The sequence below is a fragment of the Erpetoichthys calabaricus genome, chromosome 10, assembly GCF_900747795.2.
Source record: "Erpetoichthys calabaricus chromosome 10, fErpCal1.3, whole genome shotgun sequence".
In the NCBI taxonomy this organism is placed as follows: Eukaryota; Metazoa; Chordata; class Cladistia; order Polypteriformes; family Polypteridae; genus Erpetoichthys; species Erpetoichthys calabaricus.
This window is the reverse complement of record NC_041403.2, coordinates 113,841,345-113,913,433: the sequence shown is the minus strand read 5'-3', so window position 1 is coordinate 113,913,433 and position 72,089 is coordinate 113,841,345. Positions and strand designations below refer to the sequence as shown.

Below are 72,089 nucleotides of genomic sequence, written 5' to 3'. Positions count from 1 at the left end.
AATATCATTCTTTGATGTGATGAGGTTGTTGCGCAATTCTGTGCCTTTGTTTTCCAAGAACTCTATCACAGAGTCAAACAGATTATAAAATCGAGTCAGACAAGTACCTCTTGATAGCCAACGCACTTCTGTGTAAAACAGCAATCGGTTGAAATCTTCATCATTAACAACACAAAGCTGATTAAATAATCTGTCATTTAAAGAGCTCTTTCGGATTTTATTGACTGCTTTGATGACATGTTGCAGTGATTGAAACAGCCGTTCACTCAAATTTCTCGCAACCAAATGTTGTCGATGAATGACGCAATGAACAGCGAGCACATCTGGAATTTTATTTTTTAAGTACGCTATGAAGCCTTTGTGACGCCCTGTCATAGCCGGAGCGCCATCCGTAGCAGCTGATATAATATTCTTCAAGGGAATTTCTTTCTCATCACAAAACTTTTCCAGTGTATTAAATATGGTTTCTCTGGTTGTATCTGTCTCTAAATTTCTAGCAAATAATAGTTCTTGACATATTTTCTCATCTTTAATAAACCTCACGTATGACAACAATAGTGGTTCATTAGTTGGTAAAGTGGACTCATCCAACTGAATTGAGAATTGACTAGTCTTCAGATGATTGCACAATGAGTCTTCAATATTTTCAGCCATTTCATCAATTCGTCTTTGCACAGAACTATTGCTCAAAGGAATTTTTCGAATAATATCTGCCGCTGGTTTATGGAGCACAGTAGTTATTACTTCTTTTATTGCCGGTAAAATTAACTCTTCTCCAATAGTGTGTGGTTTGCCTGTTTGAGCAATTAACAAAGAGATATTGTACGAGGCTCGAAGTCTGTCATCGTCTTGCTTAGAAGCCGCTGAAAAAAGTTTTGATACAGTTGGCTGAGCTATGTACTTCTTTTCCAGGTCTTGAAAATAGGCCACATTTTTTTCTTTCTTATCTGGATGCATTTTATTCAAATGATCTTGTAGCCTAGAAGGCTTCATCGCTTCATTTGAAAATGTTTTTTGACAAAGAAGGCACATAGGCGAAGATGGATTTGTGGGATTTTCAACAAATCCGTATTTAATATATTCCGCACTGTATTGCCGTCTCTTCTTTTTTGCTTCCGACATGGTTTTGTCTTTACAAATACGAGAGTAAAGTATCGAGCTTAAAAAACTTTCTAACGATTGCGTGTGAAAACGCTAATGAAAATAAAAGAAGTATTACGCGCTCTTATATAAGATTAAAATACAGCACACACCGACAGGAATAAGACAAACATGCACAAACTTGTTTACCTCATTCGACGGAATTCGTACTGAGCAAGTTAGAATGGTAACCCTCATTTTTATCAAAAATAAAAAATATAGAAAATAAAAAATATCCAATTAAAAAATGTCGAAATTTTAGTATAAATAAAAAATTGGTTTACGGGTTAAGGCTAGGGCTAAGATTATTTTTTTATTTATACGAAAATTTCGAAATTTTTTAATTCAATATTTTTTATTTTCTATATTTTTTATTTTCAATAAAAATTACCGGAATCAGTTAGAACAAGTATCGATGATCCGGCCGCTTGATACAGGATTGCACAAATCACGTTGCTTAATAAAAACTTGGTGGATTGGCGATTCTAAATTGGCCCTAGTGTGTGCTTGCTGTGTGTTTGTGTGTGTCCTGCGGTGGGTTGGCACCCTGCCCAGGATTGTTTCCTGCCTTGTGCCCTGTGTTGGCTGGGATTGGCTCCGGCAGACCCCCGTGACCCTGTGTTCGGATTCAGCGGGTTGGAGGATGGATGGATGGATGTTAAAACTTGATTGCTCATGGGCTACCTACGAAAGTCATGATAAATTATTTATATTTATACAATCAAACAGGACAGGAATAAGAACGAAATAATTGATGTAGTATAGTAGGTAGGTTTTGATTTTAGTTTAAATTTTAAAATATTAGAAAAAAAACACAAATCAGCCATCGCCCCCCCTAAACCGCTTCAACACCCCCCAATTTTCTCTGGGCCCTTTAACGCCCCCCTGTAGGCCTCCAGCGCCCACAAGGGGGCGTTATCGCCCACTTTGAGAAAGACTGCTATACAGTATGCAGTATACTTCCGTTATTGTCCATTGTAAATGATCAGAAACCTGTGTGTGCACATTAACTAGATCAGGAGTGACTTATTATGTCAGGTTCAAACCTGATTGTGTAACTCCATGTCATTAATATTGCTTTGAACTTTTTTCTTGAATTTTCTTTGTGATTCCTGTACCATTTAACTCTGAATCAACTGACACATGAAATGAAAAAATGCCTTTGTCAGTTCATGCTAGTGGTCAGTAGAGTCTGCGGGAAATGACTTAACTGTGTAGACAGACAGAGGACTTTAGAGGACAGCAGAGAATGTGCAGGCATGGTGGTCTACAGCGAGCAAGCTTGAAAACTGCTTTCCCAAGCAAAAGAGCCTCTAAAGCAAGGGTTCCCAAACTTTTTTCAGTCGCAGACCCCTTTACCAAAAACTTTTAAAACCGTCGACCCCCTAATTACATGCAATGATTTTTCATATCCGCACTTGCTTTGATATGTTCGATAAGACAATGAACAGACATGTTTGTGCTACATGTCTTTTCATGCATTCTTACGTGTGACTCTTTTAATGACACATTTTACCTTTTCGTTCGCAAATTTGGTATGTAATGTGTTTTTTTTAAATGATTTTACTTCTTAATTAGGTACCTATTGGAATCATAGATATTTTGAAGTAACAAACAAATAGCAGTAGTAAGGGGGTCTATTTTTGCTGTCGTTGACCCCCAAATTTTTTCATTGAAACTATCGACCCCTAGAAAGTTCAAATCGACCCCAGGGGGTCAATATCGACCACTTTGGGAACCCTTGCTCTAAAGCCATTTAGTTCCGCTAATCTAGTCTGCTTCAGTTTTACACTACAAGTAGGGTGCAACCTTCATGTACAGTATAATCTTCTAATGCTTGTTTTCTTATGGTGTCTGCCTAAATGTTTGATTAACTCCTTTTTTGGAAAGGTACTACTTATGTCTATCACATTTAGAATGAGTGGTACTTCCTTGCACATTGTGCTAACTGTGATTCTAAAATTGGAGTAAGCAGGTTATGTCATGGATGAATGATGTAAGGCCTACTTAACGTAAGGCCAGGATACTTCTAAATGAACAATATTCAGTATTCAGTCCTTCTAATCGAAGGCTGCTTGACAACCCCACTAAACAGTAACAACTCAATTCCACACTTTCAGAGAACAGTGTCACCATTATGCCAGTTGACTGTCAGCTCAGGCTGATGATTCCCCTTTGAATGGCACCTTTGCAAAAGCTGTGGGTTCACCTTATAGGCATTTTTGACTGACTCTGTCCCTCTTTTGCTTTGTTATGCAAATATTAGCACTGAGCTGTGAAGAAAGTAACTGATGGGGAGGATTTTGGTTGCCAAGGTCTTAATAAAATACAATTGTAATGTGTCAGCCTGTGTCTAAGAAGGATTGAATTTCATGTTTTTTTTAAACCTGTCAAAATAACGGGGCTGTGGGAGCCTGAGTTTAAGACTCAGCTCAGCCCCTGTCTGTGTAGAGTTTACCAGTTCCCCTCCATGTCAATGTGAGATTTTTTCCTCTCACTTGTCAAAGATGTGGGTTTCAGATTAACTAGAAATTTTGAACTAGCACCGTATCCTGGATTGGTTCCTACCTTGTGCCTGATGCTGCTGTGATAGGCTGCAGTTCTCCATGATCATAAATTGGATTAAGCCATTTAAAAAAATGAATGGATTTAAAAATACATTTCTACTTTCATTCACATGTTAAGATTTTCTGAACATTACTGATGTTTTAATATTGACAGCCAGCAGTTAACAACACTGAATAATCCTACAACAACATTTATTTATATAGCACATTTTCATTCAAATTATGTAGTTCAAAGTGCTTTACAAGAGGAAAAATGAAAAAAATATAAAAATAAAATTAGCCAATACTAATTAACAAAGAATAAAGTAAGGTCCGATGGCCAGGGAGGACAGAAAAAACAAAAAAAAAAAACTCCAGAGGACAGGGGTTCAGAGGTCATGAGACCACCCAGCACCCCTGGGCATTCTATCTAACATAAATGATGTCAAGTCCTCATGGTTTTCAGGCTTCATGAGAAAGAATTAGACGATGACGGTCATGTGGACCTCTGGCCTTCAATCCATCAATGTAGGGACTGCATGGTGCCTTGATCGGGTGGTGATGGTGCAGATCACCACCACATAAAACTAGAAAAAGAACAGCAGAGAAAGTAGTGGTTAGTATGGATTTCAGAGCCATGGAAAAAAAAATGAAATTCATATACAGAATATTAGGGTTACATTAAAACGAAGCTATGAGAACGCCATGTTAAAATACAGTAATCCCTCCTCCATCGCGGGGGTTGCGTTCCAGAGCCACCCGCGAAATAAGAAAATCCGCGAAGTAGAAACCATATGTTTATATGGTTATTTTTATATTGTCATGCTTGGGTCACAGATTTGCGCAGAAACACAGGAAGTTGTAGAGAGACAGGAACGTTATTCAAACACTGCAAACAAACATTTGTCTCTTTTTCAAAAGTTTAAACTGTGCTCCATGACAAGACAGAGATGACAGTTCTGTCTTACAATTAAAAGAATGCAAACATATCTACCTCTTCAAAGGAGTGCGTGTCAGGAGCAGAGAATATCACAGAGATAGCCCTATTGATTTGTTTGCATTTCTCTCTGTTTGGCTTTTAAGTATGCGAAGCACCACGGCACAAAGCTGTTGAAGGCGGCAGCTCACACCCCCTCCGTCAGGAGCAGATAAAGAGACAGAGTTTGTTTTTCAAGCACAAATCAATACGTGCCCTTCGAGCTTTTAAGTATGCGAAGCACTGTGCAGCATGTCATTTCAGAAAGCAGCTGCACAAAAGATAGCAACTTGAAGATAATCTTTCAGCATTTTTAGACGAGCGTCCGTATCGTCTAGGTGTGCGAACAGCCCCCCTGCTCACACCCCCTACGTCAGGATCACAGAAAGTCAGCGCGAGAGAGAGAGAAAGTAAGCTGGGTAGCTTCTCAGCCAACTGCCAATAGCGTCCCTTGTATGAAATCAACTGGGCAAACCAACTGAGGAAGCATGTACCAGAAATTAAAAGACCCATTGTAAGCAGAAACCCGCGAAGCAGCGAAAAATCCGCGATATATATTTAAATATGCTTACATATAAAATCCGCGATGGAGTGAAGCCGCGAAAGGCGAAGCGCGATATAGCGAGGGATTACTGTAACGTGTTTTTAGCAGTTTTTTAAAGTTCTCCATCATATTAGCCTGGAGAATTTCTATCGGTCAGCTATTCCAGATTTTAGGTGCATAAGAGCAGAAGGCTTTGCCTCACCACTTCTTTAAGTTTAGCTCTTGGAATTATAAGTAGACACTCATTTGAAGATCTAAGGTTACGATTTGGAGTGTAAGGTAAAGGCATTCCGAAATATAGGATGGAGTGAGATTATTTAAGGCTTTGTAAACCATAAGCACTATTTTAAAGTCAATTCTAAATGACACAGGTAACCAATGAAGTGACATCACAACTGAAGAGATGTGCTCGGATTTTCTTTTCCTAGTTAAGATTCTGGTACCTGCATTCTGGACTCGTTGCAATCAATTGATGTCTTTTTTGGGTAGTCCTGAGATACATTACATGTGTTACATTATCTTGTCGACTAAAAACAAAAGGTAGAAAGGTTATTGGTTGAAAGTGTTACGAGTGGTCTGGTGCAGTATTCAGTAGTGCTGCCACCTCAAAGCCCAGTGGTTTAAATCTAGGGTCTATTATTATCTATCAGGAACTTGCTGGTTGTCCCCATTTCCATGATGGTTTTACTCTTCACATTCCTTGGTTTTCATGTAACATTATAAAAATAATGTGTGTTAGGATACTCTAAATTGGCTCAATATGGGTTAGTGGGGTAGCTCACATCCTAACTTTTGCAAATTCTAATAGGATGACAAGCACTATCAGATAGATCAGGGGTTCCCAAACTTTTCAGCTCACGACCCCCAAAATAACCATGCCAGTGACTCGTGACCCCCCACTATCCTCGGAAGTGGTTAAAATATACAAATGTTGCGCGCAACGGTGCACATGCGCCAATAGGCCTATCCAAACATGAGAATGACAACACGAAAGAACACAATGGTCTAACAACCATATAATTATTTTTAATAGTAATTTACTCATTTGTTTAATTTCAACAAAATATCTTATCCAAACAAGAGCATGACAACAAAAAAGAACATAACGCTCTAACAACCATATAACTTTTTTCATCCAGCTCAGAAAACATATCAATCCTTCCTATTTCAACTCGCTCAGTCCAGCGCTCAAGTTTTCTCTTGAATGCGTGGATTTTATCATTTAGCGAAATTATGTGTGTGTTCTCACCTTGAAATGACATATTAAGTCCATTCAGTTTTTCAAATATGCAAGCCAAATACGCTAGCCTTGTTAACCAGTCAGGATCAGTGAGGTGATCAGCGAGCTGGGACCCATGCTCCATCAGAAATAAGCGCACTTCGTCCCGCAGCTCAAACAGGCGGCAGAGCACATTCCCTCGCGAAAGCCACCTGACTTCTGTATGGAAAAGCAAGCACTCATGCTCCGATCGCAGTTCGTTACAGAGAGTGGCAAACAGTCTGATATTGAGTGGATGCGCTTTTATATTGTTGACCATTTTTATCGAAGTCTCAAGAACACGTTTAAGTTCTGGGTCAAGTGTTTTGCTCGCAAGAGCTTCTCTGTGTATAATACAATGCGTGAATTTTACGTGAGGCGCCACTTGTAAGACTCTTGCTTTAAGACCTTTCTTTTTCCCCAGCATCGCTCCAGCACCATCTGTACACACACCGACGCACTCGCTCCAAGACAGTCTGATGGCTTTTTAATTTGCATGTTTTTTTTAAATGTAACTATTAACTACTAGTTTTTATCTTTTGTTAGTTATGGATAAAATGTTATTTCTAAAAAATTAAATTAATTAATTTCTAAAAAGTTTTAAAAAAGTATTTGATTTCTTGTAAATCATCTCGCGACCCCCCCCCCCCCCAATGTCTCACGACCCCCCAGAGGGTCGCGACCCCCACTTTGGGAACCACTGAGATAGATACTTTATTAATCCCAATGGGAAATTCACATTCTCCAGCAGCAGCATAATGATACAATAAATAATATTAAATTAAAGAATGATAATAATCCAGGTGAAAAACATACAATAACTTTATATAATGTTAAATGTTAACATTTACACCCCCGGGTGGAATTGAAGAGTCGCATAGTTTGGGGGAGGAACGATCTCCTCAATCTGTCAGTGGAGCAGGACAGTGACAGCAGTCTGTTGCTGAAGCTGCTCTTCTGTCTGGAGATGATACTATTTAGTGGATGCAGTGGATTCTCCATAATTGATAGGAGCCTGCTGAGCGCCCTTCGCTCTGCCACAGATGTTAAACTGTCCAGCTCCATGCCAACAATAGAGCCTGCCTTCCTCACCAGTTTGTCCAGGCGTGAGGCGTCTTTCCTCTTAATGCTGCCTCCCCAGCACACCACCACGTAGAAGAGGGCGCTCGCCACAACTGTCTGATAGAACATCTGCAGCATCTTATTGCAGATGTTGAAGGACGCCAGCCTTCTAAGGAAGTATAGTCGTCTCTGTCCTTTCTTGCATAGCGCATCAGTATTGGCAGTCCAGTCTAATTTATCATCCAGCTGCACTCCCAGATATTTATAGGTCTGCGCCATCTGCACACAGCCACCTTTGATGATCACGGGGTCTATGAGGGGTCTGGGCCTCCTAAAATCCACCACCAACTCCTTGGTTTTGCTGGTGTTCAGTTGTAGGTGGTTTGAGTCGCACCATTTAACAAAGTCATTGATTAGGCCCCTATACTCATCCTCCAGCCCATTCCTGATGCAGCCCACGATAGCAGTGTCATCAGCGAACTTTTGCACATGGCAGGACTCAGAGTTGTATTGGAAGTCCGATGTATATAGGCTGAACAGGACCGGAGAAAGTACAGTCCCTTGTGGTGCTCCTGTGTTGCTGACCACAATGTCAGACGTGCAGTTCCCAAGACGCACATACTGAGGTCTGTCTTTAAGATAGTCCACGATCCATGCCACTAGGTATGAATCTAATCCCATCTCTGTCAGCTTGTCCCTAAGGAGCAGAGGTTGGATTGTGTTGAAGGCGCTAGAGAAGTCTAGAAACATAATTCTTACAGCACCACTGCCTCTGTCCAAGTGAGAGAGGGATCGGTGTAGCATATAGATGATGGCATCCTCCGCTCCCACCTTCTCCTGATATGCAAACTGCAGAGGGTCAAGGACGTGTTGAACCTGTGGCCTAAGGTGGTGAAGCAGCAGCCTCTCCATGGTCTTCATCACGTGATGTCAGAACAACAGGCCGAAAGTCATTCGGCTCACTAGGACGTGATATCTTTGGGACTGGGGTGATACAAGATGTTTTCCAAAGCCTCGGGACTCTCCCCTGTTCCAGGCTCAGGTTGAAGATGCGCTGTAGAGGACCCCCCAGCTCCGATGCACAGACCTTCAGCAGTCGTGGCGATACTCCATCTGGACCCGCTGCTTTGCTGGCACGAAGTCTCCTCAGCTCTCTGCTCACTTGCGCTGTTGTAATTATGGGTGGGGATGTCTCTCCTATGCTGGTATCAGCAGAAGGATGTGTGGAGGGTGCAGTACTCCGAGGTGAGAGTGAGAGTGGGTTAGTGTGGTCAAACCTGTTAAAGAAGTTGTTCATTTGGTTTGCTCTCTTCACGTCTCTCTCGATGGTGGTACCCCGCTTCGAGCTGCAGTCAGTGATGATCTTCATCCCATCCCACACTTCCTTCATGCTGTTATTCTGCAACTTCTGCTCCAGCTTTCTCCTGTACTGCTCCTTCGCCGCCCTGAGCTGGACTCGGAGTTCCTTCTGCACGTGCTTGAGCACATGCTGATCACCGTCTTTAAAAGCCCTTTTCTTCTGGTTCAAAAGGCTCTTGATGTCACTTGTAATCCATGGCTTGTTGTTAGCATAGCAGCGTACAGTTCTTACTGGAACTACAATGTCCATACAGAAGTTGATGTAGTCAGTAGTGCAGTCAACAACTTCATCAATGATCCCTGCAGGATATCCCAGTCTGTAGTTCCAAAACATTCTCTCAGAGTATTCTCAGCCTCCGGGGTCCACTTCCTGAATGATCGTGTGGTTACAGGTAGGACTCTCACTTTTGGTTTATAGTGAGGCTGAAGCAGAACCAGGTTATGATCTGCTTTCCCAAGCGCAGGCAGCGGGGTGGCGCTGTATGCGTCTTTAACGTTTGCATACAGTAAATCAATAGTCTTATTTTCCCGGGTGTTACAGTCCACATACTGGGAGAATGCAGGTAATGTTTTGTCCAGCGTCACACGGTTAAAGTCCCCAGCGATTAGCACAAGCGCCTCAGGGTGCTGCGTTTGTAACTTAGCAACAGCAGAATGGATGATGTCACTCGCTGACTCCACGTCCGCCCGAGGAGGAATGTATACAATAACAACAATGACGTGTCCAAACTCTCTGGGCAAGTAATAGGGACGTAAACTTACGGCCAACAGTTCGATGTCCCTGCAGCAAGTGGAGATTTTGACATTAACATGTCCAGAGTTATCACCACCGTGTAGTGACATAGAGAGCGAGTCCTCCTCCTTTGTGCTTCCCACAGGTACTTGCATCTCTGTCCGCTCTAACTGTGCTAAACCCGGGTAGTTCCACATTATCGTCTGGGATGGTGTTAGTTAGCCATGTTTCGCTAAAACACAACAAACTGCATTCTTTGTAGGTTCTGACATTTTTCACCAGCGCAGCCAGTTCATCGATCTTATTTGAGATTGAGTTTACATTCCTCAGAATCACAGAAGGCACCGAAGGCTTAAAACGCCACTTTCTCACAAGCCGCTTCATTTTTAGCTTAGTGCCCGCTCTGCTGCCACGATACCGCCTTCTTACCTCGTCGGGTAAATAGGGAACCACACCGGCACTGGCATTTGTTCTCAGCGCTCGATGTTGAGTACTTGAATAGGCGAGTCTCGGCGTGTAAAAATCCATGCCCATGTTGTAAAAGTAAGTGTGTCCAGTGAACAAATCCACATAAAATAAAGTGATAGGAGTGATCAATAAATAAAAATAGAAAAATAAAAGTAGAAAAGTACACATACACATACAGTCATACACGAAGCTGCTGAAAAGGCTGCCACTCTCGGCGGCGCCGGATGTTAATGTCAGTGGCATTGTAATCATTTGTTATTGCTGTTGTCTCACAGGTCCAGAGTCCTTGGTTTCAAACATCATGCCCGATTGTTGTCTGTGTCATTGGCACATTCTTCTAGTCTCTGCTCTTCTCCAAATAAGTTGCCATTTCTCCCAACCCGCACATTAAATTGGCTTCATGTGAATGAGTGTGGATGTGTGTAAGAGAAAATCATACTGCATGAATTTGTAAAATGCTTGTGGCTATGCCTGCCTGTTTGACTTAAGACATTCTAAATCATTTGAGCTAGTATATCAATACAGATTTGAGATCAGGTCGCATTTTAAGAAGAACTTTTATTGCAATATGACATTTTCATAATAATTTACATTTAAGAAGTCCTGCTCAGTGAATTACATATTTAACTATTTAGAGACTGTCACAAAAACGAGACATACTCAGAAAAAGGTTTGGGGCAGCCACCCGTATAATCTGGTATCCTGGCTGCAAAAGTCTTTTTTATGCAAATAAACAGCACTGATGTGCACGCAATTGAGTCTAAGACAAGACTGAGGAATTAGGACAAAGGGCAGGGTTTTAAAGGGGAAGACAGGAAGTGAGGTCATAAGGTTCGGGCCCAGACGTGACGTCAGAGGGGCCGCAGCCAGTAAGGTCTCCTTCCATTGGCTCTGTCCCGGAAATGATGTCACGAGAGCCAGGTGGAATCTCCCAGGAATGGTCTGCAGGCAAGAGAGAAAAAGAGTCAGTGCACTCTGCCACCTCCTGGCATATCTCAGAACTGCCGTCACTCAAGCCCTTTAGCTGCCTCCCATGCGCACGTGTGTGACAAGGGCCCCCCCCCTTAGCCCAGACCCTTCAGGTCAGGCGACCCTAACCGAGAGGTCGTGAACTCGGGAAAGAGCATCAGCGTTGGCGTGTAGAGAGCCTCAGCGATGGACGAACGAAGACTTATACGGCTGTAGGTCAAGAAACCACCTGGTGACCTGTGGATTCGACTCCTTGTGCGGGGCCATCCACTGTAGGGGTGCATGGTCCATGACAAGGGTGAATTCCCGGCCCAACAGGTAGTACCTAAGCTGAGTAATCACCCATTTAATCACCGAAGCCTCCTTCTCCACCGCTGCATACCTGGTCTCCCGGTCAAACAGTTTCTGGCTCAGGTACATAATGGGGTGCTCCACACCATCGACACTTTGGCTCAGCACTGCTCCTAAGCCTGTGTCCGAAGCGTCCATCTGGAGGATGAAAGGCAAAGAAAAGTTAGGTGCCATCAAAACAGGTGCGGACGTAAGGGCCTGCTTAAAGTCACTAAATGCAGTGCCTGTCTTCTCAGTCCATACCACAATGTTCGTGGCCCTCTTCTTTGTTAAATCAGTCAAGGGCACCGCTCTCTCAGAACCGGGGCACAAACTGGCGGTAGTACCCCTCTAACCCGAGAAAGGTTTGGACCTGCCGCTTGGTTCGCGGACGGGGCCATTTCAAAATGGCGTCTACCTTGGAGCACTGTGGCCTTACGGTACCACGACCCACCAGGTAGCCTAAATATTTGGCCTCGGTTAATCCGAAGAAACATTTCTTGGGATTAATCCGGAGCCCGGCCTCACCAAGTGCCCGCAATACCGCTTGGACATGCTGTAGGTGTTCCTTCCATGTGCTGGAATAGATGACCACGTCATCCAGGTAGGCAGCACTGTATGAATTATGAGGCCAGAGCACTTTGTCCACCAGATGCTGGAAGGTTGCAGGGGCCCCATGTAACCCAAATGGAAGGACACGATACTGCCAGTGTCCACTAGGGGTACTAAACGCCGTTTTTTCCTTTGCGGTGTCCGTTAAAGGAACCTACCAGTACCCTTTTGTCATGTCAAGTGTGGTCAAATATCGAGCCTGTCCAAGCCTCTCCAGGAGGTCGTCCACTCGTGGCATTGGATAGGCATCAAATTGGGACACTTGATTACGCCGACGGAAGTCATTGCAAAACCTCCAACTCCCGTCATGCTTACCGACTAGCACAATGGGCCTGGACCAGGGACTATAACTTTCCTCAATCACTCCTAGTTCCAGCATGCGCTTGATCTCAAGCTCCACTTCAGCCCTTTTTGCCTTGGGAAAGTGATACGGGCATTCTCGGACAATAACCCCCGGCTCTGTCACAATGTTATGCTCAACCAGAGAGGTCCGTCCGGGGTTCTCACCGACTACCTCCTGAACGGCCCAGATAACTGTTTCCAGCTCCTGCCGTTGTCTGGGACTTAAGTCCGCACCAAAGTTAAGGCTGTGGGTGTGAGCGAAGAGTGAGCGGGGCTGGCCGGAGGAGGGATCGGGATCCCTGTCCTTCCACGGTTTCAGCAGGTTCACATGATAAACCCGCTCTTTCGGCCGACAATTCGGTTGACTCACCAAATAGTCGACCAGTCCCTTCCTCTCCTTAACTTCGTATGGGCCTTGCCAATGGGCAGGCAACTTCGAGTGGGAGGTAGGCACTAGGACCATGACCCGATCTCCCGGGCGGAACTCCCGGAGAGACATGCCGCGGTTATAATAACGGGCCTGTGCTGCTTGGGCCTCTTCCATGTGACTTTTAAGGAGGGGCCGTATCTTTCCAAATCTATCGCATAATTGTGCAATATACTCTTAATATGTTTGTAGAGGGAAGAGCCTCTTCTTCCCATCCTTCTTTTAAATTATGCGATATGCCCCGGGGTTGTCGCCCATACAGTAATTCAAAAGGGGAGAACCCCGTGGAGGCTTGAGGGACTTCCTGATAGGCAAAAAGGACGAGGGGGAGTAGCTGATCCCAGTTCCGTCCATCCTCGCTGACCACCTTACGCAGCATTTGTTTGAGAGTCTGATTGAACCTCTCCACTAAACCGTCGGTTTGAGGATGGTACACCGCGGTCTTTAAATGCTTTATTTTCAATAACTTGGCAGTCTCCTTGAACGTCTCCGAGGTGAAAGGTGTCTCCTGGTCTGTCAAGACTTCCTTGGGGATACCCACGCGCGAAAAGACACCTAGTAATTCCCGTGCGATTGCTTTAGAAGTGGCTGAGCGCAAAGGAACAGCTTCGGGGTATTTTGTAGCATAATCCACGAGGACTAAAATGTACTTGTGTCCTCGGGCTGAGGGCTCTAGAGGTCCGACTATATCGACCCCAATTCTATGGAAGGGAATAGGAATGAGAGGAGCACGTTCCTTTCTTGGAATTTGTCGCAGTTGACACTCCGGACAGGAAGCGCAAAAGCGACAAACCTCCTCATTAATTCCCGGCCAGTAGAAACGGAGCTTAATCCGCTCCAGGGTTTTTTCGGTGCCCAAGTGGCCAACTAGGAGATGGGCGTGTGCTAACTCACAGACCTGCCGCCGGAAGGTCCGTGGGATTAGCAGTTGCCTTCTCTCCTGCCCATCATGCATTGCTACATGATATAGAAGGTAGTTCTCCAACACAAAGTGAGGACCCTGTGGCATGGACTGGTTTGTGCGTTGGCCGTTGACAAGGACTACTGCATTTTTTGCAAATTTCAGGGAATCGTCACTCCACTCCACTTTTAAAGGAAGCCGGCGTCTCTCTAAATTGAAACCATAAAAGGGAGAGAGGGTCGGTGCCGACCTCAAGGGGCGTGGTTTCCTCCAACTCTGCCGCGGCACTGGTGGATGACGTGTTGGCATGTGACGGCCCAGGAGTTGCCACGTCACTCAGGCCGACTGCTTCATCTCTCTCTGTCGGCTGATTACACGGCGTGGAGGCAGCTTGAGACGGCTCATCCCCGTCTATAACTAGGCCCAAGTTATCCCCAGGAGTGGTATGTGACTCACCGCTTTTTATTTTAGACCAGTCCCGCCCCAGTATCACCGGGTGTGGAGGCTCAGGAAGGACGGCCACGGTTAACTTCCGAACTGAACCTCCGTAACTGATGACACAAATAGCGGTCCTGTACCAGCGGGTTTCTCCATGGAAACAGGTTATACCAGTCTTAAACTTTAACCACTGTTGCGGTAGCACAAATCAGCGGGCAACAATGGACATGTTGCTGCCGGTATCTAATAATACAGACTTTTTATACCCGTTAACAACCTGTGTGCAGGACCGCCAACGGGTTTGTAAGAGCACACCAACCCCTCCTCCCCCTCCACCTGCATTCCACCTCATTCCTAAGCGGTTTGTGCGCCCGCGGCCCTGGGGACATTGGTGCAGGCCCTGGGTTGTACAGAGGGAGGCTAGGTTTTGGGACGTACTCCGGTTGGGGTTGGCCCAGGGACGGTTCAGCCCTCCCAGGTCGGGAGGCCCTCCTTTGTTGTTCCACGAGCTCTATGAGCCCTGCCATATTTTTGAATTGTCTACCCCAAACCGGCTTGGTGAAGCGCTGGGGTAGTGCGTCTAGAAACAGATAGCAAGCCACCTGTTCAATTATTTGGTAGGGCGTGTTTTCCAGTGGCCGTAGCCACTGCCCTACCTTTGCCCATAGGCTCTAGGCTTGTTGAGGGGTCGGCCTCTCTGGGTTGAACCTCCAGGCTTTCACTTTATTCACCTGCCAGTCTGGGGCACCCCTAGGTGGAAATCGGGGCTCTGGCTTTACAGGGAGGCGGGCACTCTCTCCTGAGAGAGCACAAACAGTCCTCTTGGCCTCCCCCTTCCGAAGCAGCCCAATTCTGTGAGCCCCTCCCGCACACTCCGCGGCCTGCCTAGGTTGCCTAATGGAGTATGTCGGAGGCAGAGCCCGCACCGGGTCACACCGAACCACGGGACACCCTCCCCACCTGGAAACTCAGTCCCGGTACGCTCCCACCTGGATGTGTTGCAGGTCCTGTCCCCTTCTCTTCCAGGACTTCTTCATCCTGCCGACTACGCCAATGTCACAAAAACGAGACATACTCAGAAAAAGGTTTGGGGCAGCCACCCATATAATCTGGTATCCTGGCTGCAAAAGTCATTTTTATGCAAATAAACAGCACTGATGTGCACACAATTGAGTCCAAGGCAAGACTGAGGAATTAGGACAAAGGGCAGGGTTTTAAAGGGGAAGACAGGAAGTGAGGTCATAAGGATCAGAGACGTGTTCGTTCTCCATTGGTTCGGGCCTGGATGTGATGTCAGAGAGGCCGGAGCCAGTAAGGTCTCCTTCCATTGGCTCGGTCCCGGAAATGATGTCACGAGAGCCAGGTGGAATCTCCCGGGAATGGTCTGCAGGCAAGAGAGAAAAACAGTCAGTGCACTCTGCCACCTCCTGGCATATCTCAGAACTGCCGTCACTCAAGCCCTTTAGCTGCCTCCCATGCGCACGTGTGTGACAAGACCTTTAGATAATTTAAGGCAAGGGTGTCGAACTCCAGGCCTGGAGGGCCGCAGTGGCTGCAGGCTTTCATTCTAACCCTTTTACTAATCAGTCACAGGTTTTCACTGCTGATTAAATTCTTTTCACTTCATTTTAAGAGCCCCGTTTTTTAGGATTGATTCTTTTCTTCATTAAATGACAGCCAAACAGAAATCAGATGCGAAATTAGCTAACAGATAACCTGCTAAACTGGGACTTCAAACTCCAACCAATTTCTCTCCAACCAATCTCTTAATGAGAAGCCAGTTCTTGCAGTTAATGAAACCCGTTATTTAATTCCATGGCTTGTTGCTGCTGTCATTCTGCCACCGCAGATATTTCCAAAACTGTTAATTTCATAATGTTTTGGTAACCTGAGAGATCAACCTTACTGAGACCTTCACCTTTCTTTATTTCCACATATTGTGTGATGGGCACAGGTGAGCTGGTCATGTGGCGGCTTATTTTGTGTCTCATTATTGTTTGGCTTCTAATTAATGAAAAACAAACAACTAAGGGGCCTGACTTAACTTCTTTTAGCTTAGTTTTAATTAATTTAATTAGCAGTAAAAACTGGTCACTAATTAAGGAGATGGTTAGAATGAAAACCTGTAGCCACCATGGCCCCCCAGGACCGGAGTTGGACACCCGTGATGTAAGGCATAGATGTGTTTAAAGGTCATGCCATTAACCTGTTCTCTGATTGGCATACATTGAAGTGCCTCTTGACTGGGTTAAGTAATTAACCTAATTTATATGAGAATATTGTTATGTCATTTTAGTCAGTCTTTATCGTGCTGCACTGAGCATTGCACATGGCAGGCTCTATCAGTCTTGTATGTAATAAAGGACATGCATTTTGAATTCATTAACTGTGTATCACAACTACTTTTTATTTTCAGAGTATTTTCCCTAACATGTGTTTGTGATTTTGGGTGCTGAGCTTGTGCCTAATGTTTCCATGAAATGCTCTGGCCCAGTAATTTGGAATTGGATTAAGCAGATTTGAAAGTGGATGGTTGAATAAATGGCACTACTATATGTTGACATAGCTAATCTAGGAAGTGGAGTTGTTAAGAACTTCCATATACCAAATTAATCCATATTTCTGTACTTTCTTGGCAGCACAAAGAATTTCATGCTGGAGGACACAAGTGTAATTGTTTACATTTTGTTTATATTATTGGCAAATGGATTCTTTCTATACAACTATTACAGTAGGCCTTTAGTGGGCGCAATGTAGTAGTCATTTTTATGAGTTCACCACTGCTTGTGTTCATCACGCACACCCTCACAATTGACATAATCTGAAATTTAGCCTGGAGTTAGCCTGTGAAAGTCGGCACGTGCATGGAGACCCATTGACCCATTGGAGATGTGAAGGTAGGACTGTGGAGCTGACAGCACAAAACACTGTCTGTTAACTAGTAAATCAAATACTTGTTGTCATTTATTGGAGATTTAGATGTATGGTTACATTACCGGTCATTTTTGTGTATCTTACTATATGTCTCTATTATAAAAAAAAAATCCTGGGAGAGAGACCAGGGAGACGAGACGTGATCTTCTCGGAAGACAATTTGATGTCCCGCAAGACAAGGCAGTGAAGCCTACTCTGGTACTCTAAAATTACATCGTAGTGCTCTCAATTTGTGTGCATGTAAACACTACTGATATACCTGCAGTTGGCTTACATTGTGACAAAGTATTTTTTTGTACTTTTTATAAATCATTATCAAATCTGAAACTTCTTTTTTAACAAAAATAATAATTTTGTTGAGATAAGTGTAACCCTTTTTCTCCCTGTAGTATGACCTGCTAAAGTGGGATAAAAAGTCAGAAAAGGCAGCACTCACTCCTTGGTGAAAAGTGGGAAACATTAAAAGTGGGATCAGTACAACATGGGGACCACTCACACACAAACATACACACACACACACACAGAGCATTAATTTGGAAGTGCCAGTTAACCTAACACAGACGTCTTTGGGAATGTGAGCAGAAAATTGGAATACTCCGAGCAAAGGCCATGCAGACAAAGGGAGATAGTACAAACTACACACTAACCAGGACTGGGCACAGGATTCAAACCCAGGATGTTTGATTTATGAGGTGCAGTGCCCCCCCTTCTATTTAAATATTTTATGTTCATAATATGACCACTATATGTAAGCTAAAATTGCATTATTTATATGAAAACAACTCCAGGGCTTAGTTTCAAAACTGTGACTGGTCAGTTTTCTGTTTTGCTATGAGAACACAGTTACTCAGAATTTTATGTAATTACCTTTTCCCTGTTAAATGCTATTAAACTCTTCAAAGACAGCTAGTGATGGAAGCACTGATTTTAAATTAAAGAATGCAGTACTCGTATTCTTCTCATCTTTTTTTTCTGTATAGTATTCCCACTTTAACCTTTCCATCTCCAAGTCTAGCAAAATGCGCTTGCCATAAACAAAGCAGGCACCATCCTGTAAAAATAAAACATGATGGTTGCTTAGCCAGTGTTTTGAATTCCTGCCACCACAAAGCACAAAATGGGGAGCAAAAAAAAAAACAAAAAAACAAAAAACACACAAAAGAGCCAGCTCTACCCTCTTTCCAGGTCTGGGCCTGCTGAGTCGGCCTTACCAGAAGGCAGCCTTACCTTCAACTCGAATGCCTAGTGTCCTCCCTGCACAGGCAAAAAAAGAGGTTTAAGGATTCTAAACATAAGAGTCCCAAATTTCCTTAACACATTGACCGCTGAACCATTTATTACCAGGATACTATGGTATTGGTCAATGCATATATGATAATGAACTCTATCAAAAGTTGAAAAAAAAATGTAAAGAAACTGTTAATTACTTTATCACAACTAAAAATCTCCATTTGAATGAAAGTCCTAGAAGCATGGCAACACACAAAGTGTAGGCTTAGACGCACATGTGCCATAAGTATAATGCATTTCTTTGCACTGTCCACTCTTGTTGCAAATAACGCATGTGGGAGTTGGTGGCTGTTTGTGCTGAGTGGGTGGGCAGAATGTTGATATTGTGCTGTCCTGATAATGAGGACAAGTCAGATGCCAGGTGATGAAAAAAGTCTTCCTGGCAGCAGTCCACATCAGTGCCACAGCCTGCAGGTTTCACATCATCCAATTAATTGCCACTAACTTGATCACAGTCATTACCATCAAAATGTTCATCTTGCAACAAATCTAGTTGTTTCAAAACATCAGCCGCTTTAGCCCTTTCTCATGGTGACATATCTATGGACTGGGTATAAAGTGTTTTGAGTAGTGAATAAAGTGCTATATTAATGTAAAGAATTATTATTATAAAATCCTTGTGTATTAATAAGTATTACAAATACCAAAAAAAAAAAAGCTGTTGTGCCAAAAAAAAAAAAAATCCCCAGGCTATCCACTAGATGGCAGCACTATAGTAGATAACTAAAGAACAGTATGTAGAAAAAAGCCAAGCAAAATGACACCTTTTATTGGTTAACTAAAAAGATTACAATATGCAAGCTTTCGAGGCAACTCTGGCCCCTTTTTCAGAAAGCTTGCATATTGTAATCTTTTTAGTTAACCAATAAAAGGTGTCATTTTGCTTGGCTTTTCTTTACATTCATAATGTAGAGAACACGGTACAACACCCTAGTACTATAAAGAACAGTATGCAAAACACAAATGATTTAAGAAGATGCTCAAAAACAGAAAGAAAGGGTGAATTAACAAGTGGATGTATCTCTTCTGACATGCCCCATGGCCATTGTCATCAGATGTTTTGCTCCATATAAATGTATCTCACCCTCCAAAGCCCCCTTACATCAGATCACAATGGGGAGATCATTTCTGGGTGGAGGTGCCTCCATGGTGCACTCATATTACTCTGAAGTATGAACCTCAGCAGGTTTAGTGTTCCTGATACACCAATGCCACTTACAGTGTATCTTCACCAATCATCCACTTAATCACAGACATATTGTTTGTTCTTACTGCCTACCTGATTTAAATTGCATTGTCTACATCTGTGATGCTGTCATAAATTAATCAGTTTATCTGGGGATCACAGGAGTACCTGAATGAAGTGGCGAATCAAGTGTTAATTTTTATATAACTTAGTATCTAAGACATAGTTATTGTGTTTTTGATTGATCTGTGCTTCATTTATTGCAATGTGATCTATAAAACCATAACATTCAAAGGGGAATTTTCTATATTAACCAAAACTTTACTCTTATTTAAGACTTTAAGGTTATAATCAAATAGATTGTTCCTGATGATAAAATGCCACACCATAAGTAGTCTATCAAAAAAGGATTTTTCTCTTCTCATTAGGAGCAGCTTATCCACAATTCACCTTTGTCTTCTCTCTTTAAAGTTCCAAGCATTTACCTCATTTTTAAATGATGCATGCATAAGGCCATATTTCCTAGACAAGCCTATATCACACTGCCAGGAGCTATCTTACCAGAATGACTGAAAATAGGAGCCATTCTCAGTACCATTCAGAGGAACAGAGGCAATGCAGCTGCTTCTGAGCCAGCAGATGGCACACAAGCACCAAGTAGGGAAGGTTTTGCTGCTACAGTATGTCAGCTTTGTCTGTCTCGGTTTATTGGTACATTTTTAATAACTTAATGCTACTGTACAGTGGGTACGGAAAGTATTCAGACCCCCTTCAATTTTTCACTCTGTTATATTGCAGCAATTTGCTAAAATCATTTAAATTAATTTTTTTCCTCATTAATGTACACACAGCACCCCATATTGACAGACAAAAAAAATAATTTTTGAAATTGTTGCAGATTTATTAAAAAAGAAAAACTGAAATATCACATGGTCCTAAGTATTCAGACCCTTTGCTGTGACACTCATATATTTAACTCAGGTGCTTTCCATTTCTTCTGATCATCCTTGAGATCACCTTCATTTGAGTCCAGCTGTGTTTGATTATACTGATTGGACTTGATTAGGAAAGCCACACACCTGTCTATATAAGACCTTACAGCTCACAATGCATGTCAGAGCAAAAGAGAATCATGAGGTCAAAGGAACTGCCTGAAGAGCTCAGAGACAGAATTGTGGCAAGGCACAGATCTGGCCAAGGTTACAAAAAAATTTCTGCTGCACTTAAGGTTCCCAAGAGCACAGTGGCCTCCATAATTCTTAAATGGAAGACGTTTGGGACGACCAGAACCCTTCCTAGAGCTGGCCGTCCGGCCAAGCTGAGCTACCGGGGGAGAAGAGCCTTGGTGAGAGAGGTAAAGAAGAACCCAAAGATCACTTTGGCTGAGCTCCAGAGATGCAGTCAGGAGATGGGAGAAAGTTGTAGAAAGTCAACCATCACTGCAGCCCTCCACCAGTCAGGGCTTTATGGCAGAGTGGCCTGTCGGAAGCCTCTCCTCAGTGCAAGACACATGACAGCCCGCATGGAGTTTGCTAAAAGACACCTGAAGGACTCTGAGATGGTGAGAAATAAGGTTCTCTGGTCTGATGAGACCAAGATAGAACTTTTTGGCCTTAATTCTAAGCGGTATGTGTGGAGACAACCAGGCACTGCTCATCACTTGTCCAATACAGTCCCCACAGTGAAGCATGGCGGTGGCAGCAACATGCTGTGGGGGTGTTTTTCAGCTGCAGGGACAGGACGACTGGTTGCAATCGAGGGAAAGATGAATGCGACCAAGTACAGGGATATCCTGGACAAAAACCTTCTCCAGAGTGCTAAGGACCTAAGATTGGGCCAAAGGTTTACCTTCCAACAAGACAACGACCCTAAGCACACAGCTAAAATAACGAAGGTGTGGCTTCACAACAACTCTGTGACTGTTCTTGAATGGCCCAGCCAGAGCCCTGACTTAAACCCAATTGAGCATCTCTGGAGAGACCTAAAAATGGCTGTTGTGGACGAAAAAGGCACACTGAAAAGCAGGCAGATAATAGCTTCTAAATTCTTCTGTTTATTTATTTGGAGTCACAGTAAGTAGAGATTCAAAAGAGTATAACTTATTGCCGCAAAGCTCAATTGAACCCTGATCAAAAGCCAGGAGGGGTTTTTTATACTTCAGCATCTCATGATTAATAAGACAGAAAGAGCATCCTTATCAAAACAGTAAAGTTAAACAATATGTCTGTTGAGCTAAGCATTATCTGTGTTTTGGAAGCTAAGCGCAGGAGAGACGCCTTTGCATAAACTTCATGTACTTTCTGCAGCCTTGTGACCTTGTCCCTGAAACATTCACTCTGAGAAAGGGAAAACAAGAAACAGCTTACATTTTATTCATGTGGACACTATTTCTCCTGAACCCTGGAATAACATATTTTTGTTAGTTCATAATCCAAAGCGTCTCTCACTGGCATGGCAAGTTAGAAAAATAGTTATTATAAAAATTCTAATTTACTAAACACACAAAATACATGGTGCTGAGGAGAACATTCTTCTTCTACACTGTCCACCAACGTTTACCATCCAACCTGACAGAACTAGAGAGGATCTGCAAGGAGGAATGGCAGAGGATCCCCAAATCCAGGTGCATCTTTATCAAGAAGACTCCTGGCTGTATTAGCTCAAAAGGGTGCTTCTACTAAATACTGAGCAAAGGGTCTGAATACTTAGGACCATGTGATATTTCAGTTTTTCTTTTTTAATAAATCTGCAACAATTTCAAAAATTCTTTTTTTTGTCTGTCAATATGGGGTGCTGTGTGTACATTAATGAGGGAAAAAATTAATTTAAATGATTTTAGCAAATGGCTGCAATATAACAGAGTGAAGAATTGAAGGGGGTCTGAATACTTTCCGTACCCACTGTATATTGATTGATTCACCACTTGTGTGAATGCCTCTCATTGTTAAAAGTGCTTGGTAATGGAGCTATTGGACATGCTTAGAATCAAGAAAATGATAGTCCTCATGGATTCCATTCTTGCTATTTTGTAACTAACTGAAAATGTCATTCAATGGCTATAATTAGAAAAAGGAGGCTTGATCATAGTGGTCACAGTGACATCTGTGTGACAAGTCTTCAGCTGGAAAGCCATAGAGAGCCAATAGCATGATCATAATGTTCGATCAGGTGAGGTGATCAACACAAAGGGTGGCATCATCCACAGTATAATCTCAGCCACTTAAAAGTCAGGACAACTCTAAGTGAGGAACCAGGACAACTAGAATTAATACGAGCTCAATTTGGCAATGTCCTATCCAATTTGTCCTAAGTTTCCTCTAACTATGTTGGGTTAAACAGCAAAAATCACATTTCAACATATTGTCATGAACATAGTGTTCATAAGTTATGGTAAACATAAGTTTAGGTTTTGCTGGGAAGAGGAGAGTAGTAATTTTGGACTACCACTACCTTACAAGAAGTTAGAACATGAACCATGTGGTTGCTTCTTGGGAAAAACTTTTAATTTTCTCTTGAAAACTGCTTGCATGCCCTCCTCATGCTGAAATATTCATCAGAAATTATCTTCCGGCTATGAAACACTCGCTTGGCTCAGTCACTTTCCTTTGTGAAGCCCTCTTCCTTTTGATTGGCTTTGGAAATGTGATAAATATTGCATAGAATTCTCTGCATCAACTGTATAATTTGATTTCCAGGTTCCACAACCCTTGTCCGAGCACATACACATTTTAACTGGGTGGAGGGACTGTTGTTGTGATCCTTATATCAGAATAAGCATAAGAGGCACAAATATACAAAAAATATGTATGTATATTTTTAAATTAAGTATAAATGAGGGATGAAACAAATAAAACAAGATAAAACAACTTGCAGTCTCTCTGGGCTGAACTGTAATACCCCAAAATGATGACTTATTTGACCATTGACACAGGTATTCACACGATTTACTCCTTTGGTAGTAATTCCAGCTTGAAGTCTTGCTGGGAATGACGTGACAAGTTTCGCACACCTGGATTTGAGGCTTGTCTTACATTCTTCTTAGCCGATCCTCCCAAGCTTTGTCAGGTTGGATGGAGACTGTCAGTGAACACTTGTGTTCAGGTCTGTCCAGAGATGTTCAATTGGGTTCAACCCTGGGCCACTCAGGAACATTCACAAGGCCCCAGGCCACTCCTGTCCTATCTTTGCTTTGTGCTTATTGTCATTGCCTGTTGGAAGGTAAACCTTTGGCTCAATTTGAGGTACAGAGAGCACTGGAGCGGGGTTTTGTTAAGGACATTGATGTATTTTGTACCATTCAGCTTACCCTCAACCTTCTAATCTCTCAGTCCCTGCCACTGAAAAACAATCCTACAGCATAATGCTGCCACAACCATCCTTTACCATTCGAAAGGTATGGTGTAGGTGATGAGCGGTGCCTTAGTTTCCTCTAGAATTATGAGGCAGAACAGTTCAATCTCAGTTTCATAAGACCAGAGAATCTTGTTTTTATAGCCCGAGAGTCCTTGTGGGTGCCTTTTTGCAAATTCAAGCAGGCTTTCATGTATCATTTGGTGACTCTGATGTAAAGCTCAGATTAATGTTGCAGTGGTGTTTGTCCTTATGGAAGTTTCTCTGCTGTCCTCACAGGTTCCTTGGAGCTCAACCTGAGTGACCATTAGTTTCTAAGTCACTTCTCATATTTATCTCATATACAGTGTATTTATATATATATATAATATAAAACTAATGGTCACTCGGGTTGAGCTCCAATATAATATATATATATATAATAAATAATCTGCACTCTGTCTGTTCTTATGATGCACAGTCCAAAGAACTCCACAGAAAGAAGGCAAAATAGAAGCATGTAATGTTTACAAACAGCCACCTGTGGGAACAGAATCATACGGTAATTGCCCCAGAAAAATGAGAAAAACAACACTTTATGTTTTGAAATGTGAAGATTATAAGATGATATGTAACCAGAAATATTCCAGTAAGGGCTCCTTAAGAAGGCTAATTGAATGTATGTCCTACCTGGCTGGCTCAGTGGCTCCTCATCTCAACAACTGTTTTGTGGTATAGCGTTCCTGCCAAAAGTAACATACATCACTTGTATAATAATCAATCAACATAATAGTGACCAGTCAAACAAAATGGTGGCCAAGCTAGAGCACAAAATAGTGATATGTATGAAAAAAATGGCAATATGATGATGTCACTGAAATAATAATAAAAATATAAAGAAATTAAAAAACAGGAGACAGAATAAAATAAAGCAGACCAACACAGTTGATCTCTCAGGCGAGTATGATGCTGAGTTATTAGCTCATTTGAAAGATTCTGATTAGATGGACAGATATGATTTAGCTATAATTATAGTGCCAATCAGTTAAATAAGCCACACAGGAGCCACTTTTCTAGGTGAATCCACAGGTGTTGAATTGCTCCATTTCCCCCCCCCCCTCCATGCTGCCTAAATATTAAATGTACCATATCACTGCCCGTTGTCTGCATCATGGGGACACCTATAAAATAATACAACAGATGCACATTTGGCCTTCCTCCTCTTGCATGCTCTTACACTGCTCTCGCTAATCTCATCATGATGCTGTCCTAACTCATATTCTTAATGATTTCCAACCGCACTTCTCATTTGGCATGAAAGCCCTCTTATTTATCCCCTACCCCTGTCACTTAACTGTCTCCTTAGGTACTGTGGGTTCCCTTTGCCCACATAAAAAATGCTTTTCCCTATTCTCCACCCCATCTGTGCTTCTCATTCCCCACAGCCCATGCAGCAGTGACATACTCAGGCAGACAAACGCGCGCACACACACGTGTATATATAGAGTGCCTTGAAAAAGTATATGCTCTTCCTGATTTCCTGTTTTTGCTTTTTTATAACACTAAATTGTTTCTGATCACCAAACAAATTTAGTATAATACAAAAGATAACCGAAGTAAACACAACACAAAGTATTTTAAATGATCATTTAGTTTATTAAGGAAAAACGTTCACTAACATTCATATCACCCATGTGAAAATGCCATCACCCTTCTAAACTAAATACGTGGTTGTGCCACCATTTGCAGCAACAACTGCAATCGAAAGCTTCTGGTAACAGGAGATCAGTCTTTGGCATTGCTGTTACTCACTCTTTTGTACAGAAATGTTTTAATTCAGTCAATGATGGGGTTTCGACTATGAACTGCCTGTTTAATGTTCCACCACAATTATTAGGGTTTAAAGTCAGGGCATTGGTTAGGCTACTCCAAAACCTTAATTTTGTGGGGTTTTTTTTTTGTTTTTTTTTTTTAGAAAATCAGAGGTGGATTTGCTCTTGAGCTTAGGATCATTGTCCTGCTACATAAGCATATCGTGCTTGAGCTTCAGATCATGGACTGATGATTGGACATTCTCCCTCATTATTTTCTAGTAGAGAGTACTTTCTAGAAAGCATTCTTCCCTCAATTATGGCAAGTCACCCAGGCCATGAAGCAGGATAGCATCTCTACACCATTATACAACCACTGTATACCTGTATAAACATTGGTGAACTTTTGATCGTCATTAAATCGAATGATTATTTAAAATCTGTGCATTATGTTTACTCAGGTTGTCTTTTGTATTCTATTAAGTTTGTTTGGAAATCAGAAACCATTTTTAAGTGTTATGAATAAACAAAATGGAGGAAATCAGGAAGGGGCATATACTTTTTCATGGCATTGTATATATGTCTGCATGTGTGTGGAAAGTGTTACTTTATATTTAATTTTGATATAAAACCCCTTACTGATGTTGTCTATAAAGCCTGAAACTGTCGGGCATGGTTTAGTTTTGAATGACAACCCAAAGAGAAGATTATGACCGTGGAGTGGCACGCTGACAAAAAGTGCTCAGTGAATATACAGTGATATAGTATGGTAATGTCTATAGGCTTTAATGCAAAAATCATAGCAATTAAACCATTTCAACCTACATTGTATTTAAGGACTGTAGGAGTTCAGAAGTCTTGCCTCTCACAATATATTTTTGTCATGATAAACTTTTGTTTTCTCCTTGTATTATTGTGATATTTCCCTCTACTTACCCTTTTACCTCTTTTCTTTCAGGGTAAGTTTATTCATCAAGTTCCTTACCGGGTTGGTCTACTGTCGCACTTTAAGATTAACACACACATACATAAATATATGCAAACACACAGACCCCAACCACAAAAGTACTGTATGAAAGACGTATACACATGCACGTTATTCCCTAGCACTTTAACCCACACAAGTACCATATGAATAACACATGCACAGTCTGCTTTCCCTAGTACTCCAAGAGACTTGTTTATCATAGGCATAAATAACGTGCAATGTCTTAGATATATCTCAGACCTAAATATTACCTTTGTGTCTCCAATAATACATTTAAACATACTAAGGTTCAACATCCCTGGCTAAAGGCCATTTATCAACCAGTGAGTGTTTTACTTTAATGCACTGTTTTATTGGTCAGAGCCCTTCATCCGCAGCTCAATAAACCTTGCAGATCAGATCATATGGCACTTCCTCACTGCTCCAGGTGCTCAAAGAAATATACCTTATTACTTCAGTCTAAATATGAAGACAAAGTATAGAAAGTTAAAAGCAATGTGGTATTTATTAAAGAGCAATAATATCAGTAGAGAAAAGCATGAAATAAAATATAGACAGCAAAGTCTGCATATACAGGTGCATCTCAATAAATTAGAATATCATCGAAAAGTTAATTTATTTCAGTAATTCAATTCAAAAAATGAAACTCATATAGATTCATTACACATTATATTTCAAGTGTTTATTTCTTTTCATTTTGCCAATTATGGCCTATAGGTAATGAAAACTCAAAATTCAGTATCTCAGAAAATTAGAATATTACATAAGACCAATAAAAAAATAATTTTTAATACAGAAATGTTGGCCTACTGAAAAGTATGTCCATGTTATGCACTCAATACTTGGTCGGGGCACCTTTTGCATGAATTACTGCAACAATGCTGTGTGGCATGGAGGCGATTAGTCTGTGGCATTGCTGAGGTGTTATGGAAGCCCAGGATGCTTTGATGCTTCACTGACAGGTAATATACTAAAAAAGAAAAAAGTAACGAAGAATGATGGAACAGTCATTAAGTACTATATAAGTGACCAGTGTTTAAGATGCTATATAAACAAAAGAATTATTGAAGTTATTTAGAGCTCCATAAAAGTGTCCAATATGAAAGGAAAGAAAAGAAAAAGGTCAACTAGACATTCATTAAGTACTATAATAATATTGTCATCTATGAAAGGTGTTATCTCTCTATTATAAAAAAAAAAAAATCTTGGGAGGGAGACTAGGGAGACGAGATGTGATCGTCTCTGAAGACAATTTGATGTCCCGTGAGACAAGGCAGTGAGACAACATTTAAAATAAGTTCACAGGCAGCTAACCTAGCAGTTTTGGACTGCTTTTGGCAGACACACTTCATGTGCTCCCAGCTCTTAAAACACCGACAAGCAGAACACGCAGCTCGTCAGCAGATGATCCGACCACTTCTCCTTAGCATGTGATCAGCCCTGATTTCCCCACTCGCCCCCCCCATTATAACACGAGTGGCAGAGACACGAAATGGTGAAAGGACAGCTGCTGTACAGGCTTTTAAATGATCGACGCGCAGCGTGACAAACGGAACATGCAGCTCGCCAGCAGCAAGGCAGCAGCTGAACAAACTGCATCTCCTTAGTGTACATCCTGCGAGAATGAGATTTAACCACGCCCGGGGCCGGAAATAAAAGACAAGTATTTTTTTACTAAATTTTAAAAGTAAAAGTGAAAATAATGCATATGTAACAATCCACATGAAAATAACAATCTTTTTAAATTGTATATCCGGTAAACCAAATCCAGGGGTGGGTGAGCGAAGCGAGCAAGGGGCGGAGCCCCCTAGTATGAAATAAAGACAAAGTAAGAAAGAAGCGAGAGTAGTGGTAAATGATGGTAAAATTGCCATCTTTTTGCCCTCTTGTAGTGGATATATAAAATCGAAGCACATACTGTTTTTGTATTTTGAAGATATGCCTGTGGTCAAAGCGTACTGTATGTCTTTGTCATTGACTTGACATACCTGTAACAGATGTTCAGTATTTTATGTACATGGTATGGTTGTAGAAATGCAGTGGGGAAAAACTGTCATCTTTATTTCTGCTATTAGTTATTACCACAGTTCAAGTAGTGACTTCAACAATATTTAAAAAAAAAACAAAATAAAGCAAGACATCCCTGAAAAATATACTTTTAAAGTTTCAGAAGGGATAGATGAAACACAGTCTACAGCAGGAGATATAAAAAATTAATCTAAAATAAGAGTTTGTGTGCGGTGATCTTACTGCTTCCAAAGGGCAGCTAAAAAAAAAAAAAAAAAACAACTCTGGTTGGTCCCATACTTGCTGGTGTCTCCAACTAATCTGACGTTAACATCTTTGCCAGTTCAAAGTACTTTGATAAAAGTCCCAAAGAGAAGGTGAGAACCTAAGAGAAGAACACGGACCATCCATTCATCCATTGTCTACACCTGCTTTATCCTGACCAGAGGAACTGGAGCCGATCACATTGGGAGCAAGACCATCACAAGGTAAGATGGGGGACAAAAAAGGCAAAATGTAAAACTCTGTGAAAGTATCCCATTGGGATACAGGACCCCGCTTTACAGCCCGTGATACACTTACCCTCGTTATTAAAAAGAAATCACCCATCCAATGTCTCATAAAAAAAAATCATCAATAGCACATCACAAAGAGTGACAATGCGTTTGTCAGAACCCTGAATGGACTGGTTAAAAGAAGATGGTCCTGGGAGTCCACATGAAATGACATCCCCTTCCGATTGGCCCTGAAGGCATCATCTAAAAAGAGATCTGAATTCAGCCGACTGTCAGCTGCGCAGGGTCTTTAACCGGCTTTAGCTCAGGTATAGTGACGTAGGGGTTAAGGCTTTGACAGAACGACCTCCGACAATGAGCTGGACCTGCAATGGAGCTCGAGTCGAAAAAGGTACAGAAGAATGATGGCAAACATTCCGCTGTTTTATTTGCAGCAATAACAAACAGATTGGTTCTTAAAACTGTTGCAGCTCCAGTGAAGTGGGGGTCCAAGGAGCAACATTGCACCAGACCACCACCCAGGACAGAAGAAGCGGTGGGCTCAAATCTCACCTCTTAGCCTCATCAAAAGAAAAGCTGCTTTGCATCTTTTATTGAGAGAAAGAACGAACACCAATTGCTTACTTTTTATAATAATAATAATAAAAGAAAACTGACTTTTGCCTTTCTAAAGGGAAACAAATGCTAACAATTACACAAATGTAGTAATAATAATAATTTTATTTACAGTTAGGTCCATAAATATTTGGACAGACAACTTTTTTCTAATTTTGGTTCTGTACATTACCACAATGAATTTTAAATGAAACAACTCATTGCAGTTGAAGTGCAGACTTTCAGCTTTAATTCAGTGGGGTGAACAAAACGATTACATAAAAATGTGAGGCAACTAAAGCATTTTTTTTAAAGCCGCTGCAGTAAAGGCCTGGCAAAGCATTAAAAAGGAGGAAACCCAGCATCTGGTGATGTCCATGAGTTCAAGACTTCAGGCTGTCATTGCCAGCAAGTATTAGAAATGAACATTTTGTTTCCAGTTATTTCATTTGTCCAATTACTTTTGAGCCCCTGAAATGAAGGGATTGTGTTTTAAAAAAAAAAAAAAAAAAAAAAAAATGCTTTAGTTGCCTCACATTTTTATGTAATCGTTTTGTTCACCCCACTGAATTAAAGCTGAAAGTCTGCACTTCAACTGCATCTGAGTTGTTTCATTTAAAATTCATTGTGGTCATGTACAGAACCAAAATTAGAAAAAAGTTATCTCTGTCCAAATATTTATAGACCTAACTGTAATAGATATATTGTAAGGTTTCTAAACTGTTTTGGGGCTCCCCAAAGAGCGTCCTGAAGTGCAATTGCTGGAAGATAGCATATCAGTTGCTCTCAGCACAGTAGCAGCTCACCGCGAAAACAAATCCGAAAAGATCGTGATCACGCTATGAGCACCTGCCATTAATGGGTGATGCAAGGAACATTATAACTGCAGGGAACAGTATTACTTGGCCATGCCTGATTTCTGTGTCTTTGTATAGGAGAGTGGTAGATCCTGCTACAATAAATAACCATGTTGTTCCTGTTTCAAACTGAATAAAGTTGGTTTTGCTAAATTTAGTACTGAGACTCAGCCTCATGTTTTGGGGTGCAAGACAGGGATTTGCATGTCACAATATAAAGGAAAAACTACTTTTTTAAATTAAGATAGGCACATTACAGAAAATAAAACAAAAAATATGACAGCTTGTAATAATGAGAAGCATTTCATTTTGTTTTATGCTATATGTATAATGCATTGATATTTTTACATATTTTATTAGTTAAAGTGTGTATTTTAAGGAAATTTTATATTAGTATTTTATGGTCACTGAACAATAAGCCTAGAGAATTTCATTTTGCTAATAATAAATGAACAGTTAACACCTGTGGTCTATACTTTGATTATAAAAATAAACTTTAATGTAGGACATAAGTTCTGTTTGTCTGGTTATGCAGGAGATTAGTGTAAAAAGTTTTTTTAGGGATAAAGAAAAAAAAATCGGAAGCAGAATCAGCCAATCAAGTAACATTTTTTCAGTTTTAAAAAACCTGATCGGAACATCCCTACCATTCCTACAGTGAGGTGCCTCTATAGCTGAATTTTAGTAGCCTAGAGAGCCTGCATGTCAGATACAGAGAAGTTGTTCATTCTTGCCTTTGTCTTCTTTTTAAAATTTTTCCTTTTTTCTCTTTGCAGATTTCCATTGTGTCGTGCTTTGTTTTAATCCGTCCTCAAGTCTGTGTGCTTACAGGTGCCTCTTTAGTCTTTTTGTACTGATGTGTAGGATGAGGTTTTGTCTACTCTAGTAAGCTCCATATGTGCTTGAAGATGTATTTAGTACATTTAAATTTGTGTTATTGAGTGATGAGTGAGACTTGACAGGTTTGTTTTGTTGGTCTACTCTTGTATGCTAATATTAAAATCCAGACACACAGATCCTATAACACAGTTATGTATGAGTGATGCTCTACTGCTTATCATGCTAGTATTCTGCGTAGGGTCCTATCCACATTAGTATGTACGAGTAAGGACTACAATGCCTATCACTCCTTGTTACACCACACAGCGACTTGCTATCTCCCACACTATCACTTTTGTTTTATATGCCTCATACCAACCAATGATGTTTCACTTCTGCTACGCTTGTCCTGACCTTTCAGCCTTGACAACCATGCAGGGCTGAGCATATGGCGATCTCTGCAGAACCAGGTGCCCAAATAATTGCTTTATTTCTTCAGTTACTCGAGCAATAAAGACAAAGTTTAGAAATGTAAAAGATACATGGTAATAAAATATAATAACACCAATAGAAGAAAGTTTAATAGAAAACAGAATAGATAGCAAAGTGTGGAGGAATGGAGTCTTAAAAAGCGAACTGAAAATCAGCATGTCAAGGGTGAGTGTTGCCCAGGGCAGCTTTTTGATTCCGCAGTTAGCATGATGGATAAGAAGCGTTTTCAGATGTCTTCAGACAACATGCATCCCGTTACTGGGAAAGGAGTCCCCTTAAGAGGAAGAAATGGAACCTTGGTAGGGAGTTGAGTGTCATTCTAAATGGGATCAATGAACAACAACAACAACATTTATTCATATAGCACATTTTCATACAAAAATGTAGCTCAAAGTGCTTTACATAATGAAGAAAAGAAAAATAAAATACAAAGTAAGAAATTAAAATAAGACAACATTAATTAACATAGAATAAGAGTAAGGTCCGATGGCCAGGGAGGACAGAAAAAACAAAAAAAAAATACTCCAGATGGCTGGAGAAAAAAAATAAAATCTGCAGGGGTTCCAGACCATGAGACTGCTCAGTCCCCTCTAGGCATTCTACCTCACATAAATGAAACAGTCCTCTTTGTATTTAGGGTTCTCACGGAAGGACTTGATGATGATGGTCATGCAGACTTCTGGCTTTTAATCCATCAATGTTGGAACATCATGATGCTTTGAGTAGATGGTGGTGCAAAGAAACCGGAAAAAGAAACAGAAGAGAGAGTAGGGTTTAGTACGGATTTTAGAGCCACCATGAATAGTTACTATAATGAATTGAATACACAGAGTATCAGGATTAAATTAAAGTGAAGTTATGAGAAGGCCATGTTAAAATAATGTGTTTTCAGCAGTTTTTTAAAGTGCTCCACTGTATTAGCCTGGCGAATTCCTATTGGCAGGCTATTCCAGATTTTAGGTGCATAACAGCAGAAGGCCGCCTCATCACTTCTTTTAAGTTTTGCTCTTGGAATTCTAAGGAGACACTCAGTTGAGGATCTGAGGTTACGATTTGGAATATAAGGTGTCAGACATTCCAATATATAAGATGGAGCGAGGTTATTTAAGGCTTTATAAACCATAAGCAGAATTTTAAAGTCAAGCCTTCTCCACCGCCACAAGTTTCATTTAAAACTGGAAAGTTCAAGTGTTCAGAGAGCCACTGGAGTTAAAGTATGTTATTTCCCATAAAAATGTCTTGGAAGGAAAAGGCCAGAAAAATGCTGAATATGTAACCCAATTGTGGAAGAGGGAGAGATTCAGCATGAGTGCCAAATAACCCATGCTGCTGTTTGTGGTGCTGTTAATCATGGATGTGATTCTTTGGAACCACGCTGGAATGACAGCCAGATGCAGATGCCACCTCAATTCAAGGGATCCTTTGAGGAGAGATTTCTGGGCTGCTGTTGACAAATTCATAGTTGGCTGACTGAAGAGCGTGAGGGCTAAGAGAGTGGTCAGGAGCATTTTGGCTTGACCATTTCAGTGTGGGCCCAATGAAGCTTGTCTTGGGTAAGGTTTGTCAAACTTAATGCTGGCTGTGACACAGAGGTGTCAGAACACACAATACATCACCGCAATTAAAGTGCCCATGCTGACTACTGTCCACCACCAATAGGCACGTGAGTGTCAAAAGTAGACCATCAAGCAGTGAAGGAAGGTGGCTTGGTCTGATGAATCACAATTTCTTTTACATCATGTGTATGGCTCCCGCCTGAGGAAATGGATTCTTTGGTGGTTCCTTTCCGGGGTCCTTTCCACCTCTGCCAGATTCCTGAGTACTTGCTCATGTCAATAACTGAACCAACTCTGCGTCAGTGTGGTCTTGCAACTTTGACAGTGTGCTGGAGAGAATGGTTTGTGGTCCCACAGAGGTCACAATCCTGTGACCATTGCATAACTCGTAGCGTTTGAGTGTGTTTAACACAAGAGCACCAATCAGAAGGCAGAATACTAAAAACTTTCATTGACATTTCAAACAGCGCATGTGCCAAATAAAAAGCTGTTTAGGAGCCAGCAGATCGTCTTTGACTCGAGCTGAAACAAATTACTTCATTCAGTCAAACACATAAGCCAGTCTTTCAAAAGCTTAAATTAACATATTTTATCTGTAGTTGTTTATCAGCTATATTTTAGGCACAATACTTCATTGAGGTTTCTCAAGGTTTATTAAGAACCATGCAACAAACCAGCAGTGTGACATTAAAAAAACTACAAGACTTTTTTTTCCCATTCCAACTCTCCAGAGTAACACGTGCTGCTTCGTTTTGGAAGAAGGAACTTAGATACTGAGTTGAGGACAGTGACAGACAGCAGGGTGGCATGCATTTAGTGACAAAATGTCTAGCGATTGATCAATCACTTCCATTTATGGAGGCAAATTTCCATGTCCTAGAAAGCCAAAGCTCTGCTCTTTGGAAAGCTGAAAGACTGGACACTTCAAAAGTTGGACAGAAGAATGACCTGCAATTCACTCTGAGAAGAAAACCAACCAACCAACCAAAGAAAAAAAACAATTCGTAGAAAGAAAACCGCTGGTCATTTCTAAGGTAAGACATGTCCTGATAATACGTGAATGTGTATTGCATCATGATATAAAGTAGCATGTTAAACAGGTTCAGTTGCACACCTCCATAATTAGATATTAGACCTCTACTTTATTAAGTCTTTTACTAGTAGTAAGATATTAAAATACAAAATGTTATGAGGATCTTTTAGTAAAATAGAAACGCTCCTAAAAACTACTAAGTCTGTTCAGGCACATGTCTTGATGATTTTCTGTCAGATGTTTGTGATTTCATTCAATACATTAAAAGTCTTATTTTCATCAATGTGAAGTCATAATGTACCATGACATTAGTCTGCTATGGACTACTGAGCCACCTCTCCTGCTTTCTTCTTTGTGTCATTAAAGATCAAACATCACATCTTGATCAGTTGTTGAGAAGATGCCACCGTCTGACAGTCCTATAAACTCTAAACTTTTCCATGTTGTCCAGTAACACACTATACACCCCATCAGCTTCACCCCATCTCAAGCTTGAGATGTTGCTTTCTGGTCCTGTGACTTGGATTTAACAGACTAGACATTTGTTAAACATTTGAAGGTTTTGAACAGCTGCTGACTTGTGGTTGTTACGTTTTGCTCAGCAGTTCCTCACACAGGATAATGCTTATTACTACCAGGCTCTGATTTTTAAAAGGGTGCAAATGTTCTGGTGGGTGAGAGCCTTTCATTTAACTTTGTACTACTTGCTGCCTTCCTATAGGCTCAGAATGGCAAGAAGTCCCATTTAATTACAAATTTGGAATGAATTAGAAGACTGTGAGCTGTGAGAGACACAGAAGAGAAGAGCACACTGGTGAGTGACCTTTTATGATTTTATGTGATTTTTTCCAGCTTTGTCATGAGTGACTCAGACGTATAACGGCCAAGTCAGTTGCTCATGCCCATTAACAGGTAAGTACCTTCCATATGATTCTTAACAGCACAAAGGGTAATTACATTTTTCTAATTTTTTTTTTTTGTACTTCTTGAATGTGAACTTATCAGGCAGGATGGGATTGTGGATATCAGCCATGAACTATCAAAGCTCCAGAATGGTTTATTCGACTCCTGAATAACCACACAAATTAGAAAAAGATGTCATAGTTTGAGTACAAGGTGTTTGCAGCAGTCAGCCCTTGCAACAACAACCACCACATTTATTTCTATGGCACATTTTCATACAAAGAATGGAGCTCAAAATGCTTTACAAGATTACAAATGGAATGTTACAAGAAAAGAAAGACAAATAAGATTAAGCAAGCAAAAAAAAAATCTATGTGAACTTATGAAACAGATATACAACTAGTAGAAGAGTACCATCCTTGCATACGGTATCATGATGCAAGCCTCTAAACATGGGTCTGGTGATAAGACCACATGGCTGGGAGGACAGAAAAACAAACAAAATAAAAACTCCAGTTAAGCTGAAGGAAAAAAAATCTGCAGATGTTCCAAGGCCAAAACATCTGCCAAACTTCATTGGACATTCTAGCTAACATAAATGTTCTTAAGTCGTTCCTCAATGTTTCCAGGCTTTGTATGAAAGGATTTGATACATTGGCTTTTGTGGACAGCTGGGTCACCCACATTCATTCTAGTGTCACAGGTGGCTACACAGAACTTTGATCAGGTGGTGGTGAAGAGAAAAGTAGAGCTAAGTAAAGATTGCAAATCCCTGTACAGTTTGGCAATTCTGTGCCTACTGTATTTAGTCTACTAAGACCACAATGTAACTAAAATGTAACTATGAAAAGGCCAAATTAAAAAAATTGAATTTTAGCAGTTTGTTAACATTTCACAGTATTAGCTTGGTGAATGTCTATTGGTAAAGTATTCCAGATTTTAGGTGCATAACAGCAAAAGGCTGTCTCACCATTTTTTAAACGTGAGTTGTGGAATTATAAGCAGACCACAATTAGAAGATCTAAGGTTACGACTTAGAGTATAGGGGGACAGGCACTCCAAAATAGAGGAGGGTGCAGATTATTTAAAGTTCTAAATGATGCGGGTGAGCAATGTAACAATGCTAAGATTAGATTTTCTCTTTCTAGTTAAGATTCTTGCTGCTGCAATCTGCACTAATTTCAGCCAATTGATGTCCTTCTTAGGTAGTTCCTGTTACGAGTGCATTATAGTAATCCATCCGACTTGAAACAAAAGTGTGAATTAATTTCTTGCCATCATATAGTATTATAAGAGGTCTAAATTTAGCACCTTTTTTTGTTCCGTAAGTGAACAAATGCAGTCCTGGTAATCTTGTTAATATGCAATTTAAAGTTTAGGTCAGAGTCAATGATTACCACTGAATTATTTACCTCCACCTTGACTTTTAAGCCTAAGGGATCAAGCTTATTTCTAATACCCTTACTATTTCTATATTTACCAATCAATAAAATTTCTGTTTTTTTCTTTTTTAGTTTGAGAAAGCTACTACTCATCCATTCAGAAATACTGCTAAGACATTGGATCAGAGAGCCAAGAGCATCAGGGTTATCAGATGCTATCGATAATTAAAGAGATCATTAAATCCTGCATGTGTCCTCATAAACTTACACATTATTCATCATTAGTCTGTCTATATGTTTATTTGAGTTTCATCTGCCACTAATATAATCAAGACCACTGGCCTATGGTCTACTGTAGCATCAGTATTTTAGTATGCATATTGCAAAACAAGTGATTAGTCATTAGCTAACACAACTCGATTTTGATTTTGTCCTCCCTGTTTGAAAATGAAGTGGGTTTATCAGTCCGGTGCTGCTAAGCGTAAGAAAAAAGCTGCTGAACAGGCTTTTCTTGCTGTTGCTAGAAAAGATGAAGGTTCTGGCCGTAACACTAGTAGTAGTACTGCTGATACCTCCTTAAAATCAAATGCAATAATGTAGTAAATGACGCCGATGGTGAGCAATTAGCTGTCGTTCTCTATGAACAACTGAGTGAGCAGAAGGATCAGCGCGGTAAAGATGAACATGCGCAACAGCATATTTTATCAACTCATGATGAAGATTTAATATCTTCACAGTGATGTATATAATATACAGTTAGGTCCATAAATATTTGGACAGAGACAACATTTTTCTAATTTTGGTTCTGTACATTACCACAATGAATTTTAAATGAAACAACTCAGATGCAGTTGAAGTGCAGACTTTCAGCTTTAATTCAGTGGGGTGAACAAAACGATTGCATAAAAATGTGAGGCAACTAAAGCGTTTTTTTAAAACAATCCCTTCATTTCAGGGGCTCAAAAGTAATTGGACAAATTAAATAACTGGAAATAAAATGTTCATTTCTAATACTTGGTTGGAAACCCTTTGCTGGCAATGACAGCCCAAAGTCTTGAACTCATGGACATCACTAGATGCTGGGTTTCCTCCTTTTTAATGCTCTGCCAGGCCTTTACTGCAGCGGCTTTCAGTTGCTGTTTGTTTGTGGGCCTTTCTGTGTGAAGTTTAGTCTTCAACAAGTGAAATGCATGCTCAATTGGGTTAAGATCAGGTGACTGACTTGGCCATTCAAGAATTTTCCACTTCTTTGCTTTAATAAACTCCTGGGTTGCTTTGGCTATATGTTTGGGTCATTGTCCATCTGTATCATAAAACGCCACCCAATCAATTTGACTGCATTTAGCTGGATTTGAGCAGACAGTATGTATCTGAACACCTCAGAATTCATTCGGCTGTTTCTGTCCTGTGTCACATCATCAATAAACACTAGTGTCCCAGTGCCACTGACAACCATGCATGCCCAAGCCATCACACTGCCTCCACCGTGTTTTACAGATGATGTGGTACGCTTTGGATAATGAGCTGTTCCACGCCTTCTCCATACTTTTTTCTTGCCATCATTCTGGTAGAGGTTGCTCTTGGTTTCATCTGTCCAAAGAATGTTTTTCCAGAACTGTGCTGGCTTTTTTAGATGTTCTTTAGCAAAGTCCAATCTAGCCTTTCTATTCTTGAGGCTTATGAGTGGCTTGCACCTTGCAGTGCACCCTCAGTATTTACTTTCATGCAGTCTTCTCTTTATGGTAGACTCGGATATCGATACGCCTACCCCCTGGAGAGTGTTATTCACTTGGTTGGCTGTTGTGAAGGGGTTCCTCTTCAACATGGAAATGATTCTGCGATCATCCACCACTTTTGTCTTCCGTGGACGTCCAGATCTTTTTGCGTTGCTGAGTTCACCAGTGCTTGCTTTCTTTCTCAGGATGTACCAAACTGTAGATTTTGCCACTTGTAATATTGTAGCTATTTCTCGGATGGGTTTTTTCTGTTTTCGCAGCTTAAGGATGGCTTCTTTCTTCTGCATGGAGAGCTCCTTTGACCGCATGTTGTCTGTTCACAGCAAAATCTTCCACATGCAAGCAGCACACCTCAAATCAACTCCAGGCGTTTTATCTGCTTAAATGATAATGACATAATGACGGACTTGCCCACACCTGCCCATGAAATAGCCTTTGAGTCAATTGTCCAATTACTTTTGAGCCCCTGAAATGAAGGGATTGTGTTAAAAAATGCTTTAGTTGCCTCACATTTTTATGCAATCGTTTTGTTCACCCCACTGAATTAAAGCTAAAAGTCTGCACTTCAACTACATCTGAGTTGTTTCATTTAAAATGTATTGTGGTAATGTACAGGACCAAAATTAGAAAAAAGTTGTCTCTGTCCAAATATTTATGGACCTAACTGTATACTCATAAAATGATAAGCTATACATCACTAATTATTACGCATTTATACATATAAAATAATTATCATACATTCATACGGATAGAAACATGCCTTTGCCTAGGGCCCCCGAAAAACCTAAGAACAGCCTTGACAGTAGGAAACACTTTATTTAGCTCCTGGTTTAATCCACTTGGAGTAAATGTGAAAAAGTACTGTTAGTCAAGCATGTGAAGGGACGGCCAAGCCACATAAGCCCTGAATCGTCTGCAATTTTCTATAGTTTCCCTTTGAAGGAGGTATGACTGGCTTCAATCTAAAGTCCAAGATGTCATCCCCGGAGTTTCGTAGGCACTTCCAGAGTCCACAAAACCATTGAGCTGTGCGTTTCAAATCTCGCAGCACCTATCTACTAACATGTCTAGCAATGCCCTGCTTCGGTAAGGGCCTTGACTGTCAAATTTCAGCACTTAATTGAGAATAGACATGTTGGTCAACAGTAAGAAATACTTCATTTAGCTCCTGGTTTAATCCATTTTGAATAAACGCAAACAATAACTGTTAGACAGGAAGACAGCTTATCAAGAGAATAACTGTTAGACAAGAACACAGCTTGTCAAGAGACGGCCAAGCCACGTAGCCCTGAATTGCCTGCTTCTGCTTGTTCAATTAAACATCATGACAATTTTTTGTAGTTTCCATTTAAAGGAGGCATGACTGGCTTCAACGTAAAGTCCTATTGTCATCCCCAGAGTTTTGTAGGCACTTCCAGTGTGGAAGAATAATTTTAGAGTAACATAGCATTCATCTTAAAGAAACAGCATAAAGGGTTAATCTGTGTCAGAAACCTGTTCAGGCACACCAGGAAACCAGATAAAGGTCAAGTGAACAACAGGATGTACACTGAAATATAAGATTTGGTTTAGGAAAAATACTAAGATGGTCAAGTAAATAAAGAAGGTTGATGTAATATTCAAAATGTACTGAAGGATGACTAAGAGATGACTAAGAAATCAGCAGATGTCCTATAAACGTGAATGGACAGTTGTTATATGCACAGAAATGTAAAGGGTGGTGGTGCAACTCAAAGGTATAAGATGAACCAGAATATAATATAACAGACTTTTATTTTATATAAATCATTTGGGTGTAAACCAATGAACCAACCAGAGTAAAATGTATGCATTGATTGACACTGCATGTAAATTTAATAGCTTATGAAATGAACCTCTGTTCTTTATTTCTCTGACCATGCTGTAACAGACTGCTTTTGAAGAATGCTCCCTCTAAGGCATTTTGCTGAGGAGTAATTAAAATATACAATGAACATCTCTCCTCCTGCCTGATAACTGATTTGTCCTGTTACGGGATGTTTCTTTCTTTAATAAGACGTTAGATTTCTACCATACCAGAGTCCGCAATAAAGACAATTGAGATGCACGTTTCAAGTCTTGCAACACCAATCTCCTAACTTTTCTAGCAACGTCCTGCTTTGGTAATGGCTTTGACTAACATAATTCAGGACTTAACTGAGAGGAGACATGTTGGTCAACAGTTGGAAACACTTCATTTAGCTCCTGGTGTTATCCAATTTGAGTAAACACAAACAGTAACTGTTAAACAGGACATTATGTGAAAAGACCCTAAGCAACCTGGCCCTGAATCTTCTGCTGGTTCAATGAAACAGCGGAACAATTTTCTATAGTTTCCCTTTAAAGGAGGCATGTAGCCCTAAATCATCTTCTTCTGCTTGTGTAGTGAAACAGCCTGACAAGTTTCTCAAGTTTCACTTTAACGTAGCATGACTGACTTCAAAATCAAATCAAATTTGTCATCCCAACATTATTTCAGGCACTTGTGATATCTGTAAAAATAAACTTGAGAAATGCATTTCATGTCTCACAACACCTATCTCTTAACATATGTAGCATTGCTGTCCTTCTGCTTTCTCCTGTACAGTTAAAAACACAGTTATTAATTGAGAGGAGACACTTTGGTCAACACTACAAAATGGTTCATTTGTCAATGGGTTTGATCACTTGTGTGTAAAGGTGAACATTATCTGTTAAAAAGGACAGAATGTGAAGAGACCCTAAAGACAAATAGGACTAAATCATCTTAGCCTGCTGGTGCAATAAAACAGTCAGAGAACTTTCTTTAAATTCCCTGTAGTACTAGGGTGTTGTATTTTGTTAGTCATTATGGATGTAGTGAGAAGTCAAGCAAAATGACACCTTTTATTGGCAAACTAAAAAGATTACAACGATTTCATTACATTGATTTCATCTTACCTGAAGAAGGAGTCTGAGTTGCCTCGAAAGTTTAGATTCCCTTTAGCTGAGGCAACTGGCTTCAAAATAAAATCAAACTTGGCAATTCTATTGTCTGTGAAAACATACTTGAGATGGGTGCTTCTCGTCTGGCAATAGCTGTCTCTCAACATGTCAAGCATCGCTCTGCTTCTATAATCGTCTCCACAGTCAGAAAACAGGAGTTAATTGAGAGAAGACATGTGGGTTAATATTTGGAAATGGTTAATTTAGCTATGGATTTTGACCTTTTAGGAAACTGCTACACAAAACCTGCAGGGAATGTGTTTCATCTCTTTTCCTCATTGATTTGATACCTGAAACTTACCACCTCCATGTTCAACACATTTGATACTAATCATGTACAAAGAACAAAAGAAAATGAAAGTGGAAATAGCTCTATTCATAAATTAGCCTTGCATATCTAGCAAAACAGCATTAAGAAGAGAGTACTTACCTTCACAGTTGAAAAATATTTTTTATAAAAATATCTATCTTTTTTCACATTTTTTAGATGACATGTTGTGTTTCACTAATTGTGTAACATACAACATGGTTAGTTTGGGAAGATTTATGGCAAACTCAGCATTTCAAAGTCAAAGTGAACTTATTGTCATCTCAACCATATATAAGTATACAGATAGACCAAATTGCGAAGCTCAGGGTCCACAGTGTAACAACATGGGGTGCAAATAATAAATTAAAAATAGAATTAAAATTTAAATTTAAAATTAAAACACAAACAAGACAAGACATTGTGCAACGACAAGACAAAGAAGTAGCAGCAATATTGACATGTATGGTAGTTAGCAATATAAACATTGATGCAATGTATGGTATTTGCAATCTAGATACATAAATATAGCCAATAGATATGTAATATAATAAATAATAGATATAGATAATACAGAAATTATCAGTGTATAATAATAGTTGTTTAAGACCTGTGTAAACAATGACAGGTCAGAATGTTTCACAGCAGAAGGATATCAAGAGTGTCAAAATACTTAAAGTTCACTTGCTGTGTTCACACTCAGACCTATGAGTTGCAGCCCAAGTGTTTTGTATTACATGCACAGGAGTGGATGGACCGTGAAATGATTTATCGATATAGAATTTTAATCAATATTTTTAATCAATACATTATATAATTTTACAATTTAACACAAGTATATACTTATATGAAGTTATAACAATGAAATATTAAACATAAGGATAAGAATTGAGTGTAACTAAAGAATTAACTAAATGTTGTTTTAGGCCTAGGCACATGAGGCTTTTGCCTCATCTTAGAGGAGCCACCAAGATAGTTGTTAAGGGTAAAATGAAGTAGGTGAGTAACAAACACCCCTCTAGAATGTGGGAATAAATTAATGGGAAAGCCCAAACACCACTTCTGTGAAATGGTGCTAAAATCAATTGGAGAGTCCGCAGATCAGATTTATTTAAATTGGGAATATTTAGATTAATGGCAGAGTCAAAAGGAGTCAGAAAAAACTGGTGGAACATATCTATGTGCAAATAAAGAATGGTTTGGCCTTTTTGTCTGGTCTCTGTGAATGACTTCTTTGTTTCATATCCACGCACTGACAGCTGATGTACCTTTCCTTTGACATCATCTCAACCTTGTCTGTGTGCTTCCTCCTGATGTGGTTTTCCAAGTTTCTGTTTTACAGCTGCAAACTACAGTATTTACATGTGGCAGTGGCTGTTCACTGTTTAACAGGTATGGGGCTGCAGGCTGGCTGGCTGGCAAGTGGGGCTCACGGTGGGCTAGCTGGTGGGGCTGCAGGCTGACTGGCAGGTAGGGTTATAGGCTGGTTGGCAGGTGAGGCTGCTGACATATTGCTAGAAAAATGTTGTAACACATTGTCTCTTCTAATTAGTGATGATGTAAAAAACAGGCAATGATAGTGTGTGTTTTTACAGCACTGTAACTCACATCAAAAAATGGTGAACTCTAAAAAGAGAAGGATATAAAGGAGTTTGAGACAGACTGCTGTTTAGCAATATTACTTTGTACAAACAGTTAATGAAAAAGAAATGACACATGTTCATTATCTGCCGCTCGCATATGTGTATTCACTTTCACCAAACAACAAAACTTAAAATTCTCGCGGATAGGCCTCTTCATTGGGAACAAACACTACTTTTCCCTGATGGCAACACAAATTAGACAATCTACAAGTCTCCAACTTAAAGTTTAAAGCCAAACAATATCTACATACTTCTGTCATATCATCTACAGTATGTCCATATATTCGATCTCTTTTCGCTTTTACCTTTTCATCAATATCGCATTGAATTTTGATTCCATGTTTGGAATTACATCGTGACAACTCAACGTATAACTGCCCATGAGTGAAAATCATTTCTTTCTCTCTACACCAACAGTGTCTGACAATAGTATTCACACAAATGAGAAACGATTAAACCGTGAGTGTGGTTGTAAATGTTTTAGATATGGGTGGGACTTTTTCAAATCACTTTGCATAAAGTCTTGTCTCAAGGGCTTGAAATTTCCTCTTGAGGGATTTCTATTTCACCAAATAACAAATCTTTTTTCATTCTTCCAGATATGCCTCTTCATTGGGAAAAAACACTACTTTTCCTTGATGGCAACACAAATTAGACGATCTACAAGTCTCCGACTTAAAGTTTAAATCCGAACAATATATTTGATCTCTTTTCACTGTTCTGTTAATTTCACCGAGTAATAATTTAGACCCAACAGCCACGAGCTCCTTCAGCCAACCTCCGTCTTGGCTCTTTTTCCCTTCATCTTTCACGCTCCCGCAGTCGCTCCTTAGATCCCTCGGGAGGACACCTCTCTGCTCACCCCACTCACTCGAACTTTCAGTGGGGCGAACTAGCCCCCAGAGCGCCACTGGCTAACGCTCCTTCGCGTGGCCCCAGCTCGTTCGGCTTCCCCTTTTCAGGTGGCCAGATCCTCCAGCAAAGACTGTTCTTTACTGTCCATTAACCTTTTTTTCTTCACCTCGATGTATCTCTCCTGCTTTCACTTCCCTCATCCCTGGTGTCGACCCGTATGAAAACACCCCTGTGCGCCTCCGTGGACGCAGCGCCTTAAGCACACACATGCAGGTGCGACTTGCTCCAACCACCCCATTAACTTCCTGCGGTCATGCAATCGCGCCCACGGAGAACGGCATGGCTATACGGATTTAAAACCCGGTCTTTTTTTTATTGGAAGCCGCGGACCTGCTATACCACAACTTGAATTTTCATACTTCCATTATCTCTAACCTGCTCTGCATGTGTATCGCTCCAACGTTTTTGAATTCTTCACAACGTTCTACTTTGTTATCTGCTCGTTGTCTTTTATTTTAGGCCCCAGGTGTGGTTAGATCTCTTGGCACAAAGTCTTGTCTCGCGGGTTGTGAAAGTGTCTCTCTGAGAAAGTCACGTGTTGTCTCTCTTCCTAAGATTTTTTTATTATAATAGAGATTTAGTTACATTACTAAATTCATAAATACTGAACTTAATGAGCATGAAGCATAAAGTAGCAAATTATGTTTTACTTTATTTCTGATTTTTTTCACTTATTCATACCTTGAAATTTGTTGTGCGATTCTGCACGTGGTAAACCACCATGCTTGTCAGTACTGAAGTATAGTGGCATAAACAGCACTGATACTTTCTGCAAAGAAAACAGGCACATGGATGTTCAGGGTAAAAAAACCAAGACAACACATATGATATAACACATGAGTTAAACTGTTCATTAGACAACTTAATTTATCTTTAAACCTATACTGAAATGATAAATGTAAACAGAATACACAAAAACATTAATCCAAACCAGAAGCTAAATAACTGTATAATTCTGTTTCTTTAATTTATAGTGGCAAAAATCAAATAAATAAAACAGCAAAGTAAATATTAGCAAAACTAAAAGTACAATTTTCATTACCCTTCCATTGAAATAATGGATTAAGACAGTTAATGAAAAAGTATCCAATTATGTTGTCTGTTTCATTAATTTAATTCTTCTAACACCTTAAATTAAGAAAATAAACAACAAAGTAAATGGTAAGAAAATGAAACTACTGGCATTTTGTTGTACATTCCATTGAAATAATAGATTCAAACAGTTATCAAAACACTATGTAGTCCTGTCATTTGTTTTATTTGATTTGTTTCAACGTGACAACATAAATAAATAAACAGCAAAGTAAATGATAGAAAAAATGAAAATAGTGGCCTTTTGTTGTTGGTTGTCCATATTCTGTTGGCGACAAATCAAATCCTGTCCACTCTCTCTTCTCTGCAATCTACTTTTATCAACTCAAGGAGCTTCTTTCTTTGTTCTGGTGCTTTGATTCGATGCAAACAAAATTGTCCCAAATGGAAGGAGTCCATTGTTTGAACACAGCCATCCCAATCCATGCCACCTGTGCTCCATCACCAACATCACAAATATTTTTAGCAAAAATGCATTTCATTTGTCATGCCAACAGATGGCACATCACAAGAATTTGTAGTTATGCATTTTTTTAATACAAACATTTTTGATGTGACAGCTATTGGAATGAGAAATGCAAGGCATTTTAAAACTACATACATTAAAAAATACATTCCAACAGATGGTGCACTACAAACGTTAATGCTAAGGTCTATGCTGAATATTAAGGTGGTAACACAACACGTTCCCTTTCTATAAGAACAAAACATCCAGATCCTTTCACAAAAGATTAACACCAGTAGTCATCTTAAATAAAGACACAAGATTGCACCAAAAGAATTTTGTGTAAATATCATCCAAAAAATAAATGAACAATACTTTTCTCCTCAAAGTTACAAAATACACAGGTTAAACCAATATATCTTTTTTACCTCTTACTAGCACTTGGTTTACAGTGTAAATACAATGAATAATTTTGAATGAAACCTCTCTGATTTTATTGATAATACAGTGCTTTCTTGTGATATTAGAAGCTTCCATTAAATAATATATTCAAAGCAAAGAAGACAGAATTTTTTTTGATGTTTTTTTCTGAAGGGATTGCATATTTCTGACAATTTTTTCAAAGATACAGTACATATTATTACAATTTTTGTCTTTAATGCACATATCTTCAAAAAATTTAGATTTAAATTAACAATTTAGCTTTAAATCCAACCAACGTACTTAATATCCTTTTGGCAAAAAAATAAAAAAAATCCAAAAAGACTGTATAAAAGTCTAACATATATGAGTAAAAATGTTGCATCAATGAATGATGAAACATAAAGTTATCTGAATTACTTGGCATAGTAATGGAGGGGTTACAACTTCTGCCTCACAGCACAAAAAAAGCTGTGCTCTACCCAACTCTCTGTGTAGTTTGCAAATTCCCCTTGTGTCTGTGTGAATTTTTCCCCTGGTGCTTTGCTTTCCTCTGGAATCCTAATGAAGGAACAATACCCTGAATTTCCACCCACGTAATACAATACATGCCCCGCACTAGCAGTCACACACTGTCCCATTTGGAACTCATAATACAACAAAATACAATACTATTTATTTTTGTATAGCTCAAAATCATACAAGACGTGCTGCAAAGGGCTTTACAAGGCCCTGGCTTTTGACAACGTACACCCCTACTCCCACACACCCCTCATATATGGCCTGACTCTCTAAGAAGACAAGGAAAAAAATCCCAAAAAACCTAGTAGGGAAAAAAATGGAAGAAACCTTGGGAAAGGCAGTTCAAAGAGAGACCCTTTTCTAGGTAGGTTGGGCGTGCAGTGGGTGTCAAAGAGAAGCGCGTTAATACAATAGAATACACAGAACAAAACACAAGTAATCCTCAATACACTATAACAGTAAAATAAAAATATTACAAGTATATACAGCAGAATACATAACCATTACATTAACTGTGATTCTCACTGTGACTTCATTTATTATGTATCTATTTATGCTTCCATTTTTACCGTTATTGTTACTCTGTGTATATTTGGAACTGCTAATAATAACTATGCTTCTCATAGTTTAATGTTCACTTTTAAATTTGTGCTTCTTGTACTTTAATGTTTATTCTTAGATCCCTTTATCTAAAGCATCTATTTGCTCGCTCCAAACAGTTATTTCTGTGTATTGCGCAGTGACAATATAGGTGTCTTACTCTTAAAACAGTAAAGATCAAATACAAAGTTAAGATAAACGACGGGTGTAAACTGTAAAAAAATGACAACAGCATGTTTTGTTATGTAGGGGATTCCGAAGCTGGTATTTAAAAAGACTATGCCAAGCAGAGGGGCAACCACGTAATTTTTGCAAACAAGTGGATCAATAGGCTTAAGATGAGAAAATGCGTTTCCTTGGTAATATGTGGCTGTAATTTAAGATTTCACCAAGAATTTATCCTAAAACGTATCCAGTTAGATAAACCAGCCATAAAAGACAATTCATTTCCTCGGTTTTCTACAAATACCCGGAACAGAGACAGAAACAATTTAAATCTCGACACAGGCACAAGGTAAAATAAACACTTCCGACACACGGAAATGTATATTTCTGACCAATAGCCAGCCAAGCCTTCCCTCCAGCAAACCAATTATGTGTAAGCAGTATTGAGTCACGGGGTCTTTACACCGCCCATTCCGGTGGACAAGACGTCAGTTTCCTATCGTGTTGCTCACAGCACAGTTTTACGGAGTAAACGGCACAGAATCTAAGTTTTACTAAATGGTGCGGCAGCAGTTACAACTGGGACTCTGTCAAGTTTGATGACAAACGACGTAGTGAGCGTCCTTCAACGCGCTGTTACGTTACCAAAGTAAGGAAACGGTTTCTTCTGTACCCCTGCTTTCTATAGACGTCGTATACCTTAGGGTGATCCGCCACGGTTCTGGTTCTGGGAGCGATGAGTGGCGCAGTTAAAGTGGGTGTCATCAGTTAATACGTGTACCGATTTGGGTTAAATAACCCCCCAATTCTAGAACCTTTTTGGCTTAATAATTTAAAGGTACCGTGATGATATGTTGATAATGAAGATTTGAAAGTTACCAAGGGTAGATCCAGAGATAATTATACAGGGAAGAATCTACTCGAATGCCTGGATTCATCTGGCCTCATAGATGCTTTTCCATAATTCTGTCCATAATATTGTTAGTGTTAGACAATTGCTGACCTTCATGAATTGTCAAGACAACGACGGTGTTACTGTGTACATTTCAGTTTATTTTGTGAACAATAAATTGTACTTTTCTTAATGCAAAGGCAGGCAAAAATCAATGTGAGCAGTATTTTGCAGTGTGATGTGTTTAATGTACACAATTCTTTTTTGCTCAGTGATAAGTGCAAAAATAAAATTTGACCTCATGCCTTTCTAAATGTTAATAATTTAGGCAACATATATATACAGTGCATCCGGAAAGTATTCACAGCGCATCACTTTTTCCACATTTTGTTATGTTACAGCCTTATTCCAAAATGGATTAAATTAAATTTTTTTCTCAGAATTCTACACATAACACCCCATAATGACAACGTGAAAAAAGTTTACTTGAGATTTTTGCAAATTTATTAAAAATAAAAAAAATTGAGAAAGCACATGTACATAAGTATTCACAGTCTTTGCCATGAAGCTCAAAATTGAGCTCAGGTGCATCCTGTTTCCCCTGATCATCCTTGAGATGTTTCTGCAGCTTAATTGGAGCCCACCTGTGGTAAATTCAGTTGATTGGACATGATTTGGAAAGGCACACACCTGTCTGTATAAGGTCCCACAGTTGACAGTTCATGTCAGAGCACAAACCAAGCATGAAGTCAAAGGAATTGTCTGTAGACCTCCGAGACAGGATCTGGGGAAGGTTACAGAAAAAATTCTGCTGCTTTGAAGGTCCCAATGAGCACAGTGGCCTCCATCATCCGTAAGTGGAAGAAGTTCGAAACCACCAGGACTCTTCCTAGAGCTGGCCGGCCATCTAAACTGAGCGATCGGGGGAGAAGGGCCTTAGTCAGGGAGGTGACCAAGAACCCGATGGTCACTCTGTCAGAGCTCCAGAGGTCCTCTGTGGAGAGAGGAGAACCTTCCAGAAGGACAACCATCTCTGCAGCAATCCACCAATCAGGCCTGTATGGTAGAGTGGCCAGACGGAAGCTACTCCTTAGTAAAAGGCACATGGCAGCCCGCCTGGAGTTTGCCAAAAGGCACCTGAAGGACTCTCAGACCATGAGAAAGAAAATTCTCTGGTCTGATGAGACAAAGATTAAACTCACTGGTGTGAATGCCAGACGTCACGTTTGGAGGAAACCAGGCACCGCTCATCACCAGGGGCCTCATGTATAAACGGTGTGTACGCACAGAAATGTTGCGTACGAACATATCCACGCTCAAATCGCGATGTATAAAACCTAAACTTGGCGTAAAGCCACGCACATTTCCACGGTACCTCATACCCTGGCGTACGCAATTTCTCCGCTCGGTTTTGTAGACTGGCGGCACCCAGCGTCAAAGCAGTGCTACTGTTCCTGTGTGGTTACCCTTTCTTTCTTAGACCCACATTCCTGACGCGGCTTTATAAATACACTGAAACTAACTGCATATTGTTTATTAGTGTAATGCATCTGATTGTAATTAACCTGTAGCAATATAATGGTCCAGGGAATAGCCATAGTATTCCAAATACCATAACTGCTTTAGCGTTGTTACTCTCACTGCATCTTGTTCTTCTTTCAGCTGCTCCCGTTAAGGGTTGCCACAGCGGATCATCTTTTCCATATTACTCTCACTACACCACTCGGAGTATTTATATCACTGTATCTGAGTGGGGAATCACAGCAGCAGCTGATCAGAAAGAGAATTATTGGTATACAGCATCAAGCAAATGCTTCAAAGCCTTTCCTGTACGGACCTCGTGGGTCACAGTTTCATCCCAAAAACTATAAACGCACTCAATCAAGTGCTCCTTGTACAACTGTTTGTACTTATAAGTACAATTGCCTCACTGTAAACTTGCACTACAGTTATAATATTGCACAACCTGTGCCACTTTATAAAGCGCGTATGATGACAATATCATTTTTAAGATGAAATGCAGCAAAATATGTTGATTATATTATACAGATAAAACTTTAACTTAATTTAAATAATCTGTATTGTTACTAATTAAACATGTGAGGACACGGTGCTGCAGCGCTAGCTAGTTCACGGATTGCTCCTGCCTTGCGCTGTATTCTTGCTGGTGCTGATGCGACACTGGAAGGATAGACGGATAGAATAATTAAACACGGACTACGAAGATATTTCAATGTTCCTTAAAAGTTTTGAAGAATCAGCATTCTAAGCTTACAGATGGCTTAACGTCTATTACAGAGCTGATTGTGTGGCGATTGGGTATTTGGAGAAAGAAAAGTAAGGACAGGAATTGGAGGTTACTACGTTTGAAAGAGACAGTACTTGTGTAATAAATTATTTTGCGCATGACGCAGCAGGCCTCTTGCGTGAGATATGAACAATCATTGTGCCACCGTGTTCCCATGTTTAATAACATGCTTTCATTCCTATCATCATGGAAAAGATATCACGTATACATCTCAGTATTTTAATTATTCAGAGAGCTGTAATATCATGAATGTAATGGATTCTGTGTCTTCTCGGAGATAGAGAAAACGGAAGCACCTAGTGATTCACACACACACAGCATATAGAAGATCAAATACAGAACAAAGCATTTAACGTGCTACTTTAGTTACGATGGGATTTGAGAAACTAGTAAAATAAACGATTTAAGGATGAAGTTTATGATCTACTTTAATGACAAAATAATACGTGATTAAAGTGGAAATTTTGAGATTAAAGTTGACATTTCGTGTTTTTTTCCCCACTGTGTGCCAATTTTTTTTCTCTGTACCCTAATAAGCTTTCATATGACACTCAGACGGTGGGCTACGACACGCCTTTTCACAGCGATTTTGATATGCGACAACTTCTTTTTTATTTCGGGCACTGTGCGACTTTGTGAACTTGAGCTTTCGAGTTTCTCCGACACTACGTCACTCGATCAACTTCCTTTTGTTGATTATACCACTGTTTAAACCAACAAATAGTACATTTTTTCCTTTGCCTCCACTCGCTGAAATTCTTATATTTTCCCCCGTGCTTTTCCCTTTGTCTTTTCACAGATGGCTATTTATATTGATTTGCATATTCAAAGAGGTGTAATTCTGGGAGGAGTTGGGACGGGACATGCATGTGCGTTACTTTTCACGCTGATCAGGACTTATGTAGCGGAAGAGCGTGGAAGTTTGCGTACGCACAGATTCCTGCATCTGGATTTTTCTGTGCGTACGCACATTCCCGCTTTTGTGCTTACGCCATGTTATAGTGTGAGTTCTATGCATGGCATTATACATGAGGCCCCAGGCCAATACCATCCCTACAGTGAAGCATGGTGGTGGCATCATCATGCTGTGGGGATGTTTTTCAGCGGCAGGGACTGGGAGACTAGTCAGGATAAAGGGAAAGATGACTGCAGCAATGTACAGAGACATTCTGGATGAAAACCTGCTCCAGAGCGCTCTTGACCTCAGACTGGGGCAACGGTTCATCATTCAGCAGGACAACGACCCTAAGCACACAGCCAAGATATCAAAGGAGTGGCTTCAGGACAACTCTGTGAATGTCCTTGAGTGGCCCAGCCATAGCCCAGACTTGAATCCGATTGAACATCTCAGGAGAGATCTTAAAATGGCTGTGCACCGACGCTTCCCATCCAACCTGATGGAGCTTGAGAGGTGCTGCAAAGAGGAATGGGTGAAACTGGCCAAGGATAGGTGTGCCAAGCTTGTGGCATCATCTTCAAAAGACTTGAGGCTGTAATTGCTGCCAAAGGTGCATCGACAAAGTATTGCGCAAAGGCTATGAATACATATGTACATGTGATTTCTCAAGTTTTTTTTATTTTTAATAAATTTGCAAAAACCTCAAACTTTTTTCATGTTGTCATTATGGGGTGTTGTGTATAGAATTCTGAGGAAAAAAATTAATCCATTTTGGAATAAGGCTGTAACATAACAAAATGTTGAAAAAGTGATGCGCTGTGTGTGTGTGTATATATATATATATATATATATATATATATATATATAGTACTGCCAAACAGCACACAGTAGAAAGACCCATTACTCTGTACAAGTCCTGCTTAGTGCCTTTGAGAGAGGAGTCATATGTACAGATTAAACAAAGTTTTTATTTTTCTTCGTTATCCTCATCAACTATAAAGCAAATATTTGAGTGCTGTTTGGAAGTGACTTTCACCCCTAGTGTTCACTTGTGATGATTGTTCAGTAATTATGGCCCTACCAAAGTTAAGCTTAACAGTTTTAATCGGCACTCTGCCAAAAACACTGAATTGTATTATATTATGATCACTTGACCCTAGCATTTCAATCACTTCCATGACCTAAATTCTACCCTTATTATTACAAAGTACTAAATCTAGACAAACTTCCCCCTGCCACTCTGTAAAAAAACTTATTCAGAGTTTATCAGATACATCATACTCCAATATAAAGGGAAAGGTTAGGCTTCATATGTAACAGTAAGAAATCTGGAATGAAACATTCTTTACTGGTGTGTGTAGTACTAGGGTGTTGTACTGTGTTAGCCATTATGAATGTAGCGACAAGTCAAGTAAAATGACACCTTTTATTGGCTAACTAAAAAGATTACAATATGCAAGCTTTCGAGGCAACTCAGGCACATAAGGGGCCTGAGTTGCCTCGAAAGCTTGCATATTGTAATCTTTTTTAGTTAGCCAATAAAAGGTGTCATTTTACTTTACTGGTGTTTATAGTAATACTGCAGCAGTAGTGTATGAAAGAGTGAAGGCCTGTGCTGTGGAAGCACAGCAGAGATGAACCACAAACAGTACATAACAAAATATCATTTAGATGGGAGTGCTCTATCTATGTATTTTCAAACAAAAATATGTTTTGCGCATTATGTTGCCTCATTCCAACAGTTACAAACGGTACAGTAATTTGTGCATGCAGGCTACGGATGCATTCATTAACGCAGTCTTAATGGTTACATGGATTATTTTTCTACACAAGGTTTTGGATCATTTTTTTTTTCACTGAAAGAGATAAATTGTGTGGGTTATACAAGGGTGCAGGTTGTATTCATATGTGGGATATATTCTGGAAAATGCAGTAAATATGGCTAATAAAATAAATGTGTAAGTTAAAGCATGGAATTAGTCTAAAACGTGACTGATGGCTAAAGGTGTTTGTATTAAATTTAGCTAATTCATCTTCGGCATGAAACATTTTAAGAACCTTTTATCAATGCAATATATTACTTATTGCTTTTGTTTTAAAAAAAAAAACTGAATTTATACAGTACTTAATTTGCCATTTTATTTTGCTATTGATAAATCTAAATAGTCAAATTCAGTATTCTGATACAGTAAAATGTTGGGTTTTTTTATATATATTTTGCAAAAAGTTTGTATATGATTTTAAAATGTGAATTCCAGTCAGTGAACAATTTTACCTAACCTTGTAAATGGAGATAATGAGGTGAAATGTATTGAAAATATAAAATGTAGTGTTTGTTAGACTTTTGGGTAAGCTTTTCACTAGAACATTCCCAACCCTTAAACATGTGGCAATATTGAAAGTTCTAGCTGTTTGTTAGCGGGGTTAGCTGTAGTGAACGGTGGCAATAGTGCTGTTTCAGTATTGAAAAGAGTCTTTGGTCTCAGTAAAAATGTCAATATTAACAGCCTCCTACACTGAACTGAAGAGCACCAAATTGTGCAAATATAAATTTTATTTTTAACAATTTCTTTGCCATGGTATATTGCTTATACTAGTTTACTTATTTAGTTTGCTTGTTCAGGTAATGAATGCAAGAGGTGCTGGTGAAGCTAGCAGGGGATGCTGAATGTTGAACCCAATGCTTCAATGTACTGATGGGGATACTGTGCTGTAAATATGAGTGCCGTCCTTCAGATGAGACGTAAAATCGACATCTTGACACTCTGTGATCATAAAAGATTCCTGGGCCCTAGTATATATCCCCTGATGTCCTGGCTAAATTGCCCACAACGGCCTAGTAATTCTGGCCCCCTAATAATCTACTGCCTCTTATTGGCTATCTTTCACTCCTTTATGGCATAACAGCTAATGTGTGGTGAGTGTACTGGTGCAAAACGGCTGCTATTGCATCATCCAGATGGATGCTGCACATTAGTGGTGGCTGAACTGGCTCCCCACTCACTTTGAGCGCTTTGAGTATGTAATATAAAGGTTTTCTCTGTAACAGGAGAAGGGATGAAATAAAGGAGTAAGAGGGGGTTGGTCGCTTCAGTGTAAAACCAGCTACAAAGATTGGAATGTTTGGGATGATAGCGAAAGAATGTGCAAAAACTTGCTTCTCATAAAGAGTTTCAGAATGTTATAGGAATACAGTCAAGGCCATGTACTTGTTTTTCACTTCGAGGGGCTTCATTGCAAGCAACGCTTGTTATTGTGTGTCTTCTGATACTAGGCACCATCTCAGTGAGGGCCAAGTAGAAGAAAAACAATACTGCGTCCCGTGGAAGGGTGTGTGCTGAAACTGATCACTTCTGTATACAGTAATCCCTCCTCCATCGCGGGGGTTGCGTTCCAGAGCCACCCGCGAAATAGGAAAATCCGCGAAGTAGAAACCATATGTTTATATGGTTATTTTTAGAATGTCATGCTTGGGTCACAGATTTGCGCAGAAACACAGGAGGTTGTAGAGAGACAGGAACGTTATTCAAACACTGCAAACAAACATTTGTCTCTTTTTCAAAAGTTTAAACTGTGCTCCATGACAAGACAGAGATGACAGTTCTGTCTCACAATTAAAAGAATGCAAACATATCTTCCTTTTCAAAGGAGTGCAAAGCAAGCAGTCAAAAAAAAAAATCAATAGGGCTTTTTGGCTTTTAAGTATGCGAAGCACCGCCGGTACAAAGCTGTTGAAGGCGGCAGCTCACACCCCCTCTGTCAGGAGCAGGAAGAGACAGAGAGAGAGCCACAGAAAAACAAAGTCAAAAATCAATACGTGCCCTTTGAGCTTTTAAGTATGCGAAGCACTGTGCAGCATGTCCTTCAGGAAGCAGCTGCACACAGCCCCCCTGCTCACACCCCCCTACGTCAGCGCAAGAGAGAGAGAGAGAAAGTAAGTTGGGTAGTTTCTCAGCCATCTGCCAATAGCGTCCCTTGTATGAAATCAACTGGGCAAACCAACTGAGGAAGCATGTGCCAGAAATTAAAAGACCCATTGTCCACAGAAACCCGCGAAGCAGCGAAAAATCCGCGATATATATTTAAATATGCTTACATATAAAATCCGCGATGGAGTGAAGCCGCGAAAGGCGAAGCGCGATATAGCGAGGGATCACTGTACACTGCTTACACGTAAGCCATTTTGGGTAAGGACACTCAATTAGTATATAAGGGAAGGTTCCGCCCTCAGTTTCTTCGGAAGCTCAACCGTGGGGAACGTGCACACCGCCCGGTATTGGACCAGGCTCACGAGTTGATCCTCTGACGAGACTGACACGCGGGCTCCCTCAGTCTACTGGTCTAGGATGATGGCTCTGGGTCTTTTGATATTACTGTAAGTATAGTATAATTCACATATCTGTATTACTGTAAGTATAGTATAATTCACATATCTGTATTACTGTAAGTCAATAGTATAAATCATATATCTTTATATATATTACTGTAAGTCAATAGCAATATACATGCAGATATAGGAATTGTACTATTATATTGTATGTAACTGATATTATATTTGAACAAGTAAACAATTGAAGTATTGGACCTTTCCTCTCTGATTCCTGCCTGCTTATTTTCTCTTAAAACCTTTGAACCATTTTCCCAAACTAAAACAGAGTAGTGAGAAAAGCACCATATAAATGTAATGAATTATTATTATCAAGGACTGTACTCTTATTGTACCAGAAAGCCCGCGATTCTCGAAAGAATCGCAAATCCAAGAACGGCAATCACTTTCTGTTCCCTCCGATACTGATACGGGATGAAATATCATGGAGGGTGGGTGCGTCCTGGGAAAGTTCATTTAATTAAATAAACATATTTGTACTAAAGCGGTTTGTTTTTGAAGCTGTGACTCATCTGGTTCTGGTGTTTCAGAAGCGCGTTGTAGGCGCCTTCGTTTATTGTTTTTAGCCATGCAGTGTCGTTTGTGTTTTTCTATGGCTGTGTCGTCAGCGAGAAGTCGTTTGCTGATGGCGGCAGGTTCAGGCATGGAGGGCTACATTACTACACGAACGTGGTATATGCGGTGGTGTGGGCGGTCGCGTTCGGGCGGCTGTACAACCTGGCGTGCACGCTTTACCTCAGGTTTAGTTTACAGGTCGTAGCCATGGTAAAGTTTTCATTTAATTAAACATATTTGTACTAAAGCGGTTTCTTTGTGTGGACACCTTCGTTCATTCTTTTTATCCATATGGGCTCGTTTACAGGTCGTAGCCATACGGGCTTGTGTTTGTATTTAGTTGAGCTCTTTCATTGTGGAGCCGTGACGTCTTTGCTTCTGGTGTGTCTGAAGCGTGTCGTAGGAGCCTCCGTGTATTGTGTTTATCTATGCGGTCTCGTCTTTGTTGTTCTGTGGCTGTGTCGTTAGGTAGAAGTTGTCTACTGTTAGGAAGCATACTCCAACCTATACACACTGACTGGTGGCACAGTGGATTATTTGTTTTGGATCTGTGCCTCTCTTGGATGTAGTGTTTCAGAAACTCGTTGTAGGCGCCATTGAGCTCTGTGTTGTTGGAGCCGTGACTCCTTTGCGTCCGCTGTTTCAGAGGCGCGTTATAGGCGCCTTCATTCATTTTGTTTATCCATACAGGCTCGTTTTTGTATTTCCGTTACTTGAGGTGTTTCGTTTTGGAGCCGTGACTTCTTCGTTTGTGGTGTTTGTGAAGCGCATGGTAGGTGCCTCCGTTTATTTTTTGTATCCATGCGGTCTCGTTTTTGTTTCTCTGTTACTGAATTACCGTTATGTGATTCAAACATGCCACACAGACGGCTGGCACATACATACTACTGACTCTGGGAGGCCGCTGCGTTTGACTGTGGGTTGTGGTGTTTGGGCGCCACCTACTGACTCTGGGAAGCCGCTGCGTTTGACTCTGGGGCGCCGCAGCGCACTGCGCATGCGTATCGGTGCGTCCGTGCATAAATTAAAACTGTGGTTTAGTAATATAGATAGTTTTTTTCACCCCATTTATCATTTTGAGTTAACTGAAAGATATGAATAAAATCAATTCAGTACCCTCTGAACAAAGATTTGTAATGGTCAAAATAAATAGATGAAATAACTTCTTCATGTCCTGTGTAATGTGAAACACCTTATTTTATGTCTTTTAACTGGACAGAGCACTTTTAGTATAGTGCAGTGATGTGGCTGGTAAAGACAAGATTATAATCTGTAGAGTTTTAAAAGTATCACAGGCAAAACATAGTGAATCAGCAAAACTAATGTTTAGGCATTAGAAAGTGATAATACCTTGTTACTGTTTTTTGTTTTTTATATATAATATTGTGTACTAAAGTAGTTAAACCAGAATTTAAACCCTGAGAAGTGTGAGGTGTCTGTATTATAACAGAGAGCACAGTAATGAGTACCATGACCATATGGGTAATTGTTTTCACCACTGTATACATTGACTGGCTGTTTACTAATGTTGTAAAAATATGAGAAAATAAATCACTTCTTGAATGTTTATAAAACATTTGATTTTACTAAAATTCAGATAATATTGTGTACTGTATAAATCATGAATTTAACTTTTCCTTGAATGGTTTGTTAATTGGTTTCAGTAAAACTACAATAGTTTAAGTGAGCATTGAGCTAAAACTGTAGCTTTCGTAATCCCAAGAATGTTACATAGAGAACCTTCTTGCATATCCAGTGCCGTATACACAGCCAGATGATGTAAAGGAAGGTGTAAAGATTAAGAAATTGTTAAAGATGTGACAGTTTTACAAGTCAAATAAATCCAGTGAGAAGTCGAGCAAAATGACACCTTTTATTGGCTAACTAAAAAGATTACAATATACAAGCTTTCGAGGCAACTCAGACCCTTCTTCAGGCAAGATGATTTTTAGTTAGCCAATAAAAGGTGTCATTTTGCTTGACTTTTCACTACATTCATAATGGCTAACACAGCACAACACCCTAGTTCTACAAGTCAAATGAAGGAATGAGTTTCCTTCTAACGTATTTTTTACGTGGTTGGATTTATATACAGTATGTATGGGACATTTATCCATCCATCCATTTTCCAACCCGCTAAATCCGAACACAGGGTCACGGGGGTCTGCTGGAGCCAATCCCAGCCAACACAGGGCACAAGGCAGGAAACAATCCTGGGCAGGGTGCCAACCCACCGCAGGGGACATTTATGTAGCCTGAAAATCTTTAGAAAAGGTTTAACTAATTTTGTTTTACTTTTTTTTTTTCTTATTTTCAGGACAATTTCTGCTACACCTGGGAACGCACAGACGACTTCCTTTATTTAATACTAATGTATTAACTTAGTTACATTTGTGTTATCTGCATCATATCAGAAAATGGCGGGTCATTTCCGCAGTTATATCTGGGATCCTATCTTGATTATATCTCAGATTGTACTGATGCAGTGTATATACTACAGCTTTTTGGGCCTTTGGATGGCAGGAGTGGACGGTTTAGTACAGAACAGTCGATCCCTGGATCAAATCTTTAGTTATGAGGTATGGAGAGTTTGTTTACCTTGAAAATAATTTGTTTTGTGTTAATCATAATGATGCATATTTGAAATAGGCTACTGAGTCCACCACTGTTTAAAGGTGAAATCAGTAGCCAGCTAGATATCACACTGATTACAATATCTGTAAACGCTTTCAAAGACCATTAAACACACTTGTCTATCATCTCTTTTGTTTTTAATCTGAATTTAATAGTACTGAAGTTTAACTGTAATTATGTATATTTAATAAAGCTGAGTAAATATGCTCAGAAAGAAAGCAAATAGGATAGTAGTTCTGCTTAAATGTATGTGTAAGTTAAGGTTTTAAGCCTATATATCAGTTAGGCAAAGTTCATTTGTTGGCATGTGGTATTGTGAAGTGTTCTCAAATACAGTTGTAGGTTACAAAAAAAATAAATTGGTAAGTGCTTCATGAAATGCAGACTTTACCATTGTCACAGCATTCTTTACAGTTGTAAAAAGATACCTGAGTGTTTTAACAAGTTTTTTTTAGAAATCTACATGGTTTAGTAAGTTCAAGAAGTGCTGACCAAGAATAAGGTGCCCAGAACAACCACTGTAGGATATTCTGGTGCATATTTCGTATATGTAAGCAAGCATTTCTTTTAAAAGGAATCATTGAGCAAAATGTCTACCAAAATGATTAGTTCATCTAGAGCAGGGGTTTTTAACCTGAAGTCCGTGGACCCATAAGGGCTCCATGGATGGGTTTCAGGGGGTCCGTGAGTGTCAGATAAAAATTAACATTTATATTCACTATACAGCCCGGTACTGTTCATTTTTCTCACGATTTTTTTCATGCGTTGCGTCTCGACATTATTTTTCTCACCTAAGCCTAATGCGTGAATTACATACTAGTGAGAAAAATGTCACGCGAGAAAAGTAGTGGTCACCATACAGCCATCTCCTTTGTCTCAATCAACGGTTTCCCATTGAAAGAAATGAAAGAAAACGCTTCCTGCCACTGCTTACATCGCTGACCACTAGGCGTCTCTTGATTTGTTGTTGGCCCATGTTTACCATTTAGGGGTGTGTCATCATTCTCTGCACGACTGCCATCTTGTGCCACTCCATAAGATCAAGTGCAAATTTTCATTTTTCACGGTTTATCACGGCTTGATTATCTTCTCATATACTGGTGAGGATTAATTGACCACAAATGTGGCTGGCTGAAAGTGATGTGTGTGCAGTGTGCATGAGGGTGCAGTATGGAGAAATGCATGTGCAAGTGTTATGAAAAAGCAGTCGGACTCTGTGTGTATCTGCTTGTCTGTCTATGAAAGTGTGTTCAGTGGTCGGTCTGTCTGTCTTTTTGTCAGCCATTCTGTCTTGCTTATTAATTTGTGTTTTCTAGTTACTGCTGTCCATATAAATTAGTTTCCTTCTTTTTTTGGTTTTGCAGGATTGCATTTTATAATTATAATGAGTGGCCATTACTTTTTGAATTAAAAAAGGAGTGTTTTTTTTTTTTTTTTAGATTGTCTACTTTAAAGTTTAATAATACTTTGGGTATGTCATATACAGTATGTATGGGACAATCAAATCTCAATAAATAAATGACATTATATTCATTGCATACAAAGTTGTGTTTATGTGAACATTTCTGGGGAAGGGGGTCCATAGCTTTAATCAGATTCTTAAAGGGGTCTGTGACTCAAAAAAGGGTAAGAATCTGATCTAAGAAAGTACCCATTGCCTTTTGGTGGAGTCAAAAACTTCAAATTTTAACATGTTAGTCTATTTTGAAATACCTTAGTACATTCATTTTTGTATATATATGTTATATGGCTGTATTGTCTTGTCTGACCACATTTTTTGGTCACAACTCCTTCATTAAAACCACTTCTGATGAGACTTCTCCAGACTGTAGATGGGTATACCAGGGTCCAATTGATTTCTGTTCAGTTTCAGATCATTTGTGAGCTGATAGCAGTGATGGACATATTTTGATATCAAAGGAAAATAAGCTTCATGCATTCTTATATATAGTACTCAGTTTCATTGACCATCTGCTCCATTTCTGGTCTTCAACTTTGACCGCTTTTGCTTCTTGAAAAGAACATGGAAACAATATCTGGAAACACCTGTGTGCCATGAAATTTCTGCTTGGGAGAGGCCTTGATAATGCAGGATGACCACCTAGCCTCTTGTAGCTATGTTCATTTTTGGCATCATGTAAGATGTGCAAGTTAAACTGCCACATCAACTGCAACCTCAGCTTTTTAGTGTGGTTGTCCCTGCCCAGTTTTATTTCCTCTACACAGGTTTCTGTTTCATTTAATCCGTTTGGTTCAATTTACACATTATATCACTTGATCATTATTCCCTGTTTGTTATATTTGCTTAATCAGAACCTGCTCTATATGACTACAAAGATCTCATATTTTTTTCATTGAAAGGTGATCCACTATTAAGTTTCATTTCTTTAAGAACCTTCAAATGTATTACTGTACTGTGTCACATTTTGCAAAAAGAAGGCTTAAAACTTTAAAATATTCCCTTATATTGACACGCTAATCCAGAAGACGTAAACAAATAACTGTTTCTTTGAACCATTTTTGTGAATTATCTAATGTACCCAAGACTTTTTCAGAATGCTGTATATTTTCATACAGCGTGTGTGGTGAGGAAAGTGAGGACAAAAATGTTTTGCAGTTTGCACACTGGGTTTGCTATTGGTTGTTACTCTGACATTTATAGTACTTCCATGCTGATAAAACTTCTGCATGTTTACTGTTTTTCAGGTTCTAGGTTTCTCCACACCCCAAGGCAGACTGTCTATGATGGCCTTTATTCTGAACTCTCTCACGTGGTGAGTTGAAATCTGTGAAGTTATGCATCCTTTTACTTCAGTTAACATTTTAGTGACTTTCGTGTAGGAGACAAAATACATGTATGATTTAATTCTCCAGACCAACGCCTCAGATACTGGCCTTGGTGCAGTGCTGAGTCATGTCATCAGTGGAGCCAAAACTCCTATTCATGTATCTCAGTAAGAAACTATTGGTGCAGGAGATGCAGTATGCGGCGATTGAAAGGCCCTTGCCATAATGTGGGCTGTCACTCAGCTATAGTATTTCTTTTTGAAAAGAGGGGTCACTCAGCGTATGGACCACACCTCCCTCCAGTGGCTCTGCTCCCAGAGGAACTTGAATCCCAGAGTCACACACTGGTTTCTGAGCCTCCATCCCGATGCCCTCTTCCAGGCCCAGGACTTCACAGCTAGATCCACTTACCTCACTAGGGCATAGCTGGTCTGGATCTCCTCATGGGCTCTGTCAATATGTGTGCTGGTAACTTTTTCCTCTCTCTCTGTAGCACTTATTGATTTAAATCAGCATTTATTTTTTAATAAATACTAGATACATGGCAAGATAAATGGTCATTCATGAGAGTCATATCATTCTTTATTAACCCTATAAGAAAGGCCAATAAAACACCCATCTATTTTTAAGTTGGAGGGGAGGCAGGGGGGTGGGTCCCCCCTCATTTTCCACAAATGATATTCAAACCTTGAAGTCATACATTTTCTGATTAATATCCTTCACATTCCTACTTCAAAACTCTAAAATACTATGTGTAGGATATCCTCCTCTGTGTTTGCGTATTTTGTGTATTTTTGTTTTGCTGATATGGAAACACATTGAGTGCTGTGCATGTCTAAAGATACTGTATGGCGATTTCAAGAGTAATTTTTATACATTTCTGTCACATCAATAGCAATCTCTAAATTAGCCTAAAAATATCAATATAAAGAAGCTGAAGTTCCTATTTGCTCCACTGTAAAACTTTTATTATTTTCCCCCAGAGCTGAAAATTGGTTATGGCATTTTAAAATGTGTATTTGTTTTTCTTTGCAATAGCAGTATTCAGTATACAGTCAGTGAATATAAATGTTAATCAGAGAGAAGTTGAGCTAAATAAATATTGGTTTTTATCTGTAACAGAGACCTACGCTGAGCACTGCGAATGAACTAATTAAATAATACAGTTTCAGGTTGTTTTTTTCAAGAAACATTTGTTTATAGTCTCCCTAAAGGAAAAACTTGGGGGTTTGTGGCAGGATTGACACTCTGGCCACCGTACAAAAAAAAAAAAACCAATCTGGTGCTGAGGTGTCACCCATTGGACCGCTGCACTCGGTTCTCAATCTGGGTGGTTTGTCATGTGGTGGGTGCGGCAACATGCATTGAACTAATTTACCTATGTGCTGTTTTTCTTTTATTCTAAAATAGTTTATTTTTAAGGTAGTGGTTTTAAAATTCATTTCTAAAGGTTTGCAATTTTGTTCCTTAAAAAATTAATGTATTGAAAGTTTCAGTTCAGATTAAAGTTAAAATTCCCTCTTTCCACTGCTTGCAATGAAATTGGTAATTTAGTGTTTCATTCCACCCCTTCTTATGTTTCAGTGCACTGGGATTGTGGTTTTTTATTCGCCGAGGAAAGCAGTGTCTGGATTTCACTGTGACTGTCCACTTCTTTCACTTCCTTGCCTGCTGGATCTACAACTCTCATCTCCCTTGGGTCCTGTCTTGGTGGCTCATCAATGTTGTATGCATAGCACTAATGGCAGTTATTGGGGAGTACTTATGTATGCGAACTGAGCTGCGGGCCATTCCTGTAAACAGTGGCCCAAAGTCCAACCTCTGAGTTCTTCGATGGATTTGTGGCCTCATGCACCTTTTATACAACAGAGTACTCTTATTTATTACTGCATTTCCTGAAACTATTTTAAATGGTTTAATCCATTAGTATTCTAATGAATGTGTTTTCTGAAGTTTACAGTGCAGTTGGATTCATTGAATTTCTGACGATGGTGTTCTTATCCCTGGATGACCAGGGCATGCTTACTTGACAAGAAGCTGTTTTTATTTTAACTAAAGTAGAAATGTTTGACCTCTAGTGGAATCAACATCTGCAAAGAAAGTTTTCAATCAATATGGAAGCTTTTGAAATATAACTTGTATTTGTTCTTGAATACCCTTGAAGAGAGAGAAAGAGAGAGCACTGATGCTTAAAATAAACAAAAGGAACAGGTTATCAGTTTAGCTACCATGGTTTAGTACTGAACTGATGTACCTACTGGTAACTAACAGTCTTCTGCTACTTTCACTTGGTTTACTAAGAACAGGGAGATATTCCTAGTTACTGCGCCCTTATACAACTTGGCAGCCAATCTTTAATGAGTGCGGTTCACTAAAAATAAGGAGATGCATACGGTGATTCTTTTATTATTAAACATTTGGGAGCAGAAGTGTTTAATACCTCCAGTAAGTGAAAATCTCTTTTCTGGCATTACGTTTTGCTTTGGTATAATTTAAAATATTCTTTTTCTTCTGTACTTTTCGGAGGAGAATTGGAAGAACATATTAGTTATCTCAGACACTTTATAATAAACATTGTATGTTTTCTGTTTGCCCAAATGAAAATCTAATTAAAACAAACTTTAACATTATGATTCACTTTGATTTGCTTGTAATTTGTGAGGTATACAGGCCATCATCTAATTGCTAAAATTATCTGGTGGTTGAATAATGTGCATATATTGGTGCATTCTACAAGTTAGGCATTTATAGGTTGTATATTATGGCTGGGATTGAAATTTTTAATATTTGGACAGCTTTGGGATTTAATCATTCAAATGTAGAAAATTATGCAAACAACTCAGCAAAGATTCATTGTCAGAAGTGAGGTTGAGGCTGGAGTTCAGAGGTCCCTACCTTTGATTCCAGATGGAGCCAGTAATTGTTGGCAAATACATACTTTAGTTTTACAGTACATACAGAAAAAGTCAACGAGCTGTATCAGACTTTCTAAGTAATTCCTGCATGTTGCACATTTGCTAACAGTGCTCTCTTTTCCATTTTTGTAGCTTCATAGCGGTTCAAGCTGAAAATGAAATTGCAAAAGAGGTTGTTTTTTTTTAAAATTTTGCAGCATTTCGTGTGTAGACTTTGAAAATGAATTTGAGACCTTATCTGACAGAGTATGCAGCACAACATCTGGCCCAGGCTTTGGTCTTGCCACATCTGGACCACTGCAACTCAGATCTGGCAGGAGTACCTGGAGATCGCTGTTGGCTCCCAATCCTTGATGCTTGCCTACAGAGTTGTCAGTGGGCCAGCAGCACCAGAGTATATATACTGGTGAAGTCCTATAATCCTCGCTCACTTAGGACTGCCAAGTGAACAGCACTTGGTTATCCCACCTCTGTGTGGTGTCAAGTCTCAGTCCTGACTCTTTCCCTGTGTAGTTCATATTTGGTGGAATGAGTTACCCATCTCCATCTGTACTGCTGGCTCCCTCAATGTATTTCAGAAAATTGTGGGAAATTGAGGTACAAAGCCCTGCCATTGACCCACACTGTTTGCATGTTGAAAACTTGAAAATGAAAATTCAGTGAGCGCCAGTGCTTATCTGTTTTTTTTTTCCATTTTTGTAGCTTTACTGCAGTTCAAAGTGAAAATGGAATTGCAAGTATTTTTTTTATTTTATTTTTGCAGCATTCCTCATGTAGACTTTGAAAATAACATTGCAAAAGAGAGATTGCATTTTTTTATTTCATAATTTTCATTTTCGTTTTTACAGAAAATACCTCCCATACTCTAAGCTCCTGAAAAATCAAGAAACACATTATTAATATAAAGCATGAACCATGCACAATGGGGCAACTGATGGTAAAAAGAAAGCAAATAATTAACTGAGCTTATTTTATGTACCTCTGTTGTTTTCTGGTTGATCGATATTAAATGGCCAAAGACTTTACTGTAAACTCAATTAGTGCTTGGATGTAAGGACACTGTGGAAGTTTGTGGGTTCGCTTCCCTGTGTGGATAGCGCTTTGAGTACTGAGAAAAGCGCTATATAAATGTAATGAATTATTATTATTATTATTATTAATGAATTATTATGTTAACAGCCAGTTTACTGTAATTCTTTCTGAAGTGCAACAATTTTAGTCATTGATTGTGTATTTATCTTTTAAATGTATTTAATGATCAGCCCTAGTACTCATATTTTATGCTGGCAAAACCTCTCAGTGCAGGTTTACAAAAGGTCCTGGGTTCAAATTCCAAGCCAGTTGAGTAACAAAATGATGTATTTATGAAGTTTGCACAGTTTACCTACACTCATCGATCTCTTTATTAAGTACACCTTGCTAGTACCGAGTTGGACCCCCTTTTGCCTTCAGAATTCTTCATTGCATAGATTCAGCAAGTGCTGGAAACATTCCTCAGGGATTTTCGTCCCTATTGCCATGATAGCATCACACAGTTGATGCAGATTTGTCTGCTGCAAATCCATGATGAGAATCTCTCATTCCATCACATTCCAAAGTTGCTATATTCGATTGAGATCTGTTGACTGTAGAGGCCATTTGAGTACAGTACTCATCATCATGTTCAAGAAACCAGTTTGAGATTTGAGCTTTGTGACATGATGCATTATCCTGCTGGAAGCAGCCTTTAGATGTTTGGTACACTGTGGTCATCAAGGGATGGACATGGTCAACAACAATACTCAGATAGGCTGTGGCATTTAAACAATCCCCATTTGGTACTAAGGGACCCAAAGTGTGCCAAGAAAATATCCCCCACACCATTAACACCACCACCCAGAACTATCTACATTAGACAGGATGGATCCATGATTTCATGTTGTTGATGTCACACTCTGACCCTACCATCCAAATGTCACCGCAAAAATTGAGACTCGTCAAACCAGGCAACGTTTTTCCAATTTTTTGGTGCCCAATTTTGCTGATCCTGTGAGAATTGTAGCCTCAATTGCATGTTCTTAGCTGAAAGGAGTGGCACTTCTGCTGCTGTAACCTCCTCTGCTTCAAGGTTCAACATGTGCATTCAGAGATGCTCTTTTGCATACTTAAGTTATAATGAGTGGTTATTTGAGTTACTGTTGCCTTTCGGTCGGCTCGAATTAGTCTGGTCATTCACTTCTGCCATCAACCAGGGATTTTCACCCAGGCAACTGACACTCACTGTATGTTTTCCCTTTTTCAGACTATAACAACCATGCCACCTTCCGAGTCACTTAAGTCAGCTTTTTACCTCATTTTGATGCTTGGTTTGGCTTCAGCAGGATGTCTTGACAGTATTTACATGCCAAAATGTATTGAGTTGCTGTTGGCTGATTAGATATTTGCATTAAGAAGCAGTTGAACAGGTGTACCTAATATACTGTCTGGTGAGTGTATGTCTGTGGAGGTTTTCCTTCCACATCCGAACTGGCAGTTCTGGTTTGGCCAAATTTGGCTGCCAAGCAATAAAGTGACACATGATTGAATCTTGCCTTATATTTGATGTTGCTAAGATAACAACTTGCACCCTCAACCCTGAAAGCAGATTTGTAGATGAGTGGATGGATGACTTACTGTAGGCCACTTAGTACTTGAAAACAGTTGAATTTTGTCTTCAAGAAAAAAAAAATGATTTGGTAGGAAAAGTGGGTATTGAGCCTTATGCAGTTTTAAATATATGGTAATATTTTTTCTTATAATTCTGGCTTTTTGGAATATTCCTAGAAGAATTTTAACAACAATACCTGCTGAACTCAGTATTTTGTACAGTTTTAAATGATCTGATTTTTATGTTTTATTCCATCTGAAAACATATGTATAGGCTGCTTTTAATTTTTTTGTTTTAATATTTTGTTACTGTATATACAGATGAGTGCTCATACTGTTTACAGTTTATTATGAAATAGTTATTTTGAACTGACATTATTTCTTTGACGTCATTATTAGTTTTAGAAACAAGAGTCAATGGAGGCCCTGATTGGGGCTCTCAAGAGACTGAATGAGGAGTCTGAGTGTCTGGACTTGCAAGTGTCCTGGATAAAAACCAAGATACAGGCCTTTAATGACCTCTTGGGCACAGCAATTGGCAATTATGTCTGTTTGTGGAGAGAGTGCCGACCTTGTCGAGAGGTTTACTTCGGCAACGATATTCATGTCTCTGGCGACTCTTCTAATGAAGTCAGTAGACACATTAGGAGAGCATGGGGGGGTCATGAAGTTGCTGGAAAGGGCAGTGTGGTGCTCTCAATATGCAAAATGACAAAGTCCAAGTCTTTCTTTAGAGTCCAGGTGCTTTCTGTCTTGCTATATGGTTGTGAGACGTGGACGCTATCCAGTGACCTGAGATGAAGACTGGACTCCTTCGATACTGTGTCTCTTTGGTGAATCCTTGGGTACCTCTGGTTTGACTTTGTGTCAAATGATCGGCTGCTCATGGAGACCCGCATGAGGCACATTAACTGCATTCTGAGGGAACATAAGTTAAGGCACTGTAGCCATGTGGCACGATTCCCCGAAGGTGATCCGACTAACAGGATCCTCATTGTTGAGGACCCTAATGGTCTGACCAGGTCACTGGGATGCCCATGTAACACTTGGCTGCGGCAGATGAAAGGACATTTCCGGAGGGTGGGACTGTATGCCTGGGGGGCTGCCAACCAAGATCCTGAGCTGTTTCGTCATGTGGTGGGTGTGGCAACGTACTGTACAAGTGCATATTACCCGACCAGATCTGACCATAAATATGGTCATGTATTTTTGTAATTTGTGGATCCATTTTAAACCCTTAAGAATTTTTTGATTTTAACTAAAGATAATCATTAGAATTTCTTTCTTGCATATTTAACACCAACAAGAATTAATTGTGATAGCTGAAATTTCTTTTCTAACAAATACAGCTGGTCTTTGAAATATTACTACCTTCAGAAGACAAACAAAATTATCAAAGACCTTAGCCATCCTGCCCAGTTGCTGTTGTCACTCCTTCCTTCAGGCAAATACTACTGGACCATTAACACCTGAACCAGTAGACAATGTCTATCCTCAGTTCATAACGTACTGTACAAGTGCATATTTCCCGACCAGACTTGACCATAAATATGTTACTGAACAGTCAGCCTTATGAAATCAAACACTGTAACATAACATTCATTCATTCTGTGTTTGTGTGTATGTATTATGGTGTATGGCCGGAGCCCTTGCCCAGCTGGGATGGCTCTGCGCTGGAAGGACTGGGGAAGAGAGCATCGACAGGGCACTACCTCCCCTGGAACATTAGAGGGCTGCCCTCCTGGGCGGCGGTGGCACCATCGATTCCTGCATGCACGCTGGGAGTTGGACTTTGGAATTGCCCAGTTGGGTTCCAAGGGGGCCGCCAGGGGAAGCTGCAGAGCCCATCATAAAAGGAGCCACTTCACTCCATTTCGGGAGCCAGAGTCGGTAAGGAGGTGGACAAACCTTGCCTTGAGAAGTGAAGAGGAAGAGAGGAGAAGCGTGCCGTGCTTTATGTACTGTGATGTGGGGAGCAGAAAAAAGCACTCCCCAGCAGTAACTAAAATGTGTGTGCAGGACTGGAACTTGTGTCCCACGTCTGTCTGTGTTGGGGTTGGGGTGCACCCCCCAGTAGACCACAAGTGAAGTAATCAGCAAAATTCCTGGTCATCTGGAAAGCGGGGACCTACAATCTTATTCTTGTTGTGACCCGACAGTGTGTGTGTGTGTGTGTGTGTGTATGTGTGTATATATATATATATATATATATATATATATATATATATATATACAGTGCATCCGGAAAGTATTCACAGCGCATCACTTTTTCCACATTTTGTTACAGCCTTATTCCAAAATGGATTAAATTCATTTTTTCCTCAGAATTCTGCACACAACACCCCATAATGACAACGTGAAAAAAGTTTACCTGAGATTTTTGCAAATTTCTTAAAAATAAAAAAAAACTGAGAAATCACATGTACATAAGTATTCACAGCCTTTGCTCAATACTTTGTCGATGCACCTTTGGCAGCAATTACAGCCTCAAGTCTTGTTGAATATGATGCCACAAGCTTGGAACACCTATCCTTGGCCAGTTTCGCCCATTCCTCTTTGCAGCACCTCTCAAGCTCCATCAGGTTGGATGGGAAGCGTCAGTGCACAGCCATTTTAAGATCTCTCCAGAGATGTTCAATCGGATTCAAGTCTGGGCTCTGGCTGGGCCACTCAAGGACATTCAAAGAGTTGTCCTGAAGCCACTCCTTTGATATCTTGGCTGTGTGCTTAGGGTCGTTGTTCTGCTGAAAGATGAACCGTCGCCCCAGTCTGAGGTCTAGAGCGCTCTGGAGCAGGTTTTCATCCAGGATGTTTCTGTACATTGCTGCAGTCATCTTTCCCTTTATCCTGACTAGTCTCCCAGTTCCTGCCGCTGAAAAACATCCCCACAGCATGATGCTGCCACCACCATACTTCACTGTAGGGATGGTGCCAGGTTTCCCCCAAATGCCTGGCATTCACACCAAAGAGTTCAATCTTTGTCTCATCAGACCAGAGAATTTTCTTTCTCATGGTCTGAGAGTCTTTCAGGTGCCTTTTGGCACACTCCAGGTGGGCTGCCATGTGCCTTTTACTAAGGAGTGGCTTCCATCTGGCCACTCTACCATACAGGCCTGATTGGTGGATTGCTGCAGAGATGGTTGTCCTTCTGGAAGGTTCTCCTCTCTCCACAGAGGACCTCTGGAGCTCCGACAGAGGGACCATCGGGTTCTTGGTCACCTCCCTGACTAAGGCCCTTCTCCCCCGATCGCTCAGTTTAGATGGCCGGCCAGCTCTAGGAAGAGTCCTGGTGGTTTCGAACTTCTTCCACTTACGGGTGATGGAGGCCACTGTGCTCATTGGGACCTTCAAAGCAGCAGAATTTTTTCTTTAACCGTCCCCAGATATGTGCCTCAAGACAATCCTGTCTCGGAGGTCTACAGACAATTCCTTTGACTTCATGCTTGGTTTGTGCTCTGACATGAACTGTCAACTGTGGGACCTTCTATAGACAGGTGTGTGCCTTTCCAAATCATGTCCAGTCAACTGAATTTACCACAGGTGGACTCCAATTAAGCTGCAGAAACATCTCAAGGATGATCAGGGGAAACAGGATGCACCTGAGCTCAATTTTGAGCTTCATGGCAAAGGCTGTGAATACTTACAGTGGGTACGGAAAGTATTCAGACCCCGTTCAATTTTTCACTCTTTGTCATATTGCAGCCATTTGCTAAAATCATTTAAATTAATTTTTTCCCTCATTAATGTACACACAGCACCCCATATTGACAGACAAAAAAAGAATTTTTGAAATTGTTGCAGATTTATTAAAAAAGAAAAACTGAAATATCACATGGTCCTAAGTATTCAGACCCTTTGCTCAGTATTTAGTAAAAGCACCCTTTTGAGCTAATACAGCCATGAGTCTTCTTGGGAAAGATGCAACAAGTTTTTCACACCTGGATTTGGGGATCCTCTGCCATTCCTCCTTGCAGATCCTCTCCAGTTCTGTCAGGTTGGATGGTAAACGTTGGTGGACAGCCATTATTAGGTCTCTCCAGGGATGCTCAATTGGGTTTAAGTCAGGGCTCTGGCTGGGCCATTCAAGAACAGTCACAGAGTTGTTGTGAAGCCACTCCTTCGTTATTTTAGCTGTGTGCTTAGGGTCATTGTCTTGTTGGAAGGTAAACCTTCGGCCCAGTCTGAGGTCCTTAGCACTCTGGAGAAGGTTTTTGTCCAGGATATCCCTGTACTTGGCCGCATTCATCTTTCCCTCGATTGCAATCAGTTGTCCTGTCCGTGCAGCTGAAAAACACCCCCCCACAGCATGATGCTGCCACCGCCATGCTTCACTGTGGGGACTGTATTGGACAAGTGATGAGCAGTGCCTGGTTGTCTCCACACATACCTCAGTGCAAGGCACATGACAGCCCGCATGGAGTTTGCTAAAAGACACCTGAAGGACTCTGAGATGGTGAGAA

At 40.1% G+C, this 72,089-nt stretch overlaps 1 protein-coding gene and 1 pseudogene across 1 annotated transcript; one reads left to right on the top strand and one right to left on the bottom strand.

Moving 5' to 3' along the window:
* LOC114658422 (SCAN domain-containing protein 3-like) overlaps positions 1 to 1,122 on the bottom strand; it is a 1,749-nt pseudogene extending 627 nt beyond the window's left edge.
* A 46,983-nt stretch (positions 1,123 to 48,105) lies between these two features.
* Positions 48,106 to 64,719, top strand: sys1 (SYS1 golgi trafficking protein). The gene is made up of 4 exons (XM_028811748.2): positions 48,106 to 48,277; positions 58,986 to 59,247; positions 62,009 to 62,076; positions 63,674 to 64,719. The coding sequence occupies exons 2-4, from the start codon at positions 59,086 to 59,088 to the stop codon at positions 63,912 to 63,914; spliced, it is 471 nt and encodes a 156-aa protein (XP_028667581.1). The 5' UTR covers positions 48,106 to 48,277; positions 58,986 to 59,085; the 3' UTR covers positions 63,915 to 64,719.
* The last annotated feature ends 7,370 nt before the right edge of the window (positions 64,720 to 72,089 follow it).

Excerpts from the sequence above, each read along its gene's own strand:
- sys1 (XM_028811748.2), top strand. The coding sequence starts at position 59,086 with ATGGCGGGTCATTTCCGCAGTTATATCTGGGATCCTATCTTGATTATA. Across the intron at positions 59,248-62,008 it reads ATCAAATCTTTAGTTATGAG|GTTCTAGGTTTCTCCACACC; the intron begins GTATGGAGAGTT and ends ACTGTTTTTCAG. Across the intron at positions 62,077-63,673 it reads ATTCTGAACTCTCTCACGTG|TGCACTGGGATTGTGGTTTT; the intron begins GTGAGTTGAAAT and ends CTTATGTTTCAG.